The following is a 71,244-nucleotide window of genomic DNA, read 5'->3' on the forward strand; positions in this document are numbered from 1 at the left end:
TCTCCTGCCCAAACCCTGATATTTTTTCCGCTGCCTCCCAGGCTGTTGGCTCTAACTCCGCGCCAGCCTCTCACTCCTTCTCTTCGCCTTTGCACCCAGTCGTTCAGGGAGCGTTCACTGTGGCTCTGTGCCTACTCTGTGAGATGGACCTCTGGGTGAACAGAGTAGCTACCTTCTCACCTGCAGAGACGCAGCCTGTGCCAGAAGAGTATTAAGGCCCTTCTTCCAGTCCTTGTTCTTTTTTTTTTTTTTGGGGGGGGGGGGTGCTGGGGATCGAACCCAGGGCCTTGTGCTTACAAGGCAAGCACTCTACGGACTGAGCTATTGAGCTATCTCCCCAGCCCCCAGTCCTTGTTCTTTAATATGGATGTTGCCGGATCTCAGGGCCTGATGCGGGGATAACCTTTTGCTATAAATTATGGAGAAATCTTGGCCTGGCCGGATCATTCTTTTCCTGGAGTGCTCCCTTCTCTTTTCCTTTATGCACATCTTTTTTCTGTTTGGGGGTCCCTGGAGCATCAGTTCCCACCCAGGCTGTGGAGGACAATGATAGACCCTGCCCCGGGCCTGGCTGGGCTGCTTCTATCTTGTCTTCCAATCTTCTCAGACCCGCTAGATTTTGCAACTGTTTAACTACTGGAACAACATGGAAGGAACCCCGCATAGCTTGGGCTACACACACAACCCTACCCTACCCCAACACATCCAGTAGGAAAATAACCCTTACCTAACAGGCACCAGGAAGCTCCTTCAGAGTAAAGTGCTTACCTATGGAACAAAAGTTTGCTATGTTGATCTATTAATTAACCACTTATGTTATTTTCTTTCTGACTGAAGGCCCCCCAATCACCAGAAAGTCTTTACTCAATTGGCAATTAACAATATTTTTATTTCCTAGAAGGAGTACTTCTGATTTTTGTTTTGCGATGCTGGGGGTTGAACCCAGGGCCTGGGGCATACTAGGCAAGCACTCTGCCACTTAACTGCACCCTCAGCCCTGTTTTGTTTTGTACTGGGAATTGAACCCAAGGGATGTTTACCATTGAGCTTCATTCCCAGCCCTTTCTTATTTATTTATTTATTTATTTATTTATTTATTTTTGAGATAGGGTCTGTTTAAGTTGCTGAGCCTGGCCTGGAATTTGCAATTCTCCTGCCTCAGCAGGTTTGAATTTTAATTAAAGTTATTTTGTTGAAAGCAATAGAGAATGATTGTGGTTAGCATCAGTAAATAGAGGAATATATTGGAAGGATTTGGCTATCACTCTCATAAGCAGAGATGGTGCTAACTAACAAGCCTTGGAAAGATCAGGAAGCTAGGCAGCTTGGAGTCTCAGTAGCTGGGGTTTATGGGCACTGCCATTCAGGTAACAGTTTCAACCAGCTCCTGTCTGGTTTCAAAAATTGGTACAGTTCAGATCAGTTGTCTACCTCTTGGTGGTAACCAGGGTTCAGGGTCAAGTTGAAAGGACATTGGACATCATTACTTCAGGTTCTCCTCTGAGGTTGGGACTATTCCTAAAGAAGGGCAATACTTGTGAGCTGGTTATCACCCTAATTGGTATTTACTACAACATATATTATTATTGGTCCTATACAGATGTTTCTATCTAACTTAAATGAAAATCCCCCCTGAGAGAAGTTCCCTATTTTTTTTTTTTTTTTTTTTTTTTTTTTTTTTTTTTTTTTTTTTGTGGTGCTGGAAATCAAACTTGGGACCTCACTATGCCAGGCAAATACCTACTATTTATAGCCCCAACCTTCACTTTTTTTTTTTTTTTTTTAATAAAAATTACCATCTTGGTCAGGTGTGGTGGCACATGCCTGTAATCCCAGTGGCTCAGGAGGGTGAGACAGGAGGATGGCAAGTTCAAAGTCAGCCTTAATGAGGCCCTAAGCAACTTAGCGAGACCCTGTCTCAAGAAAAAAAAAAAGTCTGGGGATGTAGCTCAGTAGTTGAGTGCCCCTGGGTCAATTCCTGTTACCTCCCCCACAAAAAAATTTTAAAAACATATAAAATCATCTTAACCATTTTAAATGTACAGTAATGTTAAGCATAGTTTTACGTTGTCCTGAAACAGAGCCCAGAACATTTTCATCTTGCAAACCTAAAGCCCAGATTAAGAAACAACTTAAATCTTCACTTTTATATGCTCCAGTATCTACAGTAGTGCCTGGTCTACAGTAGGTACTGAATAAATGAATGTGGAATCCCAAAGTGCCCTAAACCCCACTCCTATGTTGATCCTAGATAAGGTTACAAAGGCAGTTTGTTTTAATTTCAACCAATGTAAAAAAACATGCCACATCCACAGGAGAAACAATGGCTCAGACCTCTAGTGATTTTCAGCCTGGAGGGGGCCGGGAGCATGACCATTCTCCCAGGAAGGTGTATAAGAATTTTATGGGGATCATGGCTTGAAAAGTCCCCTGAGCAATGTAAAACTTGTCTTAAGATATGAGTCAACAAGAGGATGACCCTCCCTCTTATGTCTCTCCAGGAATTCTAAGTGCAGAAGATGGCTTGGTAAAGAGTTTAGTACATGTAATAAGAGCCACTTTCTCCAGCTGGTTTTTCCCTGCACATGTCAATGCCTATTTCCTTTGTCAGTTCCCTGTGGGGCTTATTCACCCTCTCCTCTGCAGCTTCTTGGGGCTGGCACCAAGCTGCCGTCATTGAAAGCATGCTGGAAGGGAAATGCCTTCACCTTACAGTTGTCCAGTTCCTATAGAGTGGTTCCAGAGCCTGGTTGTTTGGGCCTTGGTGATAAAGTTCCATTTTCACGACCTTCTTTCCAGGCACAGTGGGATGGGATGGTGGTGCTAAGTAGTGGTGGAGTAAGATAAAGCATCACCCTACAGTATTCCTGGAAACATCGCTTTCTGCAATATTGAAGTCTTCAGCTGAGTCTGGTTCATCCTTCTAGGCTTACACATCACTGATAGTGATTTTCTTTCCATGCTCCATTTCTGTAAGGTGGTTTCCAACACCTGAATCCCTAGGCTGTTAGAATCCTCGGCATATATCCAACCTCCAAATTGTAGATAAGATTCAAGTTATTTTCCTTTGGCTAAATCAGATGACCTGGGTTCAGTTGTCTAAAGTTTTCCAACACAACTTAAGGAGGCTTGTTGCACAAAGAGAATGGGCAGACTTCCTAAATTTGCAGTTTTCAAATGGTCCTGAGGGTACCACAATGAACTCACAGGACTACTGGAAGACATTTAAATTTTAAGGAAAATATAGCAAACCCCATTGTTGGATACTGCATGAAGTACTTCAGAGATTGAACATAAGATTGAACATGAGATTGAATATTTAATGATATATTTACATAACTGACTTTCAATGGGTGCTGTGATTTAAAAGAACTAAAACAAGGGTCAACGTGAAAAAGGAAATGAGGGTGGCAGTGTCCAAGGTGACTTCAGGTTTTCTGAGGTTATGCAGAGTCCAACAGGTGTATACATCTCATTAGTAAGTAATTGGGGTTAAGAATGAAATAAAAATATTCTGATTGGGGATACAGCTCAACAGTAGAACACTTGCCTAGCATGCATGAGGCCCTGGGTTTAATCCTCAGTACCACACACAAAAAATTATTTTTGCCTCCAATTTATGTGCATTAGTTTTTTAAACAGCTACAAAGTTATTAGGACATAAAAACTTAAGTTGTTGGGACCTAAGTATTTAAAGGAACAGTTGAATCTCTCTCTCTCTCTCCTTTTTGAGATGGCATCTCATTCATTGTTGTCCAGGCTGGCCTCCAACTCCTGGATTCAAGCAGTCCTCCTGCCTCAGTCTCTTCAGTAGCTGGAAATATAGGTGTGCTACAGTTAAATATTTCTTTTGAGCTAGGATGCTGTGGGATAAAAAATACAGAGAAACTAAGTGTTCCATGAATGTAGGAAATTTGGGAACCTCTGTTGTAAATGAATGAAGAAATGAAGCAATGAAAGAATACCATTGGGGTTATATTTGGGTCTCAGATCTGTAAACTCACCATGTACTGTGCTTTGGTAGGATATTTTCTTTTACTGGATTCTTCTTTTCATTTTTGTAGGACTGGGGATGAACTCAAGGCCTCACTGCATGCTAGGCAAGCACTGTACCTCTGAGCTATATACCACCTCTTACTGAATTCACATTCACAATGTCAACAGAAGGTATGAGGGAGCCCATAGAGACTGACATGGTGGTTGGAATAGTGATGGAAATTTAGAAATCAGAGCTTCACTGGCCAGGCCAGCTCAGGCAGTCAAAAGAAAAGGAGGCCCCTTTTCTGCATCTCCCTAGGCCTAGTTTCCTTGGCAAATTGGATCCAGAGCACGGCTCCACATTGCGCCTCCTGGAGGCCACACGGGATCTGTTGGACGGAAGAGGTGCCATCCTCCCAACCATGGGAAATCTGGGACCTCTGAACGCCCCTACCCGGAGAAAGGAGAGGGTGTGTGCCACTGGGGCCTCTCGCAAGGCTATGGCCCTCCCTCCCTCCTCATCGGTATCCTCAAGTGACTAGCAGGCGCCGTCGGGCACGAAGACCGAAGAAACCGCGGGTCCCTAACTCCCTGGCTCATACATTAAAGATGCCGAGGCGCTGGACTGCGGTGCCACAAACATGAAGACAAATTTTTAATCCCGAGTAAGAAGATTCCGGGAGATGGGGGGCGCGGAGAAAAATGAATTAGGTTTTTATTATGTGTTTTATTATGCTGTAATTGAACAGGATTAGGTGAGAATACAATATATTTCTGATGCGGCAGGATGCGGGATGGGGCGGGAGAAAGGCTGACGGCGAGCCAGAGACAGCAAAACCGGCAGAGAAGCCTGGGCTTCAGCACTAGGCGGGTCCCAGGGGAGGGCCAAGGAGCGGCTGCCGGTGTCTGGGCCCAGCCCCCATCTCCAGGGCAGTTTGGGTCAGGATGGGGGAGGGGGTGTTGACTATTTCGAATCTCGCTAGAATATGCTAAAAGAGGTACTATCTTGGGAGTTGGAGGCTTGAGGAACTCACAAACCCGCCTCTGAAGGGAAACTGAGCCACAGAGGGGTTAGGAATGCGGTTATGGAAAGACCGGACCCTCTGGATCACTGGGATATGAAGGTCCAGGAATTCACACTTACTCCTAACATCATCCCCGACATATGTTGGGTCAGGCCTTGCAGGTCATTTTCCCTCCGCATCCCCCACCTCCTGGTATCTTTATGCTCGGGATTAAAAATTGTCTTCATGTTTTTGGCGCCGCAGTCTCGGCACCTAGGCATCTTTAATGTATGAGTCAGGAAGCTAGGCAGTCAGGGACCCGCTGTTCTGCAGAGTTTCAGTGCGACCACTTTGTGCCCGGTCCTTGCTATTACAGGGAGACCCCGATCTCATCCTTCTTCTCCAAATCCCAACCAATCCCTGTCACCTCTGAAAATATCCATGTCTGTGCGGTCTACTCAGCTTTCTACCCACCCCGCGCCGCCCCGCCACCTGCACTGCGAACCAGAAGCCCCCCTCAGGTAAAGTGAGGCCAACTGAGTCCCCGAGCTGTGCTGTCTGCGCTGGGGTGGACGAACCTTCCTCTCACCTGGAACCGCCTCCCTCCCCTCGAGCTCCTCTAAGTCCGCCCCACCTCGTGCAGCTTCATTAAGGGCCTCCGCCAGTTCCGAGTCTCACCTGCTGCAGCGCCCTTGCGCTCCGCAGGGGACCGGCTCCTGGCGGTGATGAAGAGGCCCATTAGCCGCTTCTACCTTTAGGGCGGATTGGGCTGCTTCCCCCACTTCCCAATTAGGACGTGAGAAACCGTCAACCAAGATTAATAGTTGCCCGGCTCCGGGGCAGGGAGATGAGCCCAGATTCCGGGGCGGCGCTGCTAGCTCAGCGTAGGCCAACCCGCGCGGGTCCAGGAGCACCACCTGCCGCCACTATCCCTCCACTATTTCGCCCCCACCCCAACCCCCTGCCGCCTGCACTCCCGAGACTCCCAAGTGAACCCAGCAATGGGGTTACTAGTATTAATGTTGCCCGCTCAGTCTTCAACGTAGGCGTGCTCCAAAGCAAGGCAGGGTCTTGGCGCGTGAGGGAAGAAGGTGCACTCTCTCCGGTGGACACTCTCCCCTCCAGTTTTCCCATCGACTCGATTTAGGAATTTCCGACCTTAAATGATGATCCGACCAATGTGTTCTTGACACCCTCGCGCCTCCCCCAAAGTCAATTTCTCTTATCACTCACTACACCTTGGCATATGTTTTAGTATATGTATTCATATATCATTCACCTTTATTTGTGCAATTATATGATTGATGTCTGTCTTGCCGACTAACATCGGGAAGGAAAGGCCATGGTTTTGCTCACCATGGCTCTGGTGTGCATTGAGTAATTGTGTGCAGAATGAATGAGTGGACAACAGGCTTGCTCCCTGTGTGTTTATTGTAACATCTGCTTCCTGTGCAAGTCCACCCCAATACTCTGAGCACCTGCACTCTTTCTTCTAACTCAAGTTACATTTGTAACTTAATAATTATTTCTGTGATTATCAGTTCAATATCTTCACCCCCTGGAGATCATAATATTCTGGAGGGCAGACTAGGGAGCACACATAGCTGCCATTAGGAACCTTAGCTAGGCACTTTGACAGATCATGGCATCTGAAGGCTCAGGAACCTTCTGGCTCTTCCAATTCTATTCTTCTGAGGAATCTGTGGCCTGGAAACACAGAGATTTACTTGAGGTCACACAGCCAACTAGAAGCAAAGCTAGGATAAAAACAACTTTCCTTTCCAACACACTGTAATTTGTCTCCAAAGTTCACACCATCTGGGATCCAGAAGAAGCCCTTTCTGAATTCTGAATGTTTAAACCTTGGGGAGCCTGCAGGATGGCTCCAAGTATTTCCCTTCCTTTGGTGATGATGGTAACCAAAGTCTTTCCCCCTCCCTCCTGGTTTAGGTGTTGGGGCCCAGAAATGTTCTACACTCTGTGTTAACAGGAGAACATTCTTTCCACTAACTTTGGCCTTGCTATGGTTGTGAGTGCGAATAGTCCCAGCTACTGGAAGCTGAAGCAGGAAGATTGCTTGAGCACAGGTTGGAGGCCAGCCTAGGCAACATAGGGAGAGCCTGATAGATAGATAGATAGATAGATAGATAGATAGATAGATAGATAGAAATCAGTCTCAACTCTGGTTTCTCCACTTGGATATAAAACAACAGGAGTCCCCCTCTCTCCAACCCTGGAGTTATATGAACTGTCTTCCGTCTCCCTCCACCCCAGTAGCATGAGGGAAGAATTCCCATTTGGGACCAGAAGCTGAAGAAACTAAGAGAACTCAAGAGAAAGTGCTAAGACAGAGTAGGGACATGAACCCTTCTCTACCCCTTCACACCCTGGTGTCACTCTCTAGAACCCGCTTACTCTAGGGAGGAGGGCTGGGAATGGCTTTGGGGATGGGGGCAAGATCGATACATCACTGGATTTTGATGACCGCAGGCTTTCACCTTGCAGATAATGGGGTGAGCGGCGGTAAACTCTCCCCGACAGAGCGGGCTCCCCCGGCCTTAATGAGATAATCAATACTTGTTCTCGGCTTAATTTCCATCTAATTGCTCTTTAACGACGCCGGATAATGGGCCGCCTCCTGTGAGGAGGGGGCTGGCTGGGAATCCGACCCACCTCGGACTCCCGCCTTTCCTCCCCCCGGGCGGGGTGCCCTCGCGCAGGTGGGAAGGGGGCACACCGCGCTCGCCGGTGTGGCTGGCACTTCCTCTGCGGGTCTCCCGGCAGTCTCCGCCACTCGCCTGCGGAGCTCTTGGCCTCCACCGGAGGGCGCTCCAGGCCTTTCGATGTGGGATCCCGGCCAAGCCTCCCAGTTTTGTCCTCGGAGCCACGCATCTGTGGACAAGCCTTTTCCCCTTTCCAGTTTGATGAAATGCAATGAGCCTTAAGTAAGGCCTTAGGTTCTGTACTTCTTCATCTAAGGAAGGCTCAAAGACTATTTTCCCCTGCGAGGTGGTTGGGCTGCCTCCTGCAAAGGAACCTGACTGGTCACCACAGATCACTCAGGCAAGGAGGGGAGGGGAGTCAGAAGGAGGAGGTGTAGGTCCCTCGATTCAGACTCCTACTGCGCGCCCCCTCCCGCTCAGAGAGCCACCTGATTTCCACTAACACCGCCCGCCACACGCACTCCACCCACAACTAGGAAGGTTTCTGTCAACACCAGCAGCTCAGACATTAGCTACAACCTCTCTCACTTCCCACCTGCTGGAGCTGCTGGAGGTTCTCCCCAAGGCCTCTCAAACATCCTAGACTTCCAGGGAATTGACACCCCTCTTCATTTCTCTTATCTCCTCCCCCACCCACTGCCTGGGGATGGAACCCGGGACTTTCCTCAATCTAGGCAAGCGCTATACCCCTGGGCTATATCCCCAGCCCCTGACCTTTAGTGTGTGTGTGTGCTGGAATTGAACCCAGGAGCACTTTACCACTAAGCGACATCCCCAGCCCTTTTTAATTTTTGAGACAGCGTCTTGCTAAACTTCCTAGGCTAACCTTGAACTTGTGATCCTTTTGCCTCAGTCTTCTCAGTGGCTTGAGTGGCTTGGAATACAATTGCGTGCCACCCTACCTAGTTTCCTGTCTTCTCTTGATGAAGCCCTGTAGCACTTTGGCCTCAGATGTCCCCAGATGCTGTGACCTATGATGTTCCACATCAGCTTCCCACCTCCTAATCCTCTACCATATGGGCGCATACTCACAATACCCTGCACTTCTAAAGCTTGGCTACTGGAGTAAATTTATATATATATATATGATATATATATATATATATATATCTGCCGTTTTGGCTCCAGCTGCAATGAAGTTAGATTGACAAAGATATGAGACTACTGTCAGGGTAATGTGATGGTTAGAATTATGTCTTGAACCTAGGCAGCTCCAGGTTCAAGTCTTAGCTCTGTTGATAAGTCTTGACAAGTGTGAGAGTGGGCAAACTTACCTAGAAAGCTGAAACTCAGCTTTCTTATCTAAAAGATAAGGTAAACAATCATCTTGTTTTGTAAGTCTGAAACAAGCTAACAAATGTAAATTGCTTGCCACAGTGCCTGGCACAGTGTGGTCATTTAATGAATGGTAGCTAATATTTTTATAACTTGCTAGAACTTAAGGAAACATTTAGTTCAAGGAATATGAATTTTAGGACTTCAGGGACAGGTAAGAATTTTAAATGAGCAAAACAGGCCAGGTAGGGACTATGGTAGTTTACAGAAGGTCACTCCTATCTAAAACACACCTAATACTCACCTTTGGTTATTATTGGATGGAACCAATTCCCTATTTGTGTTTATTTTCAAAATAATCTGGCTGCATTCGAGTTTAGATGTTAGCTCTGATATCAGCACTGACTGGAGGTTCTTCCTAAGGCCCCTCAAACATCCTGACTTCCCAGGGAACTATTTGCCTTAACCTTCTCCTCCCAGTTCATCTCTCTTGTCTGTCTGTCTGTCTCTCTTTTTATTTTTTGGTGCTGGGGATGGAACCCAGGGTCTTCTGCATGCTAGGTAAGCCCCTCTAATGCTGAGCTACATCTCCAGTCCTTCTTATCTTCTCTTGATGTGAATCCAGTACCTCACATGTGCTAGCAAGGACTCAACCACCGAGCTACAACTCCAGCCCCCTGGTGAAATCTCAATAAGGTCCACAGTTACGTTAATAGTATTGTAGTAATGTTGACTTCCTGGTTTTCATAATTATGCTATGGTTATAGAAAATGTTATTGGGTAGGCAGGATGAAAGGTACATGGGAAATTTCTTATTTTTGCAACTTCCATACAAGTCTAAAATTATTTCATTATTAGTTTTTTTTTTTAATCCAAGGGAGGAAATCATTGCAGAACTAGCCATCTTTTTTTGTTTGTTCTAGTTATACATGACAGTAGAATGCATTTTGACACATCATACATAGGTGGAATATAACTTCTTATTTTTCTGGTTGTAAATGATGTAGAGTTACACCAGTGTGTAATCATGCCATAGGGCAATAATGTCCTATTCATTCTACTCTCATTCCTAACCCCTCCTCACCCCCCTCCCAGCACTAGCCATCTTATAATTAAAATTAAGAAGACTGACAATACCAAATGTTGACAATGGTCTGGCACATTGGGAATGCTCATTAACTTCTGGTGACTCTAAATGAATACAGTAACTTTGGAAAAAGGGTTTGGTGATATCTATTAGTGTTGAAAGTATGCATATCACCAAAAGCAGTAATTCTACACCTAGGTATGTCCCAATTTATATGTTAAAACCAGGTAAAATTATAGAGCATGAAGTGATTGTCTAGCTGGGCATGTTGATGTACACTTTTAATCCCAGTTACTCGGGAGGCTGAGTCAGGAAGAGAACATTTTCAAGGCCAGTGTGGGCAACTTAGTGAGATCTGTTGCAAATTTAAATATATATATTATATATTAAAATAAATATAGTAAATATATATGCATATATATGTATATATATAAAGGGTTATTATATATAGTATATATTCTAATATATTATATAATATGTAATATATAAAATAAAATTTTATATAAATATAAATTTATATAATATATATTTATATATAATAAATATTATAAAGGGTTATTGTATACATATAATATATATAAAGGGTTGGGGATGTAGTTCAGTGGTAGAATGCCTCTGGGTTTAATCCCTGGTAGTGGAGGGGGCAGGGAGAGGGAAAGGAAAGAAGGAAGCAAGGAGGAAAGGAAGGAAGGAGGCTGTTTTCTAGGGAGAAGAGGAAGGATAATGATGGGGAGGGCAGGGTAGAGGCTTTCGGGAGTGTTAGCAATATTCTGTTTCTTGACCTGGACGAGGATCCCATGATTGTTCATTTTGTACTAATTGAATGAAATCTATCTCTATTTTGTGCTTTTTTTCTGCTTGTCTGTTATACTTCCTGATGAAAAAAGTTAAAAACAAAGAGAAGAAATGTAGAATGTACAATACTCTAAACATCCTTTCTAAGTTTATCCTTACAAAAATTGGTTATCAGGTTGGATGGAGTTACAATCTCCATCTCAAAGATGGATGGGATAGTACTGGTAGGATGTGAGGAGGGATAAATTAGTTGGCTTTTTCTGGAAGAAAGATAAACTGAAGTGATTGTTAGCCTGATTTCTGTCTAGATGTCTTAAAGCTCATTCAACTTGCTTTAATGCCTAGGTATTCCAGAAAGTCAGATCCTGACTATTCCAGACTTCATTTTATATCATTACTTGTAACTGAATTTTAATGTTTACTTCCTATCTTGCTATCTCAACTTTCTACAACTTTCTACATTTATCTCAACATTCCAATTACCTAAAAATGTAGCCTCTGATTTTTTATTATGAAAAATTTTACAGAACAAAGGGTAGTGAGCATTACATTCAACTATTTTGCAGTCTTATTCCAAAATTCGTAGTGTTTATGGATGATACATACTACATATATTTCACAGTTGTGATCAGATCCATATAATTCTCTTAATCTTGTTTTCCTAGACATGTTTCTCACTCTGAGTTCACCTAGTTGTCATAATAGGTAGTTATAAAAATATTTCATCTTAATTATCTATGTTGAGCCCCTTTTGATTATCTGATTCAAATATTCACAGGAAGCACAGTTCCTCTGTATCCATATCTAACAGGTCAATATGCACCATTCACTTCACTTCTTCCTCAGTTGCAACGCCACTACTTTTACCAGCTGGGTCAAAACAGGGTTCATAAAGTAAAGGTTAGAATGTATGGGTTCTCCCAAGTAATATCTTACCAAGGTATAGACTGATTCTTAATGTTGTTTCATCTTATCTTATTTCATGGCTCAGTCATTGAAAGTGAAAATATGATAATCTGAATTCCTGGCTATCATTCAAGTGGAAAGCAAACTACATTCTATGCCTCATTCCTTCTTTAGTACAAGAGGAAATGTACTGCAGGAAAGTGAGGAAATGAAGCAGGACAAATTTTAACTTCATCCTGTTCATCTAAATCTGGCCTTCCTCATGTAGATGCAAAAGATGCTGCCACCTGGATTCTCTCATTGCAGTGCTCATATCGTCCAGAGAATTCTTTTCCTTTGGCCCAACAGCAAGAACCCCGTCCAAAGTATGAATATGCAAAATATTTTGCTATTTCTTTGCTATTTATGATGCACACAGGTGGTATTGTTTTGAAGCAGGTGTTACTGAATGTTTTGGAGCCTTAATGGATTAAATACCAGACGCTGAAGATCTGGTAACATATGTAAACAACTTCCTTCTAAACTATTCTTACTTTTGTTTGTTTTGTTTAATTTCTGGGGATTGACCCAGGGGTGCACTATCAGTGAATTACCTACTCCGGCTCTTTTTACTTACTTTGAACAGGGTCTTGCTAAGTTGCTGAGGCTGACCTCGAATTTGCGATTATCCTGCCTCAGACTTCTGAGTGGCTAGAATTACAGGAATAACTCTTTTAAAGTGACAGCAGTCCCTCTATACAGTCAACATCTTTGTTGTCTGCTTTATGAACTTTCATACTCTTGTCATGAGCTGAAAACCCACCAGAGGGCGCTCGTTCGCTGTCAATCTGGTCTTTCATCAGCGACTCAGAAAATCCAGGTTAAACTTGATTTTAACGTTCAGGAAAAGTCTTTCACATTTAATCCACAAATATTTGCTGAGAATTTACTGTGTTGCTAATCGCGGGGGCTAGGTTCACAAGATACAGTGTTGTGTTAGGTACGATTCCTACTACTAGAGGCTGAGAACACAGCAAACACTGAAAGTAAACCAGCTACGATAAAGAGGGATAAGAGTTTCTGGATCCGTGAAATTTGTTGTTTTAACATCAGCTCTAAGCCTTAGGAGCCCACAGCAATTCATTCAGAGATCTTCGAGTGCTTCCGTTCTGTATCCGCGGCAGCGATCTCCTCCCCTTAAAGGTGTTTTGTCAGTCAATTAGGGACCTCCCCCTTAGGTGGCTCCAGTCTGCTACACAAGACCCCTCTGTCGCCTTTTCCTGGGCTGCTTGCATTTCTCTGTTCACTTCTGCCCCCAGATCAATACTTCAATTGCCCTTCAAGCCAAGGACAAGGGATAACCTACAACTATCAGTGATAGATGGCGCCTCCCATTCTCTTCCAGTTTAAAAACCCGCGGGCTTTTCCTGTTTGGAATTGCTAGATTTCCCGTTCTGATTCTCGCGACGGTTTCTAGCCCTCGCGAGAAGTTCGCTTTTCGTCCCTCTTAAGAGTTTGAGTCCGGGTTGGCGGTGTATTTCCCAGTGTTACATCTCGTCAGCGCGTCTCTGGTCGGGAGTGGCGTCTGCCCGACTTTGGAGCCCCTGAGAGAGGGACTTGGCCGAGTTCAGATGATCTTTCGGGGACAGAGTCCCGGGTCCCCTTCGAATCTATCACTCCGGGGCGTAGAGCGCATGCGCAGCAGATCTGGTGGGTGGACCCGGCGGCTGAGGCGGCGGCGGCCTGGCCTCCGGAGCTGAGCCTACTAAATGCCGCCCTTTCCTTGGCTGCAGACCGCGATTTCCGCCCCTACAAACTTGTCTGCGGCACGGCTTCTGTAAGCCGCTCCGGGCAGGCGGGGGCGGGGTCTAGCTGACCCGAGTGACGTGGGCGGGCTTCCAGGGATGCTCTCTTCCCCGCCCTCAACCCAAAGTGCCACGGTGGCGCTGGTGGCGGCCGCGAGACTCAATGCCTCGGGCTCTGCCAGCCTCGCTACGATAACCCGTAATCCAGATCCGGAGCTACGCCCGCCCGGGAGGCGCCCCGCCCGCCTCTCCCCGCAGCAGCTAGTTAGCTCCGACCTCTAATCAGCCCTCTGGTCCATGGACTGAAGCACCTGCCGGAAGTGGGCAGGGAGGAGGCCAGATGTAGAAAGTCAAATGTAACGCCGAGGTCGCAGCCTGAGTGGAGAAGATGGGTGGGCAAGTCCGTGACCACCTCCGGGAAAGCCAGCCCAGGGCTGCCAGGAGAAGATGTGCGCTCACCCTGCCCTCTAGATGCGCTCAGACATCGACGTAAAATGACTTGGCACCAGAGCAGCTATTCTAACCGCCCCTAGGGATTGTTAACTCAGATGGGACAGGACCAAGACGTTAAGCCAACCTTTGAGCTTCGCATTCATCCTTCTACCCCCCACTCCCAGTCTCCAGCTTTCACACCCCTCCTTCTTTCCCAGCTTCGGTGTCCAGTTACGGCTCCTCTGCGCTCTCTTTGTCACTTTGGGCCATACTGGAAGGAAATGACCCGGGACGGTCCCGTGCGGCTGCATAAAATTGGCAGCTTCAGAGTCAGGGGGAAGTCGGGTATGCGACGTCGAGGGGCGGGGAAAAGGGGTGGAGGCGCTGCTCTCCGAATCCAAGTCCGTGGGCTTTCTAAAATCTTCAGGCAGGAGTGGAGGTGGCTGGTGGGCCCAGCGGACTGTGCGCCGCTACTTTGTTTCCACCTCCCGCTCTTAAGGACTGGATTCACCAAGCTGCTCCTAAGGGCCTAGTCCGGGACAATAGGTGAGTCCCTCAGCCCCCGTCCACACACAAGGGGCATCCCTCCCCTTCCCAGCCCCTTTAACATCTTCTTACTTCTGGAGATGCCGGTTCTCATCCATCTCTGGAACAAGGAGCAGCAGAGTTGGGTGGTGTATGGAAGTGGTTTTGGTGGTGTTTGTGGTTGTGCGCGCGCGTGTGAGCCCGTTTATCGCCCATCATCTCTCTTCTCATTCCCCAGGCCCCAAGAGCAACCCGATCAATTGCCAACCGGCATAATTGGATAACCGCTAGGGATCAGTAGACATCGGTTAGGAAACTTAAAGGTAGCAGGGGAGAGGGCAGTTCTAGGATGAAGCTTTGGTACAAGGAACAGTGAAGCTGGTCTTTAAGCATAAGCATTGTTTCCAACTTCCTGACCTGGCTTCCCTCCCTAGCAGGGTGCCAGCAACGCTCTGATGCCCCGAGTACACACAGGGCTTCCAGCTAACCATGCCGCAGTTGCCTTGGCGCTGCACTTTCTACTGCTACTGCTACTGGTGGGGTGGATGCCACCACCGACCAGCGCAAGGCCGTCCCCAGGCCCGGATTACCTGCGGCGCGGCTGGCTGCGGTTGCTTGCTGAGGGCGAGGGCTGCGCTCCCTGCCGGCCAGAAGAATGCGTCGCGCCACGGGGCTGCCTGGCGGGCCGGGTGCGCGACGCGTGCGGTTGCTGCTGGGAATGCGCCAACCTCGAGGGCCAGCTTTGCGACCTGGACCCCAGCGCTCATTTCTACGGGCGCTGCGGCGAACAGCTTGAGTGCCGGCTGGACGCAGGCGGTGACCTGAGCCGCGGAGAGGTGCCGGAGCCACTCTGTGCCTGCCGCTCACAACGCCCACTCTGCGGTTCCGACGGCCGTACCTACAACCAGATCTGCCGTCTGCAGGAGGCAGCCCGTGCTCGGCCCGACGCCAACCTCACTATGGCGCACCCAGGGCCCTGCGAATCGGGTACGCACGGCCTGGGACCCCTACCCCCGGGATTGGGACTTTCTCCAGGCACTGCTTCCCGAGTCCCGACGGCATTGGTCTCTGGTTGGTGGAGAGAAAAAGATGAGGCCTGGGAGGCCTCTAGTGTTACCCTGCTCTGGCAACAGGTCTTCAGGCAGTTGCCTTAAGGTGCGGGTCCTGAGCTTTGTTGGCAGCTTTGCGTGCTGAGACGCCTGAAATCCCCAGACCTGAATGGCAGGGATCCACCCTCCGAGGGAGGGAAGCACATAACCAATCACTGGTTCAAAATTAAAAAGACCCCCAGACTTTTCTTAGGCCTCTGAAGCCAGACAGCTAATCAGAGATGCGATCAGTCTTTCTTTGGGCAGAATCTTAAAGCAATCTGTTAACCCAAACCTCTCTCCTTTCTCCTGCGTATAGGCATTTATGAAGGGGGTGGGGAATCACTTCTCAGCTTTCCCTCTAGTCATCCCTTGGTGGCTAGGGTCACCAAGTTTCTAGTTTTCTTTGGCGGCTTCAGCAACTCACTTCCTGAGCCCCTAGGGGTTCTGGCTTGGCTGGGGCCATTGGCAAAACAAACACAACAGTGGGGGGTCCCAACAATTTCCTCAGTCTTCCAGGGTTCCCTTTTGCTGCTTAGTTTCAGGTTCTCCCACATGAACCCAGGTCCCCCGCTGTTCCCTTTCCTTTTTTAGATCCCTCTCCCCAGCCAGGGCTGGGGTAGAGGGAGGGTTGTTCTTCAGGCCTTTGAGAACTGGGCCTGGTTAGAAAAGAGGGAAGAGAATAGGGAGGTGTTAGTTACAAGCATAGCAGGAAAGGGGCCCCCACAGAGTGGGATGAGGACAGGGGAATAGCCTTAGAGTGCCTGCAAGCTAAGATGTAGGTCTGTGTGCTTGCTTGTGCAGTTTGTCTGTACAGTGCTCTGTGTGTACATGTGTGCATGTTCATCTTTATTCTGTTTTTGTACCCTCATATGTACCTATTGTCTATATTTTATGTATCTGTGTGTACATGCCATGTTTTGTTTATGGATGTGTATTTACTTCAGCATGTATTGTGTTCCATCAAATACATGTCCACGAGAATTGGTATATTGTGTCCTTGTTGGGCTAGACACATCATCCTGTTCTCAGGCCTCCCACCTCCATCCCCCAGAGCCTCAGATCGTGTCGCAGCCATATGACATTTGGAATGTGACGGGGCAGGATGTGATCTTTGGCTGTGAGGTGTTTGCCTACCCCATGGCCTCCATTGAGTGGAGGAAGGATGGCTTGGACATTCAGCTGCCAGGTGATGACCCCCACATCTCTGTGCAGGTAGGTGCATGGAGCAGAGGTTTTCCTCAGGCAGCCTAGAGCTCCCTAGAATGACTTTGCTGACTCCGTATCTGGCTCCAGTTTAGGGGTGGACCGCAGAGGTTTGAGGTGACAAGCTGGCTGCAGATCCAAGCTGTGCGCCCCAGTGATGAGGGCACCTACCGCTGCCTTGCTCGAAATGCCCTGGGTGAGGTTGAGGCTCCTGCTACCTTGACAGTGCTCACACCAGGTAAGTAGGGGTGGGAGGCTGAGCTCTGGTGGTTGGATGGTGTTGAATTAAGATCCTTGAATGTGTGTATTACAATCCACATGTGTATGTGCATGTGGGTGCACACAAGCATGGCCTTCCCACACACTGATCCGTGTGCATCAGCAGCCTCTCCCCTGTTCTCTCTTCTTTGTCCACGTGTGTTTACAGATCAGCTGAACTCTACAGGCATTACCCAGCTTCGATCACTGAACCTGGCTCCTGAGGACGAGGCTGAGAGTGAAGAGAATGAGGATTACTACTAGGTCCAGATCTCTGGCCCTTGGGGGTGGATGAGTGGGTATAGTGTTCATCCCTGCTTGAGAAGACCTGGAAGAGACCTGAAAAGGGCGAGCAGGAGGGCATTCACAAATAGGTGCAGGCACCAGAATCCTCCTTTCCAGAAGATGTCCCTCCAGTCCTGCTCAGCCAGTTTCTCCTATCTGCCCTTTCCCACAGACCCTGGTTCCTGCAATTATTTTCTTGGTTCCCAACCTTTGCGTAGCCTCAATTTATCCTTCCTTAAAACTCATATTCCAGCTAGGCACAGTGGTGCATGCCTGTAATCCCAGCCAATAGGGAGGCTGACGCAGGAGGATCACAGGTTGAAAGCCAGCCTCAGTAACACAGCTTGGATATGAAGCCCTGTCTCAAAAAGAACTGGGGATGTGGTTCAGTGGTTAAGCACTTCTGGGTTCAATCCCTGGAACCAAAACAAAAACCCCATATTCCAGAAGTTCTCCCTCTCACCCACTTACTAACTGCAGTTCTTTTTGCTCTTCACTATCTGTTGTTCAAGAGAGCACACTGAACATGGTTTAGTTCAGTGGAGTAAGAGGAGTGGGGTCATCTCCATATCTTATACCATTCTGTTGTGGATAATGCCTACCTAACACAAGACTAGGCACAATAGGTAACAATAAAGATTTATAAACCAAAGCACACAGCTGCAGACAGTTCTTGCAGATATGCACTTGAAAGCCAGATACCCCTGGGAGGCCTCCCACACTAATGGGACTCTGGTTTCCAGAAGCTGTGTATCCTGCTCTCTAAGCACATGCCTGCCAGATGAGAAAGCTTGAGCTCTGGCCTACCCTGTCCTCTAGGGAAGGAGCTTGAAGCCTTCTGGTTGGTGGGAGGATGTCCCTCCACTGCTGCTGGTGTAAAAATAGGTTACTTGTCCTTCTATTCATCTTACTTTGGTTTCCTCACTCAGGCAGAGTGGGGAACAAGGTCTATGTGGGTGGGACCCCAATATGAAAGCATAAACTAAACAGAGGAGGGGAGAAGTTGGGCCATCAGCTTCCACAGGAATCTATCCATTTCACTGCTGAACTCAGCTATGGTAAGCCTGTTTCCAACTGCCCCAGTTGTAACCCGTCTGACTTGGGATCCCTCACAGAACCGCACTCTGGCTTCCCAAATCTCTTGCCCACATTCTTCTTATCTACCCCAGGGACACTGGGGAGGTTACTGAATGATTTAAGTAGGGAATGGAAGTTTAACTCAGCAGGCCAAGATGCTTTGTGAGGATGGGGAGGGCCTCCTATGCTTCTGGGCTTGGCTCTAGCTGTCACCACCAAGGGAGGGACAGCTCTTGGCTCAGTGTCTTGAGTTTATCTTCTGGGGCCGAGCCCAGGGAGCGGTGCCTCTTGGGAGAAGCATGATCCAGCACCCAGCCCCAGGGCTTGGCCACCCCTCCACGTCTACACTCTTTGTTCCACCTCTACCTTGTGGGCCCCCAAATTAGAAAATGTTTTTTATTTCTGAAACTTGACTGGAGCCCAGCTGCTCCTGGAGTCTCTCAAGACTGCTGGGGTGGGTTGGGTACTTGGGGTGAATGCCAAGGCGACCACAAAGCAGGAGCCCGGTTGTGAGCCAGGCCGGGTTGTGGGAAGAGAAAGCGTTCTGTGTGGGGACCAGAAGAAGGTCGGTTCCTCACTCTTAGAGGAGACATGTGTCTGGGTCGCTGAACCAGCCAGGGAATCCCCTTCTAGCTTGTCCTTCGTCCAGCTGGACTCGGAAGGCGCCCCCTGAGGGCCCAGGGGTCAACTGTGTCCACCTGCAGAGCAGAGGCTCCAGCTAAGAGCCCCACCTGAGATGGTCACGCAGGACATGGGGATTCTGTATAATAACCTTTGCAGAGTTTGTAGGTCATTGGGGAGCAACCTCCTTGTAGCCTCGGTTTCCCGCTCTGCCGCGCTGCTGGCTGGTGCCCGGTAGCCAGGAATGGGAGGAACCCCTGCTGCGCACTGCTTCCACCTGCCCCGCACCCCGCCTCTGCTGCAGCGGATGGCCTTTAATAACGTCGCTGGAAAGTGACACGCGATTTATTATTAAAGTAATGCGGGCGCAGGGACGGTAAAGGTTTAATAAACGCGCTGAGATGCCGAGGATTATTCACCGCAAATAAATGAGAGCGCGGGTGGTGTTTTAATAAATAATTTCCCGGGGCTCCCAAGGGAGGAGAGGGGAGGAGGACGGGGGAAGCTGAGCGGCTGCCGGAACTCCCGGCTTCACCTCCCCACGGGTTTCCAAGCCTTCCCGCGTTTTCCGTCCTAGGTTGCTCGCACCTAGATGTTGAGGTTCCAGGCGTGGACCCGGAGTAGCCCAGGCCTGGAAGCGGGAGAGTCTACTTTCTCCACCTACAGGATTTTAAGTAGTTTGCTTCAGATGGAGCTAATAGCTTCCTCCGGGTGCCGACCCAGAGATCGGAGTCAAGACCGGATTGAAGCAGGCTCAATCACGACTAGTCCTCTCAGGCCTCGGGACCCAGACCTCGGGGGCCATTCTCTTCCCTGCTTTTGGCTCAATTGGCCTGGGTGTCCGACTCTCCTTCATCTAGGGCAGGGTGTGAGGAGTAAGCCAAAAGGGGCTACATGTACAAATATGAGAATGACACGTGTTTGCAAATGACCCTGACTCTGGCACGGTCCTCAGGCCATGAAGGAATGGGGCCACTGCTCCAGCTACTCCCTGCTGCGAAGACTCTAAGAGCCCTCAGTTGCCTTGGTCTGAAACGAAGGTCTCTGGGCTTAGTCCCATCCCTTGCTCGCTGGTGACCGGGTCGAATTGAGGATTGAGTAGAACTAGAGCCCCAAGGGGGGAGTCCAAGCCTCCGACCAAAGTCTGTAAGTCCTAGAGGACGACTCCGACTTCGGAGAGGCCAAAATTGCAGATATTGGGGACTGAGATCGGCTTATAACGCTGCTGGTGGTGGAGGAAGCACTTAAGGTACATCTGACTCCACAAATTTTGTTTCTTGGAGGAAAAAAGCAACATCTCCGTCAACACTTGGGAGTAGGGGAAAAGTGCCATCTGGTGGATATTTCTGGTAGTGGCAGTTAGGCCTGGGCCAGGGTCCCAGAAACAATTCTTTGATTGGAACCATCTGTGTAAAAAGGTGCTAGGATTTGTCTTCATTTAGTGTATGTGAATGTGGACACATGTGTAGCATACACGTGATACCTACATTTACCTGTGTGGTATTTATAAGTGACATAATATGTTTATAGTGATTATTTGTGTGTTTTATATATACAATATGTAAATCGTATGTACAAATTATGTAGATATGTCACAATGTTACACATGTGGATTATCTAAATGCATATATATGTATGCAGATATCACTTAGGTGTATTTATGTATGTGTGTATATAAGCATTGTATATATGGATGCTTTTTTTTTTTTTTTTTTGGCAATACTGGATGGAACCCAGGGGTGCTCTTCCACTGAGTTACATACCCAACCCTTTTCAATTTTTATTTCGAGATGGGGTCTTGCTAAATTGCAGAGGTTAGCTTCAAAATTGTGATTCTCCTGCCTCAGTTCCCAAGTAGCTGGGGTTTACAGGCATGCACCATCACTGCCAGCTTATATACATTATACATATTTGTATATACATTTATTTACAAGTGTATATTCCACTATGTGTCTTTTTACAAGCATTTATGTGTTAGTACTATTGTAGGGTCGGGGCTACACAATGGGGAGGAAATTGTCCCTACCTCATGGAGTATACATTCCAGTCTAAGATGTGTTTGTGAATATATGTATACTTTAATTATATGTGGATATATTTGCAGGTTTATGGGCACACGTACATGTGACAATGTCCACCTATGTATGTATGAGGGGCAGACAAAGCTTGGACTCTGGTAGGCCTGGAGCTTCCTGGTTTTTAACTCAGGAGGGTAGGTCCTATTACCTAGAATCTATTCTGAGTGTGCAGACAGATGAGGACAGAGGGAAGGAGGCTGGAGACAAGCTTATGTCTTCCTAGGATATATTTTTCCTTTTCCTCTGTCCTCTGAATGACTAAATTCTTCTAAACAAGGATCAGCTACAGAAGTCGCTTACGGTAATGAAAGTTAACACAGACCAAATCTCACCTCTGCTCAGGGCAGAGCGCCCTTGGAGGAAGGATGATGGGATGGGGGTGGGTGTCAATGCAGTCTAGGAGACTAGGGGTAGGAACAGGCTCTGAGAGCAGTGTTGGGGGCCACTTAGAGATCAAGGCTGGGAGACAGTGAGCTCCAGAAATTAGCTGTGGATAAAGGGGGATGGTGTGAAGACACTTGGGGAAGGATGGGATAGTGGGATTTAGAAGGGGCCTGAGGGAGGTAATGAGGTCATGACTGAGAATGGAGTTGGGATGCAGGAGGAGAAACAGAGGCTTTGGTAGCAGAGATACACCAATCTTGGGTGGAGCCTGGATGACGGCTCAGACAAGTCACCCACCCTTTCTCTGACCCCCTCTCTTCCCCATGTTGGGGCCCCTAACTTCTCTAACCCTCTCTCTGCTCAAGCTGGATCCCAGATATGCTGGGAGCAGAAGAAGAAAGCTTAAGTTTCAGGGCTTGGCTTGGCTTAGGTGACTCACTGGTGGGTGAGGTAGGGCAGGCTCACATCAGTGTTTGTAAAGCCTTGTCCCAGCTGCCTGGGTCATTGCCTGCCCAGCAGCCATCGCAGTTCCCTGGGCTCAAACAAAGGTGGAGCATGGATCTGGAAAAAGTCACAGAATCTCCACCCCCAGGCACACACTCCCTGGGCTGAACTGGGGAAGGTGCTTCACAATCATGTTTTGCCCATCCCCTCCTCCGCTAGATGTTTTCCAGATGCTGTTGAGACCTGGATGTTTCCAGTGCCATCACATCTTGGTCTGTGGTGATACCTCATACCTGTCCCCTTCCTTCTCACCCTCTCTTGCTGGACTATATCACCCTAAAACTAGGGATTCTCTCCCTGACATTTCTGTCCCCTCGTTGCCTTTTCCCTCTTCCATCAATCCCTTTTTTCTTCCCAGAGTTGAGATCTTAGCTGCCTGGGCTGTGTCCTCACCGGTCAGGCTAAATGGAAGACACAGGCTAGGGTCTGGCCTGGATTTATTTTTGACATTTTCTCTGCCATCCAGGCAACCAAAGCATCTCTGGACATAGTGATCACTTTCAAATGTCCTGTTTTAGTGATAAGTGTTAGCCCATGGTCAAGTCTCATCCCATCACCAGGACGGAGAGTGCCTTGGGAGGCAAGATGGACTTGAGGGACTAAAATGAGATCTGGATACTCTGGGAGAAAAAAATGGGGTCTCTATGCAAAATGGCAGGGGCTTGATGGAAGAGATGGAGTCTCCTGGAATGAGGGCTGGGAATTCTAGAGACAATGGCTTCCTGTCTCCCACCTGCTCCCCACCTGGAACAACTGAACCAGGGTGGAAGGTCCCACAGTTCCCCTGGGTCTTGTGACCCAGATCCTAACTGGCTTCACCAGCTACACCCTGTCCCTCCTTTGCTGCGTGGATTAATGGTAGAGAGGTTAAATTCTGGGGGTAATGTAGGAGTCTGGGGATAGTGGCCCCTGAAGGTAATAATGGGTCTTTGGGAGCAAAACTGGGGGCTCTGAGTTCAAGGATAAGCTGGCAAAGGGACCCAAGGGTTTGCAATGTTTTGAAGGAAGATTTTTTAAAATTTATTTTTATTTTTACAGAATACATTTTGCTTCATTGTACACAAATTGGGTACAACTTTTCACTTCAATGGTTGTACACAATGTAGATTCACACCATTCATGTAATCATACATGTACATAGGGTAATAATGTTTGTCTCATTCCACTCTTTCCTTCCCCCGGCTCCCCCCTCATTTCCCTTTACACAATCCAACGTTCCTCCATTCTTCCCTTATCACCACCCCCCATTATGTATCAGCATCCACTTACTAAAGAAAACGTTTGGCCTTTGGTTTTTTGGGATTGGCTTATTTCACTCAGCATGATATTCTCCAACTCCATCCATTTACCTGCAAATGTCATAATTTTATTCTTCTTTATGGCTGAGTAATATTCCATTGTGTATATATACCACATTTTCTTTATCCATTCATCTGTTAAAGGGCATCTAGGTTGGTTCCACAATCTAGCTATTGTGATTTGAGCTGCTATAAACATTGATGTGGCTATGTTATTGCAGTATGCTGATTATAAATCATTTGGGTATAAACTGAGGAGTGTGATAAATGGGTCAAAAGGTGGGTCCATTCCAAGTTTTCTGAGGAATTTCCATACTGCTTTCCAGAGTGGCTGCAACAATTTGCAACTCCACCAGCAATGTATAAGTGTGCCTTTTCCCCCACATCCTTGCCAACACCTATTATTGTTTGTATTTTGATAATAGCCATTCTAATTGGAGTGAGACGAAGGAGGATTTTTTTTTTTTTTTTTTTTGTCGGTGCTGGGGATTGAACCCAGGGCCTTATGCTTGGCAAGGCAAGCACTCTACCCACTGAGCTATATCCCCAGCCCCAGAAGGGGGATTTTTGATAAAGGGTTTGAGTTTGCTTTTTAAGTTCATATCTTGGGCCAGTTTCTTAACCTCCCTTCTTTGGTGTCCCCCTCTGCAAGATAATAACATTTACTCCTTAGGGAACATACTTGTAACATATTCCAGATGATCCAAGTAATGCATCTGAAACACAATAAGTGTTCAACAAATGGTCAAATTTTCTATGATTATTTCTGGGCAGATAATCTGCATGGAGAGGGGCAAGATGCCCAGTGCAGGGCTTCCTGCTGATGTGCAAGTATTGTAGAACAAGGTGATCCAGCCTTGCTGCCTGCCTGGAAGGGGCCTTAGGAAGAGGAGAAGGACTGAGGTCAGATGGGTAGGGACTAGGTTTCCAGAGAGCTTGGCAGTCTTTACCTCCACCCCCATACCTCCACAGGGAGCTTCTGTCAGAAAGCAGGGCTCTAGCTCAGGCTTGCAGGGAGGGGCATCCCCCAAACTCACCTCCATCCATCTCTTTTATCTGGGCTGCTGAAGGGCTAGAGCTCCAATGGGGCCTCTGATGGGGAACAGATACAGACCAGGCGGAAGCAGCCGGAACTATGCTGAGCTGGAGCTGAGGACTGGGCCAGGGGTCAGTGAAGACAGATAAAGCTCAGAGCAGCTGGGGGCTCCTGGGATCAATGGGGAGGGGTAGCAGGGGCTGAGGACTGGCTGTGCCCTGGGAGAAGACAAGGCCAGAAGCTTCTGATGGGGACCAGTGTCCATCAAGGGCTTCAAATGACCAGATGAGGCCTTTGATAAGTCTTGAGGAAGAGGGAAGGGGTAGAGGACCTCTCTTCAGATGTGGCTACAGGAGGTTAGGGTGCCCACTGGGAATAAGGATTGGTCCAGGGGAGAAGAGGAGACTTGGGGCAGGGGGAATCCTCAAGAGGCCAGCCTGAGGCAGGGGATCGAGGGGTTGCCTTACCTTTAAGGCAGAGATGGGAAAAGGATTGGTAAGTGATTCTGTGATTTTAGTTCCTGTTTTAATTAACTTTGAAGGGCTTGGGGCCTCCCTGAACGTCAGGGAGGGGAGCAGAGCAGACATTTATTTTCCTCTTTTCCCTTTTAAAGACAATTTTATTAAATCACTTTGTTTTCATTCTGGCTTGAACATGGGGTGTTTAAATGGAAAAGTAATTATTTCACCTCGTTTGCTTATGGAGGAGGGCAAGGAAAGGGAGAGACATCAGTGAGAGGAAGTGAGGGGCTGCAGCCCCAGACTGGTACTGACAGCAGAATGCACGGACAAATGCACATGTGCGTGGCAATATGCACACGCGCGCGCGCACACACACACACACACACACACACACACACCATCAGGCTTGTATTCACACCAGCATCAACACCCCCCAACCTCCACACACACATTGGCACAAATTGTGTGCTCACAGAAAGATACACCTTGCCTATCCCCGCCCAAATACAGGCACCTCAGGACTTGCAAATCCTCATCCATGTTCTCCTGAAGACAACCTCCTTGGTCACAGTGTCCTCACAGGAAAAGTTTTCTCTCCCACACACACCCAACACTAAGCCACACACCTCCAACCAAGCACTGGTGAATGTGTCTGCGTGTACGCACGCACACACTTTTAAGCCTATTGAGTTAGATCACAAGTACACACAGGTGCAGACAATCGCACAGATTCTCCTTTTCAAATAAACAAGCACAACCTGACAAGGATCCTGGGGTGAGGATCCTTGTGTGAGGGAGCATTGTCCTGGGGAAGGTGGAAGTTGTGGCACTCCCTCTCACTGGGGTTCCTTAGCCCCAAATCTACCTAAGCTACATCCTGAGTCCCTTTCTCTGCCCCCACAGCCCCTCGGAAGGATGCTTTCGCCTGGGTTCTGCGGCCTCCTGCCGCCCTCCACCCGGATCAGTTTCCACCTCCGGCTTCCCCGGCAGCCCCCGCGCGCGCCCGCCGTGCGCTGGCGGCGGAGGGGTTAAAACTTCGGGAGCGCCCTCCACCCCCACCCCTCGGCTGGTACGTCGAGGGCCGGGTTCGCGGGAGCTGTACCTGTACTTTGTCTTCATCTGTCACCCCTTCTGACAGTCAGATACATCTTGTGGGGGGGCGTGGGGGGCGGGGGAGCAATAATTAACCTCTCCCGCCTCAGCCCCAAACGCCGCTGCCGCGGCCGCGGCTGCAGCCGGGTCTGCGGGCGAGAAGCGAGGGAGGGAGCCCAGGGAGGGAGAGCGGGAGAGGGCCGAGCGGAGAAAGCGGGAGGCGCGGAGAGCAGCCTGCAGGGAGGAAAGGCCCTGACATGTTTATTGCCCTGCCAACCTCTTTTCGCACCCTCCTTTCCCCGCTCTTGCTGGGGAATGGCCGCAGATGGGAGAGGCGATTAGAGGGATGGGAGAAAGTGCGCTCCCCAGTTTGCCACTTTCTCCTATTAAAAGAGTTCAGGTCCCTCCTGAAGGCCTGGGGCAGCAGGGGGCGGGCAGTGCGAGGTGAGGGAGGCTCTTCCGGAGTTATTAGCTGGCGACTAGGGCGCGTGTGACTAGAGCCTGTTGGGCTTGTGGATGAGGTGGAGGCACCATGCTGGTCTTCCACATTGACGGCAAAAGACTAGAACTTTTGTTGAGGGTCATGTTCCCCCCACCTCCGATCAGTGAAGGGGGAAGTGACTCTTAATTCCAAAGGAGTTTGGATCAAAGGGAACTCCAGATTTTGCTGGGGGAAGATGCTTGAAAAAGTAAAGCAAGCTGGAATCAGGGCTTAGATAAGAAGACCAGTCTGCCTCAGCTTAGGTCCATGGCTGAAGCAGGTGGGACTCAGGGTCAGATGAGGGACATCCAGCCAAGAAGTGGACCTCAGATGTAGAGTATTCCCGGTCACTGTACCCAGGAAGGAGCTGAGCCTGGAGTCTCCTCTGTAGAAGAGAAGTAGCCGTGATGGATAGCAGGGGCAGGTAGTCACTGTTGGGGTGGGGTGGAGGGGTACAGAGAGACTTGAGCAGCCTGAGGAGATTCTAGCCTTTTCTACCTGTTGGAGAAGTTATTAATAAGGTCTCTGATAGAATTGTGGACACAGTTTTGCCCATGAGTCAGGATACCTGGGTTTTAATGTTGGTTAGGCCACTAGCTAATTATGTGATGGAAGATAAGTCACTTAACCTCTCTGGGCCTCAACTTATCAATTGTGTGTGTTGGTGGGAGTTACTGAAGAGACAAATTCTAAACACCATGGACACTGATGTTTTGTAATTTGAATCTTGGGGAACTTTATGTTTAGGGCTGGCTGTGACCCCTTCAGTCAACACTCTGAACCCTTTCCACCCCTGAGCAGCATACATACAGGCCAAAAGTTGCTCCCACTGAGTGTGCATTCTCTCTCTTTCTCTCTCTCACACACACACACACACACACACACAGTCTCCTTGCCCCATGTACTAAGTGCATCCCTGGACTCCCACTCATCTATAAAGTTTGCTGTGGTTGAGAAGGAGCCAGGAACCAGGGTTCCCCAACAGAAAACCTGACTCTATGCCTTTCTGCTAAATGAAGAAGAAAACAGCATAGCATAGCTGGAAAGTGGAGCACCAAAATAGGAAGTTAGTAATGGAAAGGGCTTGCTATGTATAGGGAAGGGTATTGGAAAAGGAAAGAGACCCAGTCTTAGGTGTAGAGAAAGAACATATGAAAAATCTCTATTCAACTGCAGGGGACTCACTTGAGAGTCAGGAGTGAAAGGAGCTGACAGCCCTGTCAGGAAGTCACCTAGATGAGTCCTACACCCATCTGTCAGGTTCCATCTCCCCAGGGGAGGAGCCCCTGTGAGTCATGCTGCTTTCTGTCCCATGATCCTCCACCCAACATGCACACATACAGACACACACACAGCCTTGCCCTGGGAGATGAAATTAATTTCTGGCTATTATTCTTTTCACCTGGAGAAGTGCTGGGAGTTTTAATAGTATAGGGGAGAGAAGCAGAAAGAAGTCAGGCCTGCTAGAGTAGGGCCCCCTAGCGTGGTGCTGGGTCACCCAGAGCAATGTCTTGCCTGGGATTGAGCTGGTCTTCTGGAATGCTGTGGCACTGAGGATAGAGGTGGGCTTTTCTTTGTCAGCTCATAGTCTGGAGCAGCTGTGGTTCCCCTAGGATACATCAGGGACCACAGGACAAAGGTGGGCTCTGGAAGTCTGGAGGGAATGGCTGGAGCAGCCTCATTTGTGAAGTGGAGATTCAATCTCCCCTAGCTTTGAGGGTCAGACTTTCCACCCTGTTTGGCCACTCTTTGGGGTTTCTTTCCTATCCTGAGCTCTTCTCCAAGCTTTCCTTTCCATATGGGAATGAGTCTCAAGTTCCAGCCCCAATCTCTGATTTCAATCCACACCCGGACCTTCACCCATCATCTTACTTACTAGTCTGTATTTTAAAAATCATTTTATTGTTCTTTAAAAATATAATCTGTGAATATATGCTTATAAAAATTTTAGTTTCAAACAATTCAGAAGTATGTAGAGAAGGAGAGCCTTCTTCCCTCCTTCCAGTTCTCTCTGCTCTGTAAGTCACTGCTTTCGACAACTCAGTATGTGTTCTACTAAGCCTCTTACAATATTCAGCACACATGCGTGTGCGCACACACACACACACACGGGTTTAAAAACAATTACTAAATATATTTATCAGGTCATACTATTATTTCACAATTTTGCCTTTTCAATTAAAATTATCAAAGGTATTTTCCAGGTCACTAATATGGATTTCCCATAATACATTTAGGTATACTTCACATGACACCCCAGAAGAGATTAACCCAATTCCTTATTGACAGAATTTTAGATTGTTTCCAAGTGTTTCACACAATGCCATGGTGAGCCTTAAGCATGTGTCATTTCACATAAGAATTAATATTTCTGAGATTCAGATTTCTAAAAGTGGCATTTGTGGGTCTAAGATATGCATTACATATTGAACACTGATTTTCAAGTTGGAAACACATATTTCCAAGCAAGCACTCATAAATGCTTGGAAGAGGGTGATCTGCTGGTGAATGTCTTAAAAAGTCCAATTCCAAGCTCAATATCCCCCCTTCTCCCATCCTGCCACTTTGCCCCTAGCACCCTTGCTTTGGTCAGCCTCATCTCTATAAATGCTGTCACCTAAGCACCACACTTCAAGTCCTTTTTGACCAAGGTGTCTATGTGTCCGAATATACCTAGGACATGTCCAGTTTATGTCAATTATAAAATTACTGATAGGACTCTATTCACACTCCAAACTGGATAGGACAATAAATTATATAGTCATACTATCCCTCTTCTCTGAGTCCTGTTTGATCTATCACCAAGTCCTACCAATTCTTACTTTATTCTTCTTGCTATTCTTTTCCCATTGAATGGCTTAGGATTCCATCATAAAGCTTTAATGGTAACAACAGCTTCCTGATTAGTCTCCCTACTTTTCATGACCTCCCTTTTATCTACACTTCCATTCCACCACGAGTCTTCTCTTTGTAGGCCACTACTTTCATATGATTCTCTTGCTCCCCATTACCTATAGAATTGATTCTATTCATGATCCATCTTGATGCCATGGTTCACCAGAGCAGGTATTCCCATTCCAATGAGTCAGGAGGCTGCATCACCTTATCTGGAGGAGGGGCAATAATAGGCACTGAAAAAATTGCTCTATGCCACCCCAACCAAGAAGTGGGCTGGCATGAGAAAGTCAAACACATAATTGACTAAAAAAGAAAAGACAAAAGATGCCTTAGGATCTGAAGGAAGCCTAGTAGTGGTTTCATGTCTCTCTGAATTCAGATCTGAGGTGTCCATAAAGAGAGGCTCCTCCTGAACAACACTCCTTCCAACTCATGCTTTCTCCTCCTCATCATCTGCTTTGTGCCTGACCAGTTTCTTCTCCATTTCTTGTTCCAGGGCTGGAGTCTTCAGGGACATCATTTCATTCTGGGTAGTTTCTGACTGGCTCTTTCTCAGCTGCTGCCTAACCCCTGTGACACATGCCAACTCTGAGCAGTGCCGCATAATGTCAAAGGTCCAAGAACACCCAGTCTGTGAGTGAGAGGGAGGTGGTAACATAGAGACAGGTAGTTTCATAGGAATGGATCCTCAAAGCCAGGAGTGATGGTGCACGTCTCTAATTCTATCAACTCTCAAGGCCCAGGCAGGAGGATCACAAGTTTGAGGTCAATCTCAGCAACTGAGCTAGACCTTGTCTCAAAATAAAAAAAAATTTAAAAAAAAAAAGGATTGGGAATTATCTTAGTGATAAAGCGTCCCTGGATTCAATCCCCAAAACAAACAAACAAAAAAAAATTGACCCTCAAGTCACTCCCAGTCATACCCTAGGAAGACTATCTAAGGAATGTTCAGGGAGGGTTTGGTCAGAACTTTCTAACCCTCCCCATAATGTTATACCCCATCCACTGAGTCTTTAGGAAAAAACTCTGGAGCTCTTCACCGAACTCAAGGGTGCCTGCGGCCTCTCCAGTCCTTTCCCTGGCATCCCCTCCCCTCACTTGAAGGTTGCCAAATGGATGGTGAGCTTGGATGGGTCCTGGTGGCCGAACTCCAAACAGAGAAGGAGGCATCCTGGCCCCCTGCCAGCATTCTGTCCATGGTAATTTGGCAGGGAAACGCCAGCTGCATATATCTGCACATCTGTTTATGCCTCTGGCTTGTTATTTATTCTCTGCCTTTCATGGGTAGCAGAGCCAGAACACACCTCAACTCTTCCCAAGTTAGATTAACTGGGAAAGAAGGCTGGGACACTCAGTCACTGCAATTGCTGATGCTCATTGAAGGGTATGCCTTCTCCAGCAGCTGCTGCCACTTTTCATAGAGACACAGAGGAGAGGAGAGGAGGGAAAGGAGGGGGAGGGAAAGAGTGGGAAGAGAGGGGAGGGAAGGAGAGGGGAGGGGAGGAGAGGGCAGGGGAGGAGAGGGCTGTGGAGTTAGAGCCATAGTCATGCTGGGAGTAATCAAGTAGTCCTATCCTTCTATCCCAGGCACCCCTGGAGAGGGGGAGAGCTGTCCAGTCTTTCAAAAACAATCACCCTGATCTTCCTTTCTGCTCAGCACCAGTTTTTAGTGTGTGTGTGTTTGTATGGCATAGGTAAGAGTCAGTCATGTGAGTAAGCCTTTTAACAGAGGCTGGATAAGGAGGTGCATCTTGAGGTGCTTAAGTACTTTTTCTTAAGGGATTCCTAGTGCCTAGAAGCCAGGCTCTGTCCCTGAGATTAGGTACAAGGAATGAGAAGCAGAAGAGGAAGGGAGGGAGGAAAAGGCAAAGAGAGTGTTAGAGAATGGGGAAATATGTTTGGCAATGAAGGAAGAGAGCTGGGTGGAGAACTGGAAGTTTGGAGATCCTTGAAATGGCCAGGGCTGCTGTCCTTGGTCCTGACTAAGAGCTGAGGAATAACCCAGAATGCCTGCCCTGGATGGACTCCCCACAAGGTTCTTGAGATTTCCTTTAAAGGTGACTGGATGATTTTGAAGGAAGAACAAAGAACTGAAGCTGAACATGATAGAAACTGAATCCACAGGTCTTCCTTCTGCTCTTATACCATCTTCCTTTCTTGCCTTTCCCCAAAGCAACTCTGTCCAGTCAATGCTCATTGTGGAAGGCAGACAGGTATGGACTCAGAAGTAATCTGGATAGGGCTCCTAGAAAGGGTGCAGGCACCTGAGCCCCAGAGTATCTTTTTAACCTGAGTCTAGCGTCATAAGATAAATTGACTGGAAAGTGGGGGTCTCTTAGATTGTGGGATACTGGCTGGTCATATTAAAAGCAACCAGACTCTGCCCAAAAATGTCTGGACAGACATTTTACTTCCACTTGCCCTCCTTCCCTTTTGCAAAACTCAAATAGCAACATCATTTTCCCCTCTTTTAAAAATTATATATAATGAGCTATTCCCAGGCAGGCCTTGCACAGATGGGGGTTTAATCACCTAGAGTCTAAGCACACGGGTATTCCAGCCTAATTCAATTCCCATCCATTCATTAGGGGAAATATTCATCACCCAGAGATTACGGCAGAGCCAAAACTCTGAATGGATTCTAAAGAGCTGTCAATGGAGCGATAGCTGCATCAGCCTGTCAGGAAGTCATACTGTGCAGGGATACCCTGCAGCCTTGGCCATGCTAAAACCCTGATCCTACCAGATTACTTCACAGGTCCCTTATTGTGTAAATCTCTGCAGACCTCAGGGTCAGTCACTGAGGGGGATGATGGGAGAAAGATATCAACTGCTTTTGAGAACCCCTGTTTTAGAAGGGAAATACTTGTCCCCTGATTTTGTTTTGTTTTTGTACTAGGGATTGAATCCAGGGCACTGTACCACTGGGCTACATCCCCAGCCCTTTCATTTTTTAATTAATTAATTAAGTAATTAATTTATTTATTTTGCAGTGCTGGGGACTGAACCCAGAGCCTTGTGTTTCTGAGGCAAGTACTCTACCAACTGAGCTATATTCCCAGCCCTCATTTTTTATTTTGAATCAGGTTCTCATCAAGTTGTTGAGGATCTCACTAAGTTGCTGAGGCTGGCCTCAAACATGCAATTCTGCCTCAGCCCCCCAAGTCACTGGGATTACAAGCATAGAGCATCATGCCTGGCTGCCCCTGTTTTTAGGGAGCCTCCAGCCCACTGGGGGAGGCATGACTTCCACTTCTAGACTGTTCTGAGTTATCTGAAGAATACTGACTTATGAGTGATCAGACATCTTGTCCCTAGAATATCTAGCAAGAGGCAAGAAATTACCTTTTCATGAAGGGAACATAAGAGCATGATTCCTCCCAGTCCCTACAGGAAATGAGTAGCAGAAGTTGGGCGTAGAGTTTAAGTATAGATTCCATGTCATGGGATGATATGACCTACCTTTTGTCATGGGGAAGCTGGGTAAGGGACTGAGTGTAAAGGTCCTCTCCAAGGTTGGATTTTCCCAAAAAGGTGAGACCCTCACTAATATCAGGTGACAATCACCTCCTGGTATTGAGAATCTTGGACATATCCCTGTACATATTCCTTGCTCACATCCCCACCTGAAGTTTGGAAGGTTAGTTTGTTGGTCTTCTCTGCTTTCCTGGTGCTACCCTCTGTCAACCATTTTTCTTTTGTTCTGCTTGGCAGTGGAAGTGTGGAGGTCTTGCTTTAGGTGGCTCACATTCATCCCAGGGTATGTCTACACCAAGAGCATAGGGTCAGACTTTGGCCTCAAAGCTCATAGTGTTTCTTTTCTTTTTTTTTTTTTAATATTTTTTCAGTTGTTGATTACCTTTATTTTATTCATTAATTTATATGTGGTGCTGAGAATCAAACCCAGTGCCTCACACATGCTAGGCAAGCGCTCTACCACTGAGCCACAACCCCAGCCCTCATAGTGTTTCTTGACACCACTGTTGCTGAGCTTCCTTTCTAGACATGATCCTGAGAGTTCATGAGAACTGGTCACCTTCAAAACCTGTCTCTGTGCCTTTTGCTCACCTGGGATAGGACAGAAGTATAGGAGAAGGGAAGCATGGGAGCCAGGCATGGTGGGGCACAACTGAAATCCTAGCCACTTGGGAGGCTGAAGCAGGAGGATCATAAATTTGAGCCCAGGCTGGGGCAACTTAGCAAGATCCTATCTCAAAAAGGTATATATATATATATATATATATATATATATATATATATATATATATATGAAATGATTTTAAAGGACTGGAGATGTAGCTTAGTGACAGAGCACTTGTCTAGCAGGCATGAGGCCCTGGGTTCCATTCCAGTACCACAAAAGAAGAAGGAAAGAGGAGGAGGAGGAGGAAGAGGATGACAACAACAACAAGGAAGATGAAAAGGAAGAGCAGGAGAAGAAAAAGAAGAAAGAAAGGGAACATGGAACACATGCCCTCATCTTGGGGTTAGAGAGCTTCCTAGAGCAGGACAAGTAGGAGTGTCTGAGGGTGTGTGTTCACAGCAGGTCTTCCCTACGGGCCCCTTCTGCTTCCTGGACACTCCTTCTCTCTCAGATTCTTGGGACCAGTTTGTGGCTCAATGCCTTTTAATCCTGTCTCCTTGATTCCGTTCCTCTCCCCACACTCTGCCCAGTGTCCAGCGTCTAAAGGGAACTCTCAGCTCTGGGACTATGGCCAGGACAGTGTCCCAGGCATTTGGTTGGAAGACTCCAGACATAGAGGATGAGGACTGGATATTTTTCAAAGGGAACAACCAGTGCCTAGAAGGCACACAGGCTCTGCTACTCTCAGGCCCATATCCTCAGAAAGGAATCAGAGCCACAAGAGCCTGATGGAGGTGACAAGATCCAGAGAAGAAATTAAAATTGAGCTGAACCACAGTGACTTGAGAATTATCAGGTATGGGGGCATCCACAACTACCTCCCTGTTTGGGCACAGGTATAACCTACCTTGATTACATCTTCAAAATCCCCTTATAGCAGAATCTAGAGAAGTATGTGTTGAATAAGTGGGAGAAGGTGTGTGTAAGCTAAAAAAAGAAAATCTCTGCCTTCCTTTCTGTTGGTCTCATAGCTTAACCTAGCCTAGGCGACGGAAAGAAAAAAAAAAAAAAAACAGGCTGGGGAAAATTATTTTCATGATAATTAACAGATTTTTTTTGGAAAGTTCCAGATACACGAGACTAAATGTAGGTGAGTGGAACTTACCTGGCAGGACTTCTATCTCAGGAGAAGCTGGGACATCTCTTCCCTTAGCAATAGGAGTCCTGTCCTTAATCATTGGTCAGAAGTAAGGGCATCTCTATAGGGCTCCTGGGGTTTGTAGATGTGGTGTAGGATCTCAAGATTAACCAGCACTATGGGGATCCCCTGCTTTGGTTTTCGGGCCACCAGAGCCAGAGCTACAGCAGCAAGTGATAGGATTGGCCTTAGTGACCGGTAGGGCTTAAGCAGGTAATTACCCAGCAAAAGCTGGGAACTGACAGGGTAATTATTAGCTTCTAATTGCAGGGCAAACCCAGGCCGGGATCCTCTTCTCCAAAGCAGAGGGCATTACTATTTGCATAGCAATTAATTACTTTGGGAGCTACAGAATTTAATTACCCACTAGTCCGCAGGAGCCAATAATTAAATTACTCTCGGAAATAGGGTATTTATTTCCCAGTTAGGCTGAGCAGGTAGCCCCCACTTGGGGAGAGTGCCTGGGTGGTGGCCCTGGATGGATAGTAGATCCTTGGCCTAAGCAGGCATAGAGCAGTGATCTCAGTGCCCAGCAGAGAGTGCCAACTCTGTGATGCAGAAGGACACCCAGGCACACACAGGTACAGATTCACCTGGGGCCTAAGGACAAAGGGCACTAGGTGCTGGTCATAACTCACAGGCTGGTTCTTCATATGGGGGTCACACATTCTATGTAGAGCACATAGATCCACAGAGAATCACATGCATGGTAAGGAAATGGGAAAAGAGACCAAAGGGAATATTTTGGTTCAGTCATTTTGCCACAGTCGTTTTGCCTAACTTGTGTCAACATTTAAGAAGGTCTTTTTAGTATTACGTACTTTAGTTAATAGGTTGTGATTTTGGGCCCATCATGGAATACTTTTTCATCCCTGATGCCTCTCTGGGATGGGGTTTGGACTTGAAGGAGCTCAGAAAGAGAATTAGAGAGGATGTCTGTTTGACATCATTTATTTTAAAAATAAAATCGTGAGCTAAGTTTAATGTCCCTGCATCAAAATAGCCATACTGGAATGCCACATGTTCCTGGGAGACTGGAACTCATAAAAGGCCTTGAGGTTAGGGGCATCTGGAGGCTTTCCAATAGAAAATGACCACTTGGTTGCAGCCCTTGCTTCTTCCTCTTGGTAGAAAGGAGCAGCACAGAAGTGAGAAGGAGCTAAAGGGATGGGAAAGTCACCAGGATGTAATTGGGTTGACTTGCCCAATGACTGGGATCTTCTGTTCCCCAGGCCTCAGAAAGTCTAGAGGCTGGAGGCCATGTGCCTGCCACGCCCCATAGTCCACCAGATCCCTTCTCCACATCATTGCTTCCCATTGGTTTCCTGGGGGTCAGCAGCCTGGAGGTTGCTGAGGCAAGGCAACTTTCACCTCCATCCAACTGGAGAGAGCATGGGGCAAAGTCCCTGGCCTTGGTGCTGTCCCCAGCACCAAGCACTGGAGCTGCCTTGTTACCCAGTGAGTTGCTCAGTCTCTGGGTTAGTGGACCCACTGTCATAGTGCACTGCCCCCTCTGAGGAAGGATGAGGGATAGGGCTGACTTCTCTTGCTCTTCTCAAGTGAATCCCACGACATTATCTTCTTCCCTCCCCTTCCCCAGCTGATTATCAACCCTCTGCTGTGTGCAGGTCCAGAGCTGGGTCACCCTGCTGCTCCACTGCTGCCTTTGGGGAGGTAAGTTTCTGACTGCTTGACTCCCAGCTACTTGTCCCTTGAAATTCCCTTCCCAGATCTCTTGCTGGGCTCCTGCCCCCACCCCAGGTGGGATCCTGTGGAAGCTTGTAATGAAGTTCTCCTTGACTCTGTTTGGGGCACCCACCACCCGAGGAAAGGAGCGGCGGCCGGCCCTCAGCCCAGGCTGCTGACAGCAGCAATCCATCTCCATCACAGTAATGGCGTCCCCATTAATCGGCCATAAACTAATAAAGCAAGCACTTTCCACCCCTCATCCCCCCCCCAACTTCATTAAGTCTTTAGTACATTAATATGTCTTACTTAGTGTCAGCTAAGCCTCTTTCTCTGTTTGGGGTGGAGCTCAGTGGGTTGGGCACCTCGCCCAGTGGGTTGGGGGACATGACCCCTCCCCTGGCCTGGGCAGAGGGGCTGCTGACTCAGGGCCACCCACTCCTCCTCTCCCTCCTCCTACTCCACCTGCTGCCCCGTGAAGGGGCCTGAGAGACTACAGTGGGGAAGAAGAACAGGAGGAATAGGAAACCCTGGAGCAAGAGGGGTGGGCAGAAAGAGGAGGAAAAGAGTGGAAAAGGAAGGAGGAAGCAGACCACTGAGGAGGAAAGGGGAGGCTGGAGGAAGGAGGAGGAGACGGGATGGGGGAGGAGCTGAACACCTCCAAATTAAATTTGTGATTCAGGCATCAGATGGGCCGACAGCCAGAGATTAATTCGACTGATCGAGTTATAAAGAGCGGGAGGCCTGGGTAATCAATCTTGCAGCTGTCAGGCCGACAGGCAGGAGTATTAACCTGGCGAGACGGCATGTACGGAGAACTTCTTCATTTCATTCACCCTTACCACGTCCCTGACCACCTCTGGCCCATCTCTCCAAATAATAATAATTGTGGCTGTTAACGATGACAGAGACAGGATGAAGGCCTGGCTCCTCCGGCCAGGGCTTCCCCTCCTGGAGCTCCTATCCATTGCTCGGTTTGACTCCTTCCAGGAAGTAGAGCAAGTCCCTGCTCTCTACCCTCTGAGAGGAGAGGACTCCGCGGAGACCTTCAGACAGGTCAGAAGTGGGACCAGAAAGGTACTTTGAGATAAAGGACAGTGTTCTAGAGCCCTCCCACCCTCTGGGGAAAGCCCCCTCCCTGACTGGCTCAAACTCTGGCACTTTCAGCTCTGGGCAGGGAAGTTGGGCTCCAACAAGGTCAGACTGACCCCTCTTCTGGGTGCTTACCCCTCTGGCCTCCAGTCAGAGCCCTGGGTAGGGTGACTGGGGGCTCTGTCCCTGACACAGGCCCCTGGGTTGGGCACCACTCATTCTTCCTGGCAAGTCACCCACTCTTCCTGCTCACTCTCTGCCTGACAGTGTCAGTCTGCACCTGGGAGTAGGGTGGGGGTCTTCCTGCAGAGACTTGTGGAAACACCATCCTTAGGGCAGAGAAGGGGTGGGTGGGGGCACTGCCTTGAAGTTGACACCTTTCTCAGCTTCAGCTAATTTTCACATCCTTCAAACTGATGTCTCTTTCTCCTTCCTTGCTTCAGGGAAAGGAAGAAGGAGAAAGAACGCGTGTGTGTGTGTGTGTGTGTGTGTGTGTGTGTGTGTGTGTGTAGAGATAGGTAAGACAATGCTATGTGGCACCTTAGAGCTTCCTGGGAGTGAGCCACCTCATCAGTCTTCTGAAATGGTCATTCCAGGGTAGACTATAGGTAGTGGGAAGCTTGGAGGACAGATGTGAGTCCTTCCCTCCTTTCTCAGTAAGAACCAGGCACAGGGCTAGTTAAGGGGGCTGTGGTCCCTAGTGTAGTCTAACAGTATTCTCTATTCTTACTGTCATTAATATTACAAATCTAAAGACCTGCCCCCTACAGGCAGTAATACTATAACAATATCTCTCATTTATTATGTTTTAGGTGCCAAAGTCTCCCTGCCCCCAGTGCTAAGGATCAAATCAAGGGCCTTGAACACATTAGGTAAGGGCTCTACCATTGAGCTATATCCCCAGCCCTAGGTGCCAGAGTCTTGCTAAGGGTTTTATACACATTACTAGATTAGTGTTCACAAAATCTAAGTGAACCTAAGATAAAACCCATGATCAAATTCTATTTCAGCCCCATTTTACAGATGAAAAACTGAGGTTTAGAGAAGTTGGGGGACTTATCTAAGCTCACACAGCCAGGGAATAGTACAGCCAATACATGTTCCCCAACTGGAGTCTCAGCATAGTCTAATTTTCCCTCTGGCCCCCAAATTTCACTTGCCCTGTCCTGACCCCTTCCTTCACTGGAGTTTTCCAGTGTTCCCTGCTGACTGATCTGGATGTCTCCAGCTGAAGTTACCCAGGCACCAGATCCCTCTGGGCTTGAGGAGGGTGGTGCTACTGTTTGTTCAGAGGGTGCGGGGCAGGGGGGTGGCTTGTGTCAGAGAACACTCATCCAGGGCAATTAGAAGAGTGGGAGCCCCACCCAGGAGGTTCCCCACTGCTCTGCCCTGGAGTAACCCCAGGGAGTGGCATTTGCCCACTCTCCAGCCCCAGTGCCTCTTGGGAAAGGAGAGGGTACTGACTTGCCCGCACCACCCGCCTCCCCCAGGGATGGAGCAATTGGAGGAATGCCATGCTGGGTGTGCATTGGGGCTGGGGTAGATTCTGATGTGGATGAGCCTGGAGAGAAGGCTCTCCCTCTCACCTCCTGACCCCAGCTAGGGCTGGGCTAGAGGGGGAGTGTGGAAGAAGGCCTAGTTGGGACATCAGGAGTTGGAGGCTGGAGACAGGCCAACTCCTCTCCCAGTCTCCGTGGGGCCCATTTCAAGTGGTTGCTTCCAGGCTGGGCCAGCACAGGGAGGGGGAGTGGGAACAGGGAGGCTCTTTCCAAGCCAGAGTTCAAGGGTCTCCTTTCCTGGGCCCATGCCCCCTTGCTCAGGGCAGCCACCGATTCTGCCCTGTCAATCTTGTTGTTTACTCCTTTTCTGGGACCAAAGCCAAGTAGAGGGTCCCAAGTTTCTGGAGACTTTATGTGGGCCACCACTGCCCCATCTTAAGGAAGCTCTTGTTCCTGGAGTGAGGATGGATGGAGACCCTGACAGACCAGAGTTCTTCAGTCTTAAGATTTTGATAACTGGCATGGCTGGGAGATTGAATCTGCTATGACTACTCTCTACTCATTGCTTGCCTGACCCAGTAGCCTTCCTATTCATGCAGGAATCTGCAGTTGTGGGGGCTTCTTGTGGTAGTAGGAATGGAGGTGTCCTCTGGTTTCTAATTCTGTCACCCCTATCAAGACTGATGTGGAATTGGAGCCCAAGGCCATCTTATCATGGTCACACTGATTGTCCCTTGTACCATGTCTGTGCCTTTGTTTTCCATCTATAGGTCAAACATTCTCTCCATGATCTCTGCCTCTTCTACCTTAGGATGAAGAAAGGCCAGTTGCAGGAAGGAGAGAGAGGAGACTCTTTTAAGGTAAATCACATAGTACACCTGCTTCAAAAATTTATCATCTCTCTGTGCCTCAGTTTCTTCACCTGTAGATTGGGAGAAATGACACCTGTTTCCTTGGCTTGTGGTGATGACTAAATAAGATGGTGGAGAGGGCCTAGCACTGTGTTGGCACATTGTGAGTGCTGAGTAAATATTTGAAATTATCAGCCAGAGTGGGGCAGAACCTGGGGTGTATGGAGGACACGGGTTTCAGGGAAGATGCTCTTCTTCCTTGCCTTCCATTTTCCTCACACACACATCTTCCACCCCATACTCTGTGACAAGTCCAGGCAGAAGCCTTCAACTTGACAATCCCCACTCTGAAAAACTCCTTACAAGACTGGAGAACACTGGTGTGCTGGAGAACATTAGTGTGCTGGCTGGGGGATGTGTGTGTTTCTACATCCCTATTTTGAAAAAGGAGTTATTTGGACATCAGCCAGGCTGTGAGTATATGTGAGTGAGTGAGTGTGCATGTGTGCATGCGTGTGTGTGTGTGTGTGTTTGTTCAGACTGTGGCTGGCACCAAAATACTTGCTGATTAATCTTTGTCTTCATGTACCCAGCTCTGGTCCCTGGGAAGCTCCAAGGCCTAAGCTGGTGTCCAATGGGCCTGAGGGGGCAGAGTCAGGCCCAGGAAGATGGATTTTCCTGTCCCCGGCCCGCACCCAATAGAGAAGAGGGGACGGCTGCTTCATTATGTTTAATGGGATTATTGGGGGGGGACAGTAGTCATGGGGCATTAGCTGCTAATTGGGTCCATAATAAAGTTAATAAAGCTCTTATGGTCTTTGCCATTAAGTATAATTAAGGGGGTGCTCTGTGGTAAGGAGGGGGGGTGTTGGCGGGGAATGGGCATTGGGCTCTGGCTGGCAGGAAGGAGCCAGAACAGGAGCAGGTGATGGGGAAGCGGGCGGCCATGCCAAGACTGGGAGCTGCACTAGCTTCTGGAGCCCACCCCTGATGGAGTCTCCAGCAAGTCCTTTGGGGAATGGAGGGAATGAAGTGGACAGGAATGGAAGGAGGTTTACTATGTGCTGTTCATAAGAGTTGGGGGGGTGATTATTAACTCTAGCCCAGGTGCCCACACCCTTGAAGAGCCTCAGAACATGGAAGAAATACCATCTCTGAGGAGAGCAGACATGAACAAAACAAGTATGGTTCTGACTTTTGTTTGCTGTGTGACCTGAGGAAGCTGAGGAACTGCTCTTGTCTCAGTTTCTCCTCCTGTAACACCAGGGTAATAGCATGGTCATAAGGATTCCAGGGGGTCTGTGGTAGGACAGAGCCAGGCAAGTCTTGTTATTTTTATCAACTTTAACTTATTTTGTTTTGCAGTTATAAAGGAATGCCTGGTGAAATCTTCCTGTATGTACAGAGGCATACAGAGTGACTCTCCCATCCCACTCGTCCCTGGCCTGGAGTTGGCAGTTAGTCTTCTAGAGTTCTATTTTTAGTTCCAGGGTGTCCCTGTATATGTAGAAGAGGAGGAACAGGTCCTTTTGTTTTGTTTCTCTCTCTCTCTTTCACAGATGGAATGGTATTTTGTCCTGTTTTGCAATTTGTTTTTTCTTCTTACATTTGTCTTTTTGATCTTTCCATGCCAGTCCTTCATTTTTGTCTGGACACTCAGCATTTTTTTTTAAATTGTGATACTGGGGATTGAACCCATGACAATTTGCCACTGAGCTATATCCCAGCCCTTTTAATTTTTTGAGAGAGGGTCTCACTAAGTTGCTGAGGTTGGCTTGGAATTTGCTATCCTCCTGCCTCAGCCTCCCAAGCTGCTGGGAGTACAGGTGTGTACCACCATACTTGGCTTAGCTCAGTATTCTACGGTAAGAATGGAACACCATTTATTTTAAATAATTATCTAATGATGAGCACTTAGGTTGATTTCAGTATTTTGTCGCTTAAACAAGAGACTATTCTTGTATTATTTTTGTATACTTGTTTACTTCCATGAGCTACAGTTCTGGAAGTTGAGTAGTTGAGTTGAAGGGTATATAATTTTATTTATTTGTGTATGTATAATAAATGTTTGTTTTTGAAAGGTAAAATGCAAGCACAAGAATATAACAGAACTTTGTCTCCCACTGTAAGCCCTCAGTCCCTCTTCCCTTAGGCTACCATTGTTACTTCTAGATTTTTTTCAAACATATTTTGGGAACTGGGAATATGGCTCAGAGAGTGGTAGAGGATTTGCCTACATTAAAAAATTTTTGAGTGGGCTAGGGATATAGCTCAGTTGGTAGAGTGTTTGCCTTGAATGCACAAGGCCCTGGGTTCAAGCCCCCAATTTTTTTTTTTTTTATAGATATGGCCAGATCACACATCAGGATAGTTGTACCAGGGGCTAAGGATGTAGTTCAGTGGGAAAATGCTTGCCTAGCATGCATGAGGCCCTATGTTCAAACATCAGTTCTGAAAAAAAAAAAAGAACCCTCTTTCTCCCCAAACACACAAAGATTGTACCAGTCTATCTGTCAAGCACAGTAGTTGTAAAGGCTGCTTCCTGAATGCTTAGCTATAGCCACATGCATTGTGCTCTGGCACACTCTGGACAATGGAGGTTCTTCAGTGTTCCCTGGCAGTTACTGGGACTGGAGTCCCAAGCATAGCACTGTGCTTGGCAGAGAGCATAGTTTCCCCCAGGAGAGGCCAGGAAGGAGGGGAAAGAAGTAAGCCCTCCCCTCTTCTCGAGAAGCCACCAACGGTAAATGGGTAAACACAGTTGTCAGAGGGGAGGGAGAGTTACAGTCTGGGTCAAGGGTTAATGCGGATGGAGCTACTGGGACATGCTGCACAAAGCAAACAAAACAAGTTGGGGGAGGGGAGGGGCCAGCCCTCTGCGGGAGCTGGACACACAGGCCAGCCTGGGCTTGGCTTTTCCCTGGGCAGCTGCCATCATGGGCATAGGCTCTGGACTGATGAGGACCTTGTGACTGGACTGCTGGGCCCTGTGGCCAAGGGGCAGCTTTCTACCTCCAAAACCTGGCCGACCCAGAGCCAGCATGGTGGGCCTGCTGAACAAGCCCTGCAGCACCTCCAGGGCCCCTCCCAGGTAATCCCCCTGCAGCCCGTCTGGAGGCTTTGTGAGGTATTAGAGGTGAGCTAGGCGGTCGCCCTGGAGCCAGGCACACAGCTTTTAGAGCATTCCTGGGCATTAGGCCCCTGTCCCAGCCCAGCCTAGCCTGTACCCTACTGAGCCCTGGGGCTCCTCTGCTGCAGCCACTCCTGGCCTAATTACAGGTGTCCATGTCGGGGTCAGTGGCAGGGTTAATTTGGGGCTTGTCCTGGGGTGGCCAGGGCTCATTAATGGAGTCCTGAGGAGTCCAGGGGATGAACCTCAAAAATAGGGGATTAGAGGCTGAGGAAGACTGCTGGCAAGGCTGGGTTAGTTAGGGAAGGGAGGGCCTGAAGCCCAGGGTCATTCTCAAAAGTGTGTTCACGCTCACCCAGCCAGCAGTCAGAGACAAGCAGGGGCTCAGATACTTGCCAGAGGCGCACATGCACATTCATACTCACGCAGGTTCACACAAAGCCACACAGCAGAGGACTTAGAGCTGCTTCCCACAAAGCTTCATGGTGCACAAAGACTGGGGCTTGGAGCAGATGGCCCAGAAACCTTCTCCAGCCAGAAACTCAGGCCTTCTTCTTCCAGGTTTCTCCTGGGTCCCATCAGGCTCTGGCCAGGGTGATGATGCTCCCTTCAACTATTCTTTTGACATGTCCTCCCACCCCAGCCCTAGAATTCTGGTGCGTTTTTTCTGTGGGTAGAATGGCTTAGAGCAAGCTCCCAGTCTGGCTGGGAGAAGGAGGGGATATTCCCCTACATCCCAGAGTCTAACCTGCCTCAGAGGGTCTCTGAGCCCAGTTGTCATCCCAACTCCCAGAAGAATCCCACACCCATCCTGTGCATCATGACAACCCTTGAGTTCTAAGGGAAGGCTAGGACACACTGCCCAGAGGTCACTAAGGAGGAGGAAGAGGAAGAGGAGGAAAGAGCTGACAGGAGCCAGGGCTGGGAGGGGTTGAGCTGGGGGAAATCACTTAACCCTAAAGCTGCCACTAGTCTTTGGAACCCCAGCACTGATGGGGGCCAGCTGGAGCTTCTGAGGACAGAGAGGCCCAAGTGTGGGAATGAAGGGAGTGGGGCCTCCCAGGGCTTCCTGGGTCAGCTGGGAGGAGAGTACCAAGATCCTTCTTCCCAAGACTGTCCCCAGCCACTCTCCTTAGGGTGTGGAGACAGGGCCTGGCTCCCTGGCTCTATTGCTGACAGAGAATTTTTCCAATATTAACCACTCCCTGCAAGTGGGCTGGCTGATGTCACTTCATTCCTAGCAGCAGGCAGGTTGTGTGTTGTGGGGGGGCGGGTAGTGTCAGAAATCCAACATTTGACTGTGGGAGAGTCAGTTTTTCCCAAGGATGCCTTCTTCCATCTGTTCACCTTCCCAAGGCTCCCCCTTGACTAACATTTAGAAGTGGCCCCAGGGCAAAGTGACTCCTATTACAAAAACAGGCATTAGTCCATCCTGTGAATTTAATTTCTCATCAGTAAAGGTGCCCTCAGGGCCAGGCTGCCACCTGTTGTCACCTAACCCTTGATCCTAGGCATCCAGCATTCCCTCCTTGTGTTTCCAGTCTCCTCCATGCCATCCCCAGGACCCCCCACATACTCCAGGCCTATAATTGAATATTAAGGCCCAGAAGCCAGTGCAAACAGCAGCATTAATCACCAGCAACCTGGCAGCCTCCTGCCATAGATCTTTCTCACACGTAAAATAGCTCATGTTAATCATTGCTGCTGATTTATTGTCTTCTCTGCCTTGTACATAAATTATTCACTATTGCCAGACTGCTTGGAGGAATCCCGTAATGAGGACTTCTGTCCTCCCATCTCTGAGGTGGATCTTCAGACCTCTGGGTCTACCCAGCTGTGGATGTTAGCTGGTCTGGCCAAGGCATGGTGCACAGACAAGGGGATCAGGGGATGCTGGGAAGAGGAAGTTCACATTCATGAGTCTCCATCCCCCCCGGGGGCACATATAGGGGTTCTCAGCTCCAGGAAGCTAGGCCATGCCCTCAAGACCTCTCCAGCTATGGATAGAGAATCAGGACAGAATGGAGGGTGATGCTGGGTAGACCCTGGGCATCCTAAGGCTCTGAGGGAGTAAAGCAGGGGAGACTTTACCTAGAGGTTCCTGCTCCCATCCAGAGCCTCTCCCACTAATCAAACCCAACTTCTGGGAGTTCCCCATCCCTGAAGCAGGATGTAGGCATGTCCCTGAAGGACTTGCCCCCTTCCCTCAACCCCTGCCCACCTCCCATCTACCTTGGGGTCTGGGCTGCTCTCTGACCATACTTTGGAGAAGGCCGCTGCCTGATAGTAGCAGCAGTAGTTATGGCAATGTCCACCAGATGGCAGCCCTAAGACCCAGGACAGCAGCTGCCAAGGCAGGAGGCAGCACTGGGTGAGGAAATGCCTCTGGAAAGGTCAACTCCACCAGGGGAGGGTGACAAGGGATTGGTGGAGATGAGGTCTTGCTGAGGTAGAAGTCCTTAGCCTCAGTGGGACCAGAGGACAAAACCATCTCATACATCAAACTCCACAGGGTACCATCCTCAAATGGAATCATCTCAGAAGCACTGGGAGTCCAGAAGGTGTTTGTGGGCAGTAGGACCCAGGAGGGGAGATTGCAGCCAGGCTGACTTCTCTGGCCCTGTCTCAACTGCACTGAAGTGTAGCCAGCCTGTCAGAGCTTCTCTTCCCAGGCTCAAATCCATTGCCTTCCAGTCCACCTCTCATGGCTGAGAGACCCTGAGAAGCAGTCAGGATGGGAACTACTGTTGCACTATGGTGAGTGGGGTCCAGAGAAGCCCAGTGTCATCTTCTGCAAACCTGCAAGACTGTGAGTGTTTGGACCCAGTCCACTCCGCGTCCCCTGCCTTCCCACAAGCCTGCTCCTCCCCCACCCCACCCCCTCACTTGTGGAATGGCGAGCTACCCAGAGACATAAATGGGTCCTAAGAGTTGGGAGACTTGTAGCTTCAATCCCAGGCTTGCCAGTGGGTCACTAGCTTGATACCTCTCCAAGCCCTTCATCCCCCACATACACTATGAGTGTGATCTTGCACTATCCACTGATGCTGGACTGAACTCTACTACAGTACCTTGGTGTGCAGTGCAGAGTGCTGCATTACCACTGAGCAACAGGCTGCTTCCGCAAAGACGCAGGGCTCTGGCCCTTTAAGTACCCTGAGCCCTGAGGGTAGAGCTGGCAAAACCAGACTCTGAAGATTGTCAGGCTTCCTTTAACCCCAGCTGCCTCAATCGGAGACCTAGGAAAATATCTGTATTTTATGTCCCCTTACCAGTCCTTGCCTAGTTCCTCCCCAGGCTGGGATTCTTTGAAGAAATTTGCTGAGATTCTGGAATATTCCCCCTGCCCCGGTTCCCAGCAGGGCCTGTAGGTCCTGATGACTTCCCAGCCCAGGCAGAACCTTTTCTCCTGCTCTTAGGCTCCTTGAAGGCAAGATCAAGTTGATCCCATCAATGAAAACCAATATTTCTTCAAGTACAGCTCCTGCACCTGTTTCAGACCCACTGAGCAGGAGACTGTGGGGTTGGGGTCCAGGGAACCAAACTGACACCAAGCTTCCTACAGTCTAAGAACCACAGCACAGACTCTGTAAGTCAGGCCAACATTCTCACTAGCCCTGCAGCTTCCCCAGGGCAACCCCATCCAGGTCGGCTGAGTGGAGGTGTTCTAGCTGGCCTTAGAGTACTGACTTTGTGCGGCAGCTGCCCAGGAAGCGGGCACACCACTGGCATCCTCCCTGTCCCTGGCCTGGCTCTACTCCCTCCCTGCCAGCCTCTGACCCTTCCACACCCCGTTTGCCTGGCCTCCCCAGCCCCACTGTCTTCGTGTCTGTCTTCACATTTGTTTCAGGGCTGCCCCAGCCCAGCTTGTTTATCCTTCAGGGGTCCAAGTGGGTGTTTCAGCCCCAATTATGCTCTGACCACAGTCACCACAGATACCAAAACAAACGTCCTGGGCGTCAGTGGTGGGGGAGGCTCAGACAGGCTGGTGCCAGGGGGCCTGATAAAGGGGGATCCGCTTGGGCTTGGAGGTGATGAGAGCTGCTCCTAGTGATGGGGCCCTGGGGAGAAGGGGCTCGTGGGTAATTGGCCTCCTTAGCCATACCCAGGCCAGAGGGGACAGGGTCTTGGTCTCAGCACCTCCCCTTCCATTTCCCAGTGTTCTCGTGGTCTCATCTAACAGAAGTCTGGAGAAGATAGGGGTGACTTGGGAAAACCTCTTCTCTCCAGCTACTGGTTAAGTCTGGCTCACTTCCAGAGGATGAAGATCTTGATTCTTCAACTCAGGCTTGTCCATGGAGACACTTTATCCCCCTCAGACCCGTGGTCAGGATCCAGGAAAGGAAGTAAATGTCAGGGATTCTAGATCCAACCCTGCTGTCCTGTTCCTGTGACCTGAATTGCAATTCCCTTGTACTGTTCCTTGGTTTCCCATCTTGAGGTCAATTAGCAGAAAATAATTCCAGTCTGACTACACATAAGGAAGGAAAATCCTGAGCCTGTAAGTTCCCTGGGGTACCTGAAGAAGACAGTGAAGTTCCTCAGGAGCAAGGGGAAGCAGGGAATGGTGCTGCTGGGGTGCTAGTGACAAGGTAAAGAGGAGAATGAGAGGCTCTGATGGCGAGTGAGCCCCAAAGGACAGGACACCAGGCATCCAAGATTGCAAGTTATGCTGGGGCCCCTCCTGTAATCTTGTTGCCTGAGCTAGGGAACCCAGCAGAGGCCATGCTCAACAACCCTCTGGCTGTCTTATCCCCAGCTGGGAGGAGCTGCCCTCACTGCTGCCTTCTCTGGCTTCTGTCCCAACAGCTGATCTTATCCCACCCTTGGCTTTCTGGTCTCTCTCCTGAAAAGGCCACCTCAGCTCTTCTCTCACTGGCCAATCTCTGCAAGAGACCACACCTGGGAACGTCTTTAATAATAATAATACTAGCAAGGTTCTGAAAATCAGGCCTCATGTGTTATGCTGGATGCTTTTGCAATTTGATCTCCTACCAGTTCTGCAAGGCAGGCAGAGGTAATAGCCCTGCTTTATAGAGGAAAAAGCTGAGATTCATGGAGGTTAAGTCAGTTGTCCAAAGCCATAACAGCAGGAAGTGGTAGAATTGGATACAAACCCAATGAGGTCTGACTTCCCAAGGTTTTTACATCAGGCTCCAGATCCTGTAGAGAGTGGTTTGCTCTGTATTTGCTGAACCAGCCAGCCCCTTGAAAGTTTAGGGTCATAGCTTCGGTGGGGATTTCTCTGTCTTCAGTTTTGATACTTATGTTCAAAGAGACCTTTTGGCCACTCAGGACTCTGGAGCCTCAGAATCCCATTGGAGACCTGGGGAACCCAACTCAGTCTGAGCTAAATTGGACAAAGAGCATCAACTTCTGCTCCATACTGGTGGGAGCAAATTTTCACACCCTCAGCTTTGACTGTGCAGGGCATGTGGGGCCCTGGTTTCCTGGCTCCCTTGAGGAGGATCTCCATGAGGGTGAGTTTCTCTTCTGATCTCTGCTCTGCCCTCCCTTGTTCATTCAACCCTGGCTTATACCAAAACACAGGCAGCCTCTGCTCTGGGGCTGGGCTCACAACATGGCAGGTGGAGGGATACAAGGTGGCTGTTAGCCCCTGACATCGGCTTCCCAGCCTCCCTGGTCCTAGGCACATGACCACTGTCAATAAGGTGGGGCAGGGCAAGTGGCTTCTGGCCTCTGGGAAGGAGGGAAACCACCAGGGGCTCAGGCGGATGAGTGTGGATACATCTGGGCCTGTGTGATTATGCTGGAGATGGGGCTGTGTGTCTGCGACTGTGTGAGTGCATGCCCCTGAGGTGGGGCCAGGCTGGGTGTGTGCACCAGTAAGAGTGTGAACCTGTGGGTCTCTGAAAGAATGAATGTGAATAAGCAATTGTGCCAGTGGTGTAACCATGGTGGCATGGGTGTCCAGGATTATAACTATGGTGTCTAGATGTGAAAGCACAAAGATGAGTGCAAAGGGTAGTTGCTTGGCTGTGTCTTAGAAGGAACATCACAGAAGGTTCAGAGGCCGACCATGCTCTGCCACAGACAGCTCTGTGGCTTTGGTTGTATTGCTTCTCTAAGTGTCTATAACCGCAAATGGGGATAACCCCTCCTGGGGTTATCATGAAGACCAAGGGCAGGTGTGTGGTGGGGAACACTCATAAATCTGTCCCCTGTAGGTCCCTGGGAAGGTCAATGAGCTCTTTTCATCTTCTGCCTCCCTCCCACACTTATACCCCACAGCATGCTCATGCCCTAGCCAGGTGCCACACCAGGGTAGGGTGACACCCCAGAGCTGCAGCCCAAGACTTGGGGTCCTGAGTTCCGGAGGACTTGCTAGGGAGGGAGAGAGTGAACAAGTGTAGCTGCCACATCTGTCCACATCAGTTCCACAGTTTTGCCCTGAGGCTCTTCCCACCTCCAGCACAAACCCATGTGTACCTCCTTACTCTGCTCCAGATCTAAAGGGCTGCTCCTTCACCTCACTGGCCCCACACACTGTGGATTCTACTGCCTCCATCCTCTATGAAGATAGAGGCCCACGAGTGGAGGCTGTCACTTCCTGCTGAAGATAGTGATGATGAATAATGATGATGGCATGGCCTCTTGCCCTGGTGAGCGTGACTCAAATCTCTGTTTTGTTGCATGCTTGCCAATGGAGGAAACTCATCTAAGAAAGGTGACAGAGCAGTCTGGAAGCTGAGGAGGAGCAACTGAGTTAGGGGATGCTGAGCTAGCTCCCAGCTGCAAACAGGGCAACCCAAGGCCCCCAAAGGGGAAAACAGGCTGAATATCCTTGAAGTGGTTGGTCTGAGAGGGAGTCAGAGCTCGCCATTGGGGAGGGACATCTGGGATCAAGAGTGGGATAGACTAGAGTGCTGAGCAGAGATTCAGGAGGGGGTATGGGGGAGACCTCTAGGAGACACCTATTTCACCACAAGTCAGTCAAATAGGATCCAAAACCTAATGTGCTTTTCAGATCCAGATTTCCCTTCATCTGGGCTTCCTTATCTGGAAGGGAGCCAGAGAGGCATAAATTGGAGAACCAAGTTATTCAGAAGACCAAGTCCAAGTCTTGGCAGCTACTGGCAGGATCAAGGGGTTGAGTGAAAGTTAATGATGTGCTGGGCACCAAGTAAGGACTTTACATGTATTATTGTAGCATATGTTTACCACATCACCTTGAGGTAGATTCTCTCATTATCTCTGTTACAGATGAAGAAACAGAGGCAAAGATGTTATGTCACTTGCCCAACAACACTGGGCTAGGAACTGGAACTGGAACCCTGGTGTATGTGATGCTAGAGTCTGTCTTCACCCCTGAACTGCTCTGCCTCTTATGGTCTTCATTACCGGCCCAAGGCCTCAATGAAGTCCTCCACCTGGAAATAGCCTCACTGTTTCCCAAAGCAAATGTCAGGTCAGAGTAAGGTTCATGCCCAGAAAAACTGAGGCAAGGAACATATAGTAACCCCAGAGGGATTTAGCTGCAGCGGGAAGAGTTAGGGATCAGGGCCCAAAAGGACTGAGGTTCAGTTTCACTCTGCCTCTAATTATCAAGTGAATTTGGCCAACTCTTTAACCTCTCTGAGCTTCAGTTTTCTCATTTGGGACATGGGTGTGGTAGCAGAAGCTACCTGTTAGAGGTTATAAGGTACAAATGAAGAGATGTGCAAGGAAGGATTTTATCAACTGCCAATGACTGCCTAGTGTGATTACTGGGTCCTGTAGCCACTCAATATTTGTTATGAATTTTTGGGTGTGAATCCAGTGACTGTGGATACGACCAGGAGTCCCTGGGCCTGGACTTGTCCCTGAAATGATAAATTACAAGTCAAATGAGAGTATGGTCCACTTGCCACCTTCTACCTTCTGTTTACCTTTAGATCTTTCTACAGTTATGACTTGGGCCCCAGACCATCTTTCCTTATCTCTGTAAAATGAGGGACTCTAGTTCCACCAATTTTAACATTCTAGGGCTGGAATGCAGGGTAAGTCCTCACAACTTCTGCTAAAGTAGATTTGCTGCCCCAAAGTGCCCCCTTTCTCAAGCAGTGGGTAAAAATCTTGGTGTCTTGAGTTTGTCCATGTCAGGTTTCACTGCTGAACCCTTTATTCAATCATTTAACACACACATTTGTTAAAATTTATCTTAAAATTATAAAGCAAGCTGTGCACGTTTTCTTTCTGTGAGATACACAGATGATTTGGGTTGGGTGGTGCTCCTGTAATGTCAGGAGGCTGAGCCAGGAGGATCACAAGTTTGAGACCAGCTTAGGCAATTAGTGAGCTTCTATCTCAAAAAAAAAAAAAAAAAAAAAAGGATTGGGGATATAGCTCAGTGGCAGAGCACCCCTAGGTTCAATCCCCAATACTGGAACAAAAGACATATGATCTACTTCATTATGTTGAACTGCTACATATTAAGTATTTTGTAGCAAGGAAGTACCATTGCTCATTTAGCCATTCTGACCAGTAGATTGTTAGGTTGCCTCTAATTTTTCATTGTTATAAATAATGCTTAGTGAACTCCCTAGTATGTGGTTCTGTGGGCAGACGTGGCTATTTAGTTAGGATAATGGATATGTAGAAATGAGTTGCTATGATGAAGAAAGGCATCATTAATTTTAATAGAAATGGCTGAAACACCTTCCAAGAAGACTGAACAAAATTTTTGTTGTTTCCAAGAAAGGAGAAAATAGCCAGTTTATATATACTCTCTCCCACATTGGATCCTGTTGATGTTTTGAATTTTTGCTAAGCTAATGGACGAAGCAAGAATACATCTGATGTTTCTTTTAATTTGCATTTCTCTAATTGTGATTGCTTTTCTCTCATAGTGTGCATATTTTCCTAAGTTCATAGGACCCTTTGTATTTCTATTTCTGTAAATTGCCTGTTCATGTACTTTGCCCATTTTTCTATTGAGTTTTTAAAATCTTTTTCTTATTGGTGTGTTGCAATTCTTTTTTTTTTTTTTTCAAGTAAAGCAATTTTATTACAGGCAGCAAGAATCAACAGAAGCCTAGGATCCATAGTGAGCCAGTCTTCCAAGGCTGATAAAGGTGGAATCCCACTTTGCACTACAGTTCAGCTCTATGCACTCTGCTCTGGGTTTTATGCTCTAGGGGACACTTAAGATGGCTAAGGCAAGCATCAAAAGATATCCTGGTATGGGAGGGAAAAGAACAAAGCCCAGGATGTTCTGGTTATTCCCTTATCATCTTAGGATGCTATATTCTTTTCTTTTTCTTTTTTTTTTTTTTTTTTTTTTTTTTTTTTTTTTTTTTGGTGTGTTGCAATTCTTAATGCTGGAGGTTCATAGTTGTTATTCTTTAGTTGCTCATCTTTCAATATCATTTATGATCTTTCATATCACAACAGTTTTAAATTTAGATGTAGTATATTTGTTAATGTTTTCCTTTATGGCTTTTATGGTTACTGTCTTATTTTTAAACAGCCTTTTCTAATCTGAAATTACTTAATTTTAATTTCCATTTTCTTCTAACATTTTTAGTCAGTTCTTTATTTTCTTTGGAGTTACTTTGTGAATGGTGTGGTAGAAATAATCCTTTTGTGGGGCTGGGGATGTAACTCTGTGGTAGAGCACTTGCCTAGCATGCTCATGGCCCTAGATTTGATCTCTAGTATAAAAAATAAATAGCAATAATTCTTTTTGTAAATTAGAGCTTGGAGATGCCCTACCGTCACAGGTGTCTGTTCTCTTCATTTTTGTTTTCCTCACACATAACTCAGAGCTAGTGCCCTTGAATGAATGCATGTGGGTATATGTCCACACTTTCGTGTGCTTTGGCTGGTGTGTGAAGGATGTGCTTCTGTGCACACATTGAGAGAGCTTGCAATCACAATCTACGTACCCATGTCTCAGACAGTGTGGGCATTATGTGCTGGTTAATATACCCATGTGTCTGTGCATAGGAACAGGTGTGTTTTCCTTTTCTCCTCCACTAGTTTTTAATTTTCCACTTCCTTGGGTCAGACAGCTTTCTTTTCAAAGGTAGGAGTATTTATTAATGATGACAAAGTCAGGATCCTTATAGTTTTTCCTTCTTTCTCCCTCTTCCAGTATTCTTTTTTCTCTTCTCCCCTCCTCTTCTTTTTTCACATTGTTCCCCTTACCTTTCTTTACCCTTCAGGAAGAAGGTCATCTGAACTCATTTTGCCAGCCTGGTCATTTGGGCCCATTAGTTGCCTCCTAATGAGTGACTGCCTTTTTGGCCCCTACCCCTAATCCAACTGGGAAGGAGAGATTAATTAACTGCTGCCTCGTACATACACATGCACGCATACACACACACACACCCCTGCATACACACAGACACACACATTCCTATGCATGTTTGCATGCCCTTATGCACATAGGTAGATACCATACATATGCTCATAATAAACATGTGTGCATCCTCTTCTCTTGACCAATAATATTAGCAAGAGGTCTCTACATAGAACCCTAGAGGAGAGGTCCTGCTCTGCTCACCAAGCAGCAAATCCATTCGCAAGTCCACACACCCCAGCTCTCTCCTAAAGGTCCATGATTCTAAATGGAGCCCAAAATTCATATTTTACAGATAAGTAAACTGAAATTCAAAGTAGAGAAGCAATGGACTCAGATCTGTCAGTCAGAAGTCATACTTCTGGTACTGTCCCATGGCCTCTGATTCCCAGTCCACTGCTAAGCAGTCAAGAGAAAGAAATGGAATGTCCCACAAATGCCCACTCTGGCCATGATGGAGCTGTGGGACTTTAAAGGTAGCAAGTCCAGGTTAAAGTGTGTGGACATGATCCTGAAGGTGACAGGAACCTGGAGAGGCCCTTAACACCTGTCATGTTTAAAGGAGGACCTGAATGCCCGGCACCTCTGTGGCCAACCGCTTGGGAAATGTATAACTGGGACTTTGCAATTCATTTCTCCTAAGGCCCCAATCCTCGGAGGACTGGGCCTTGTTCCCAGACTCTGTTGCAAAAAGGAGTTAAGGACACATCTGGAGAACCTTCTGGAAACTTATCTAGGAGAGGTCACAGCAGGGGCAGGGGTCTTCTAGAGTCTCCCCACAACACCAGGAGCTAGAAATATTACTCTCCTTGGCCCTCTCCTGATCCTAACTGGAAGGTTCTGTAAGACTGAGGCCTGTCTTCTACAGCCCCTGCTAACTCTCAAGGCCTCCACCAAACCACATCCCAAGCCAATATGAACCCTGCAGCAGTCTGTTAGTTCCCAGGCCACTCCCTGCCCTCCTCTTGAACAGGACTCAGCTTGGCCCTTCACTTCTGGGTTGTTTCCCAAGGGGGTTTCCTTTTCCAGCATAGCCCTCACCCTAATTTAAAAAGCACAGAGTGGCAGAGTCCTGGCTCTGAGGGAGATGGAGCCTCCTGGTAGGGCCATCATTGTGCCAACCTGGATGGAGGAGGTAGTGGGTCCTGGGGCAGGGGAAGTGGAGGACACAGGTTCTAGGTCAGGAAGACTTGGGTTGGAATGCTAACTTCCCTACATATTGCCTGAGTGACTTTGGAGAGCTACTTCCACTTTTAAGAGGTTCCCTAATTTTTTTTTTATTTTTAATTTTTTGTAGTTGTAGATGGACAACATGCCTTTATTTTATTTGTTTATTTTTATGTGGTGCTAAGGATGGAATTGAGTGCCTCACACATGCTAGGCAAGCACTCTGCCACTGAGCTACAGCCTCAGCCCCTCCTTAATTCTTAAATAAGAAGAATAGGACTTTGTTCCAAGTATTAGAAGCCATGTATAATGTCTAATATGATTTGCTTATGTATGCATTGGCAATTTCAGGAAGGGTATACACACACACACACACACACACACACACACACACACACACATAAAGAAAGTGGTTACCTCTGGGGGTTGGGGGTGAAGCTCAGTAGTAGGCAATGGGGCCCAGGATTCCATTCTGGCACCAAAAAAAATCAAAAACAAAAACAATGGTTGCTTCTGGAAATGGAATAACAAGGGGAAGGAAGAAGATTTTCACTTTGTCATCCTTTGCACCATTTTAATTTTACTACGAAGCATGTTCTACATTCGGAAAGGAAGGAGAGAGAAGAAACAATGAACCACTACCAGCCAAGTAGCCAAGCCTCATCTGAGTCAACAAATGGTAGCCTTAATTGTTATCTGTTAAATGTGTAACAACCCTCCTTCCTGGAGCATTGTGTCTAGGTGTGAAAGTGATTTGTAAATAAATTGCTACATAATGCTAGTTATTATTAACATCTAGGTAATGATGATGTATGTCTATGCACAATTATATATGTGAACCAGTTTGTCCTAAATAGTAGGTATATACTTCCTTAAAGGTGATTTTGCAAATGTTGCAGGGTGGTGGTTCAGACTCAGTAGCCACACCTGAGTTTGAGTCCTGAACCCACTGTCTGCTGGACCTGTGATCTCCACCAATGTACTTAACCTCTCTGGGCCTCAGTCTTCCTGTCTTTACCAAGGGGATAAAGTCTGTATCTACTTCAGAGCATTGATGTGAAGGTTAAAATAAACCATGTTATGTAAAACTCTTGAACAACCCTGGAACTTTGTAAGGGTTCAACAATTATTTCTTGACTGTGTTTCTGGTGTTCATGTTGATGGTTCCCATCTCTCAAAAAGGAGGAACACTAACTTGGTTTTTCTTCCAAGTTTGGTGAGATGGCTGCGTGGGCCTGCCAGTTCTTTCAGGCTGTTAGCAGACACCTACCTCAGGAATCTAGGGTGCTTGAGGAGACTGGGGTTGCACTTAGCAGAGGGTCCAGACTAGAGCCTATCCTCAGAGGGAGCCCTGGGGAGAAAAGGGTGACACAGGAACTATCATCCCTTCCAGGCTTCCAAGATACTCCTGAGAGTAGCAATGCCTCCCAGTCCCCTGAATAACTCAGATAAAATGTCAGCTGAGCCAGGAGGAAGTCATTGAGGTGGGGGCGGGGAGAAGTAGGTCACTCTTAGAGTTCAGCCCTGCAGGAGAGAGAGACCAGGAGGAGAGGGCTCTGCAAGCCAAGGCCAGAGAGAAGTATCAAGGCAACTTCGGTCTCCTATCTGATGGCACTTCCTACCCATCCCAGCTCTGGGAGGCACCTCTAGGAGATGCTGGGCTGCCAAGCAGGTTGAGCAGGTTTGGAAGAGAGTGGGAGGGGCCCTGACTGGGGGAGGGACCTGAATCTGGGTGCCAAGGTAGGCACCAGCCTGGCAAGGGGAGTGAATGTGTTCATAGCTGGGGCCCAACTAAGAGGAAGATGGGAGAGTTGACAAGCTGACCCTCCCTCTTCTGAGGCATAGCCCCCTTTTCAGTATAGACTCTGTCTCAAAGACCTGTAGAAATCAGAAGTTCTGAGCCCCAAACTGGAACATATGGTTCGGCAAATGTTTGTGATAGTCATAGGATGATGTAATCTGAAATGGAATAAACTTTGGGGAATTGACCATCTTAGCAGTACCAGTGTGTTCCTCAATCTTGGGGCACCTAGGTACAAGTGCTTTCTTCCTACGAGACTCTGGATAGTGGGTCTGAACTGTGTACTGAATGTGCTTGCTGAGAACAGCTGGGATGTGCAGAACGCCTCCATGGAACATGAGTGCACACATCTGTGAGATCCCTTACCTGGGCTCAGGTGCATAGTTGATCAACCCAGCACAAGTACACAGTCACACACATGGGCACTTGCACAGTTGTGTACCCACAGATACAAGCAGGCACAATAATAGAGAGGTAGTACTGCACTCATAGTACTTTCTCTCACCTTACAGGTTAAGAAACCAGCTCCTGGAAGCTGCAATAATGTAATCAAGATCCCTTTACAGATCTTCCAAGAGAGGTCCCCTTAAGATTTCCCTCCTAAAAGCCATATTGCAGCCATTCTTCCCTCTGTTTGGTCCATCCACAGAGTGGCTGGCCTTCTAGTATTGCAACATCAGTGGGCATACCTGGAGTTTCACCACTTCCAGAACTTCAGTTTGGAAGTTCTGGGGTTTATGAACCAAATTTTCCCCATTAGACCTCTGTCCCCAGGGACATGGCCTTAGAAGGAGGCCAAAGAGTTCCATATAAGGACCAAGAAAGTTAGGATGGGGGAGCAGGAGGGCTCTGGGAGTATGGACAAACTTGATTTGCACAGGCATTGTAGGTTCAGTGACCTCTTGCACACCCAGACACCCTCACCTTTAGGAACATGAGGAACAGGAAGGAGGAAGAGAATTCACAGCAAACTGGGGAAGGGCATAACATGGGCACTTGTGGGGGAGGTGAAGAAAAGCACAGTCTTCATGTTCTATTTTTGGGATAAAGTGTTTGTTTTGGTACTGGGGATTAAGCACAGGGGTATTTGCCACTGAGCCACATCATCAGTTTTTATTTTTTATTTTGAGACAGGGTCTTGCCAAGTTGCTGAGGCTGACCTCGAACTTGCAATTCTCCTGCCTCAGCCTCCTGAGTTGCTAGGATTACAGGTGTGCACCACTGTGCCAGACTGGGGCAAATGTTTTGTTGCATTATAATCAGACAGTACACAAATTGTATATATACTGCATATGAGTATAGAGTTTAATGAATTTTTACCAAACACCTATACCCATGTAAACAGATAAAAAGTATTTAAGCTGGGCCTGTAATCCCAGGGTGTCGGGAGGTTAAGGTAGGAGGATCTCGAGTTCAAGACCAGCTTTAGCAACTTAGCAAAGCCCTAAGCAACTTAAACAAAATAAAAAATAAAAAGGGATGGGGATGTGGTTCAGTGGTTAAGCATCCCTGGGTTCAATCCCTAGCATCTTCCCCCAAAAGTATTTCATTATTAAGATCCCAGGAACCTTTTCATGTCTCCTTCCAGGGTGACACTATTTGGCTTCTTATACCATAGATTAGATTTGCCTGTTTTAATACTTTATATAAATGGAATACTTTAATACTTTATATAAAAGGAATATGTTAACTTTTGTGTCTGGCTTCTGTTGCTCAACAGTACATATACTTCTGAGATCAATTCACTTTGTTGGATATACTTTCTTAAACACTATCCATACATCAGGATGTACGCACATACTCATCAATCCCCAGCACTACAAAACAAAACAAAAAAAATTCACACCCTTGAAGGTCCGTGTGTATATGGTTCTGCCACAAGTATGCATATTTAAACTGCTTAGACACAGGCACATACCAGTCACAAAAACACCAGTTCCCATGCATGTGGCTCACTCTCACATGCATACAGGTATACATCATACACATAAACACATGCACTTACACACAGCCTCACAACCTGGGCAGTTCTCACATACACACATGCACTCACACACATATATACATAACTCATACAATCACCATTTGTCACAATGACACATATGTATGTGTAAACATTTGCACCCAAATACTCGCTTATACACACTTATGCAGCTTCACACACATAAAAACATTTTCAAATTAGAGACATCAAGCTGGGCACAGTGACACATGCCTGCAATCTCAGCGACTTGGGAAACTGAGGTGGGAGGATTGAAAGTTCAAAGCCAGCCTCAGCAGTTTAGCAAAATCTGTCTCAGCTCAGTGGTTAAGTGCCCCTGGTTCAATCCCTGATACCAGAAAGAGAGAGGAGGTGGTGGAGGGAGAGGGAGAGAGATCAGACATACCTCTGTTTCCACCCGCAAATGCCCACTCTCACACCACGCACCCTCAGCCTCCTGCAACAGTCCCACTACTCACACACATTGCCCTCTCATTGGCACGCTGATGGCTCCCACCTTCTCCAGCTCAGGCTCTGGACAGACAGCAGAATGTGATAAAATCGACAGCTGAAGACTGTCCTGAGAGCAAAGCTGTACTTTGTTGAGAAATCTGAGCCCTTATTGGAGGCATACAAGTGCCTATGTCTGGAGCCTGGGGAGAGGGAAGGTGGTGGGGTGGTCTCCCAGGGCGCCTGTGGCCATTGGGCTGTTTCCATTATAAAAAATGATGAAAGGGCCGGTGCAGTGAAAGCAAGGCTCTGAGTAAATAAAACTGACACCTCTGACCCTTGGAGACCAGAGCGCATCCCAGAACAAATGCTCATTAGGGAGCGGGTGCTTGGGCCCAGCCCAAGTTCTCCGGCAACTGAGGCCCCGGGTCAGACTCCCAAGGCAGGGTGAATATGTGAACCCCTGCATGAGGGTAGAGGACATGTAAAGGGAGTAGTGGGGGGATAGGGATGGAAAGGTGGTTGGGAACATTAAGGAGATGGAGAAGGTGGTGGGGGAGGTGGGGGAACATTCAGGAGAGCTGGCTCTCCCTCTCCACAGTCTCTCTGGTTTTTTTTTCTCCTGGGCTCTGAAACAAGCATACATTCCCCTTCTCGTGTTTAAGTCTTGGTTTGCTTGTTTTTCTAATCACCAGGAACTACAGACAAACAAGGATTAGCAGAAATAACAAACACAGGACAAACTACAAAGTCACCAAGAATCCCAGAAAAGTTGAGAAGTGGTTGATTCTGGCTTTGATTCAGGAACGAGTATGGCTGCACCATACTGAGGTGCTGCACCATGGTTGAGGGTCCCAGGTGTCCCCCCAAACCCTTTTGCTAGGGGACCTTTCCAGGTCAGTACTGGGCATGGTCCCTGGCTTGCTGCAAAGTTCAATGAGTTTGGCTACCTGAATAAATGACTAAGTGCACAGAGGATATATGAAAGCCGTGTCTTGGAAATCCATCTCCCAGATCTTTCTGGATTTGAACCTTGCCTGATGATGAACATGAGGGGCTGACCTGACCATGAGTTAGGCAGGATCCTCAACCTTCCCAGGAATGTCTTCCTCGGTGGCTGACTTCTGGACCCCTGTCTCAAGGCTGAAATTTACTTTATTCTGTAGTCACCTGGGCTTTTAAAAGTTCACCTGGTCCAGTCTCCTGGAGAAGAAAGCACTTTTTAATCTGTGCCCCAAAGAGTCCTGCCCTGTGAGTCTCTGTCCTGTGCAGACCCAGCAGCTGCTCACTTTGCTTCTCTCTTAAGTAGCCACTAAGTAGGTCTGGGAAGTCCTGTCTTGGCTAATTTTAATAAGAGTGTCATAATAATGAAATAAAGCAATAAATACAAAGTTTTCCCTAAAAGAAAAAGAAACTCCCAGGTTTCTCTGGGGCAGGTGACAAGAAACAGGCTACTGTGCCTCTCACCCCAGTCACCTCATCTGTCCCTGACTCAGGAAAAGGAATGAAGGAAAGAGAGTTTGAGAACAGCATCCCCATTTTCCTATAAGCCTGCAGAATTGTGGCTAGAGTCACAGCCTCAAACTGGAGGGTGCAATTGCTGGAGGAAGCCCAGTTCAAGAGCACTCCAAGCAGGACAGAGCAGCCAGGGGGCTGGTGCTCAGTCAAGGGAGCTGCCCCTGTCCAGTGAGACATGGCCAGAAGCCAAATACCCCAAATTGGGCCTCTCTCTATCCCCCAGGCACAAAGCCTATCCCCCACCCCCTGCTAATCCCTGATGGTAACATGGTGTGGTCTTCCTCCCTGAGGGGAGGGGAAGGCTGAGCTTCCATGGCCAGAGGAGGAATCCAGGCAGCTGAGGCCTGTGTGTCAGCACGGGATTCTTGGTCTGCACCACAGTCCCCTCTTGGCTAAGTCTCTCTTGCCTCGTCATCTGAGATGAAGGGGAAAACCAGGTGGGCTCAGCTTCAACACCAGCCATAGACCTAGAAGACAGGCATCACGGAAATCATGAGTCTGGTTTCTGCCTCCTTCTTTAGCATTCCCTCAGCCCCAACTCAAATCACAATCAGATTTTACTGAGGACTTACTCTGGGACAGACACTGCATGGATTAACTGATTTAATCCTCACAATATCTCTATGAATAAATGCCATTATTATCCCAATCATACATTATTTTTACTATCATTGTGACTTTGGTGGTACTAGGGATTGAACCCAGGGCCTTAAGCGTACTACACAAGTACTCTGTTACTGAGTACTCTGTCATAAATACTCAGCCCTCACCCCCACTTTACAGATGAGAAAACTGAGATACAGAGAGGCTAATTAAGTTTCTGGTTCAAGGTTGCCCAATTTTTAGGTGGAGGATTAGAATTGGAGTCCAGTAATTGTGACTTCCAGGTGATGGGTAGGAATCGGAGTCTTGTTGAGGGTAGGAAATTCCAGGTTCAGGGATCAGATCAGAAGGTGGGTGAGAATTCATGGCTTATTATTCTGGATCTCTACTGCTGGGTCCCTCATCTGACCCCGGCCCTCCTGCAAGCAGCACCACTGTCCCCTAGGTGTTGGCAGAAAGGTTGATGCCCATGCAGCTCCCTCCCCTCCCCATTCTATTAAACTCCTACCATCTCAACAACAAAAATGTCCATCCATTTGAAACACCAACTGTTTACATCAATCATGTGTCATTTCTTGATTCTTATCAGGGTTAAAACTGGGGCTGTGGGCTGGGGATATAGTTCAGTTGTAAATTGTTTGTCTAGCATGTGTGAGGCCCAGGGTTTGATCCCCAATATCTTGAAAAAAAACAAAAATAAATAAAAAATAAAAAAATAAAACCAAAAGGGTTTTTTTTTTTTTTTTCCTAAACTGTTTAGTAAGAATATACAAGCTTCAATTTGGGGAGCTGGGGAGCTGGAGATTGAAGCAGGGCATTGCATCACTTAGCTACTCCCCCAGCCCACAGTCTTTGAATTTTTTAAAATTTCACATTGCAATGCACCAGTACTTGCTTCCCTGCATCTACAGCTCCTCAGAGCCATCACTTTAATTCTTTAATTCATCTTGCATTTTTAATATAATATAAAACAACTTACTTGTTTTTAAGTGACAAACTTTCTCAAACACCATTTATTGAGCATGTTCCTCTCTCCCTTTTACCAACTGCCTGCATTAAATTCTTAAATGTGATTATGTCTGTTTCTAAACTCTATGGTGTCCCATGATGTAAATGTCTACTTTAGTTCCTACATCATGTTATTTCTATTTAATTACCTGGTAACAAAATGTTTTATACTCAAACTTGCTCCTCCTTAGGTTATTTGATATATTTATTCATTTACTTTTCCATAAGAAACTCACATTTTTTTCTGAGTTCCAATAAAATCTCTAGCTATAATTTTGATTAGTGAGTACCAAGTCTGTGAATTATCTTGAGGAATACTGGCATTTTAACAGTGCTTGGCATCTTCACCTAGAAACATGGAACATCTCACCATTTTTCCATGTCATATTTAGCAGTTTCAATGGCTGTGTACTATTCCTTTATGCTGAAGTTCCCCAGCCAGTTTAACCATTTCCTTAGTGTTGGATATTTGGGTTGCTTCCAAGGTTAAGCTATGATGAGTAGTGATGCTATAAACATCTTTTCACAAATTACTTTTTTATTTCCTCAGCATGCAGTTCCAAAAGTGGGATTATCTGATCAAAGGATATGAGTGGTATCATGGTTTGTGTTACATAACTCAAGGAGGATTGGACCAATTTACAGTGCCATTGGCAACATATGAAGAAATATCCACTTTTCTCTTAATAAGCCCTTGAGCAGTTTGAAGACTTAAATAGGTAACTTTTTCCTAAGGTAAACAAACCGCAGCACCCGAGGACAAAAAGGGAGCTTGACAGTGCAGATCTCACAGCCAGAGGCAGGCTGTCCTGCTGCTCTTGAGTCCTCAGAACTCATACCCTGTTCACCTTGGAGCCTAGTTTGTTCTTTTTTTAAATTTTTTTTAAAGTTGTCGAAGAATCTTTCTTTTATTTATTTATATGTGGTGGTGAGAATTGAACCCAGTACCTCACACATGCTAGGTGAGCACTTGACCACTGAGTTACAAACCCCAGCGCCCCGCATCCCCAACTTATTCTTATTTATTTAGCACACATTTGTATAGCGCTTATTATGTGACAGGTATATAATAAGCACCTTACAAATATTAACTCATTTACTGTTTATAATAAAAACTCACAAGGTAGATCCTATCGTTTTACAGGTGAGGAAACAGTCACAGAGAAATTTACTGCAGGTCACAGAGCTGACAGGATTCAAACCCAGGTAGTCTGGCATGAAATTATTACCCACTCTGCAGTTTTTCCATGACCAGGGATAGGCACTTCAGCTTACTGTGACTTTCTTTTTCTGGATTCTATCTTGGTCCCAGCAACCTCAATCCTAAGGAAGGAAACCTCTAAATCTTTACCACCTAGGTGTCGGACTTTCTTACACTGGCCTTCCAGTTACCTTTTCCTTATACACAGCACCCCCTGCCACGTGCCAGTCACTGGCTAAGCACTTTGACATCTTTTCATCTCTTTTAATATTTACCACAATCATGCAAAGTTCGTAGCATATTTTTGTTTTATAAAGCAGGAAACCGAGGATCAGAAAAGTTAAGTGTGTTGCCCAGGAACATACAGCTAGTGGAGTGGAAGAAGAAGAACTTAAATCCAGTTGGTAAAACATCAGTGTCTTTGGTTTCCATTATACTAGACTTTTCTCTGGACCCCCGAAGCCCTACTGTTTACCCTAGTCCATTTCTCTTTGCCCTGCTTGATTTTTTGGAAGTACACAGAGGTGAAAACAAAATTCATTTAGTGTAGCTTATCTGCTTTTCCTGGACACATTCAGGCCTAGCCTCATCAGGCCCATGTGTCCATTTTCAAGAAAAATGCCATCTTTACCTTCTGCTTTTTGGAACTGAGTGCCCCTCCCTGAGAGAGGCCCAAATAGCTCCTTTTTTTCCTGTCTCAAAGTCCACACCCCTTCAGAGACTGCCCTCTAGATTCCTATTTCCTGTCTTAGAATCTTGGGTTAGTTTACAGAGTGCAGATGATGGGCAGGTTCTAGTTCCAATGAACAGACCACACCTCTTAGCTCAGAGTTTTTGCTTCCTACTTCTCCAGGTCCTCTGGGATGACTCATAACTCAGGTAACTTCCGGGGAGTGGTTTTTTTTCCCAATCCTGCCACACATTCTTACAAATGCCAAATACCCTGAACACACATTATGATAAGTACACAGAATTCCCACGAAGAAAAAGAAAAGCCATGTCCCTGAGTCCTAACAAACTCTGGGATATTTTGATGGCAGCATCAACTTCAGAAACTGTGCTTAGCATGTCAATTGGTTGTTAATCTGTGATTGAACATTCTTTTATGTGAATATGCACACCTGTGTGGTTGTATGCATGTCTGAGTAAGTGTGTGCAGCGGAAGATGGGGCTGATTTCCATCTGTATGGGGGACCCATAACTTCAGTGATGAACTGATATGTTATGCTTATGAGTTTATATATGTGTTTTTGAGAATGAGGTGTCTGTATGTTCCTCTGTGTTTCTATGTGAGTTTTTTTGTATACAGACTATGTATAAATTGTATAAAAGGAAGATTTCTCATACCCAGAGCACTAAGAAAAGATTTGGGAGAGAAACTGGACAGCAGAAGTGGGGGTGAAAAGAAAGGAGTAAAAAGAGGGTCAGGTCTGATGCTTCATGACTAAGCAAAGGGATGTTGTGGTAAGTCAGAAATGCCCCCAGACAGATTCAGACAGGTTTGCAGCCTTTAACAAAGTCACTTGTAGCCCAGTGTAAGAACAATAGGTGGGAGGTGGGGATAGGTATATGCTAACACGACTAGGTTAGCCTCAATTTTGAGAAGCAAGGAATTGGAGATTTTGGTAAATCATTCTCTGTCCCCTCATCCAGCAGGCTCAAGTCTGCACCCTGTCCCCATAGACCTTAAGGCATCTCTGAAGCCAGAACAGTTTGGCTATAGTAGAAAGGTAGGGGTGGCGGATGAGAGGCTCCAGGGGTTCCATAAAGCAGCTTGCCTGTGCCTCTCACCATGTTGCCTGTTCCAGAAGCCACTAGAAGGTTTTGCTGACTTCAGAGGGATGCTGGAGGAGGGAGGAAGAGCAGGGGACTTTGAGGTGGGGAAGTTTTTGCTGAAACTGCAGGCTTCCCAGCCCCTCCAGGTTCCTCGTTATTGAGGTCCTTGGGCATGAAATGTCTTCTTATTTGAAGGTTAAGAAGAAACCTTGGGTAGGGCCTGAGGTAGGGGGCTGGGTCTCTGGATCTTGAAGTTCTGTCTGCATTTTTCTGCCCTGAAGATGTCATATTTTTCCAGACCTTATGTCTGCTACTTAAAAAGGTCTCAAGCAGATGTAGTTAGGAAGAAAAGAAAGGTGCTGATATGTCTGAGGAGGTCATCACCTGAACCTGGAAAACTGAGCAGAGCTGGACAACATACCATCCCAAGGACTCCATGACCAGTAGGGATGACAAACATTTTACATAAGCATCAATGCAGTGAGACAGGGATCTGTGCAATGAAATGGGACACTTTCACATTGTTTCATTTTATGTTGATTCTGATCTGGCTTGATGAATTTGAAAGGCAGGATATGCCCCTTTCATAAACAAGAAAAGCAAAGGTCAGAGAAGCTAATTGATCTGTTCATTTTTACTCATAAAAATAGCATGGCTAGTATTCCATCTCATGTTTCTGTGATTTCAAATCTATGACAAAAAAAAATTAAAAACTTGTGTGCTATTGGCCACTTCAGGAGAGACTCATGTATGAATTATGCCTAAAGAATATTAGAGGAGGAAATAGTATTTTGAGCTAGTTTGTGATGTAGGAATAGGAATTTTCTTTTCTTCGGGGGATCAGGAACGGGAGGAATTGCCAGGACTTTGTACCCAAGGGATGAAAGGAAAAGGTATGACTCCTTACATTCTGTTGGTATACCATGGTCAATGGTAGCCAACAATTGGGGGAAGGGATTATGAATGAAGCAGAAAGTAAGTTAAGGGCCTTTAAATCGAGGGAGAAGGATTTCAGTTTCTCCCTATAGGCAGTGCAGAGCCATGAGCTATTTCTAAGCCTGGGAAGACAAGTCTTATATGCCCATCAAAGGGGTAAAAGTGGGTCCCTCCCCACAGTGTAGATTCAGTGAAGAGGATTGGAATCCAGCTGGGACTGACTGGTGGCAGAAATAGAACATTAATAGAGGAGGTGAGGGAATAGATGAGGTTCCTCATTTAGGTGAGGATCCTCCAGAGAAGGGGCCCAGAGAGGGAGCTCCTGGCCTAGAGACCTGGAGAGGCTGGTGGCCCCTGTATTTCAGGGAAAGGGCTCAGGCCTGCTGAATCCCTGAGTGGGAGGCAGCCATATTATGGCCATTCTTACTGAGCACACAGCCCTGGCATCTTCTGGCTCTGCGATCCGAGCCTCGCGCCTCATTGAGAGGTTATTAATAGGGAGTTTGTCTGGTGTCAGAGCGCAGACATAAACTGCATTAGCATTACCCCATAATCTTATTTAGTAAACGCTCATGCCGTTCAGTCTCCTGTAATTGCATTGGGAAGATGCAATATTTATGAAAGGGGAGAGGGGGATGTCACTGCTCATCTCTGTGCTGCAGTAAAAGTCCCAAGAAATACTGCACAGGCTGCCGAGACCTGGACAGAGGCCTGCCAGCGAGGGCAGCATTGGTGCCTCACGGGCTGTGCGTGGCCCCACTGACCACTCCCCCTAGAGCTCCCTCTCAATCTTTCTGGAGCCTTGGGCAGCAGTCCAGGGGGTGCAGACAAAGGCAGCAGGTCACTTCTTCCCTTGGTGTGACCTCCCAGGTCTTTGTCCCAGGCCCACAAGGTGCAAACACCTCAGATTCAGAGTCCTCAGTTGAGCACAAGGCCTTGGACTTTGCTTTCCACCCATTTTTGCCAGGAAAGGAAACTACTCCATAGCTGAACAAGGGCAGAGGGGATGTTAATTTTTTAGTATAACCTAGGTAATTTAGCAGAGCTGGGGAGACAGTGATAGCAGGGACTAGGGGTCCTGACTGGGGCCCTGCCACTTCTGGAACAGTTCTGGCCACTGAGAGGATCCCCAAACCCCAGTGCAGCCCTAAGTTTCTGGGTGATAGCCCTCTCCCACTTTCTGGGATCCCCTCACAGCTCCATAGGATACCTCACGCATACATTCAAGCCAGTCCCAGGTCTCCTACTTCCTGGTGGAGGAGGCAGGAGTGTAAAGTTGGTCTATGGGACTCAGAAGCATGGCCTTGTGACAACCCTGCCTGAATACCCTGGTCTCCTGAATACCCTGAATATCCTGACTCTTGAGCAGAGCTTACCAGTCTGGGAAGTCTCACTAGTATCAAGATCAAGTGGGTGTGTCAGCATCGAAGGACAAAATGGGACTCTGGTCTGCACCAAGGTGCTTAATTTCAGAAGCAGAACAGACACAAAGACATGTTCTCTGACCCAGGTGACCTCAGACAAGGGAGTTACTTCCCAACTACATTTGAGGGCCTTCCTCTACGTTTTAGGGGGATAGCTCTATGACCCCAATCTCAAAGCACCACTATACTGAGCTAAGCATATTGGTGCACATCCATAATCCCAGTGAGTGGGGAGGTTGTGGCAAGAGGGAGGAGAGTTTGAACTAGCCTGGGCAACTTAGCCAGAGCCCCTCTCAAAATAAAAAATAAAAAGTGTCGGGAGTGTAGCTCAGTGGTAAAGTGTCCTGGGTTCAACCCCCAGGACAGGACAAGGGGAAAGCCCTGCTAGTATTGAAACAGCCCAGCAGCAGAGAATATCAAGAGTAGGAAACCAACCAATTAAAAAATACTGGGGCTTCTCTGCCATGCAGGACAGTGGGTGACAAAGAAATGAGAAAAGGAATCACACGGTCAATTGCTGGTGATGCGGCCTGGACTGAACTGGCTGTGGAAATCTGGGCTTGACAAAAGGGTAGAACCTAGCCAGGGACTTACTGAGGGACCCAGGGCATTGCCAGGTTCAAACCCAGCTCCTTGTCTTAAAGCTAGTGTGGCCCTCAGAAGTGGGAGCTTTCATCTCCTCACATACCCCAGTTTTGCCTAACTACATACAGCTCCACAGTCCCACCCTGCACATTGTACACTTACCATGCACACAGGCCCCACAGCATTGCGGAGGGGCTTAGAGCTCTGGATGCACTTGCACCTTCACGCAGACCGCCGCGCCTGCCGACTTGCCCGATATCCCACGTTTACACACGCCACACTCACTAAGGCACCGACTCTTGATTCCTACCAGCAGCTTTCCTCTCCTTTCCCCTCCCGCCCTAGATCTCCCAGATTAAAGCCGGAAAGAGGCACCGGAACTCAGGACAGCTGAGAACAGGGAGAAGGGTGGGCGGAGGAGGGCCGCGGCCCCTCCCCATGTCAGCTCCCTCACCGCAGTCCCATTAATCACAACGTCGCAGTCCAGTTGGGGACCACGAGCGCCCAGAGCCCAGCGCAGCCTGCGGGACAATGGATTATTTCCGGGGGGAGAGGCCGCCTCGGGCCAGGGCTCAGAAGGCAGCGCCTCCTTCCCTCAATCCGTCCCTCGGTACCCAACGAGCGCCTGCGGCGGCCGGGACGAGTGGCAAAGCGGACGCGGGTGGCGCGCGGGTGGCAGGGCCAGGCCGACCTAATTCAATTAGTTGGGCCGCCGCCGCCACGGTGCAACTCTGGGCCCGCCGGGGCTCCGTCTCTGGGCAGCTGCTCTTTGTGCGCGGAGTCCATGCATATGGATCTGTCCTCCCCCTTCGGCGCTCCCCAACCCCGCTTCTGGCACCTGCGGCTCGCCGGGTTCCCCGCCCCTTCTAGTCGACCCGGCCTCCCCGGGAAAGTTGCGAAACTGTGTGGTTGCTTGTGTGCTCAGTGTGGCCGTCGGAGTGTGAGATGAAGAGGGAGGAAGCGTTTTTTAAAAATCTGAGCTGGGTGGTCGTGCGGAAGTGCCTGTACCTGTGGGTCTGCAAGGGTGCGGTTGAGTGGGTCTGTGTGCCCGTGCACAGTGACCCGCCAGGGTGCGTGCACGAAGGGAGAGGATTTGGTTTTGTTTAACTTTGATCTGTGCTGCAGGGTCCCTGGGTGCAGCTGGGTGCGTCTGGGAGGTACCTGTGTATGGACGCCGGAAGGACGTTTTGTGGGCATCTGTGGGCATCGCACGCCAACGAGTGTCTGTGTATTTGGCGATTAGGGGTGAGTGTGGGTCTGTGTGTCTGCGCCAACACAGAATCTTGGAATTGGGTATTCCGATTTGTCTGTCACCATTTGTGTGTGTGCTGTGTTTCCTTGTGCATTCAGGAGACTGTGTGCAGCACATTACCCACCACTGTACCCGCAGCAGCGACTTGGTCTCCTGGGCTGAGTTCGTTCCCCTCACCTCGCTGGGTGCTTTTTTAATGGAGGAAGAACTTGGCGAGTTAATTTCAAGCCGGAACTCCAACTCAACTCATTTATTCCAAGAACACGCCCTGGATCCACCAGGCTCCTGAGAGAAGGCAAAGAGGTTTCGGTGGCACCCAGCACTCTGCGCTGCGGGGTTTTCCACTTCCAGTACAACTTGGTAATGGCTCAGCAGGCGCCAGCGGCTTTCGACTTGCAAACTGAGTCGATCACCCAGGAAATAACCAGACCTGCCCACGCCAAGGAAGCCCAAGCACCTAGGGATGGTTGGAGGTCTTCATCACCCCTTTCCCTGAGACTGAGGGGTCGAGGAAATGAGAAATTTGGCCACTGCTGGGTCTTGGCTCAGCCAGAAAGCTTGCCTCCTTCCTCTTTTCCCTCACGGGAGGAGATGGGGATCCCCAAACCCCGCGGAGATCCAGACTGCAGAGCACGAAGGGAGCTTGCCAGTCGCGCACATTAAAGGGAATAGGATGGTTCCTGGAAGATGGTGTTGGACCTTGGAAGCTTGGCAGACCCAGCTGAAGCTGGACTGCGTTCTCTGCATTTTTTCTCCCTCCTGCACATCTCAGCTGGGGAGGACCCGATGCCCTCTAAAACTCCCCTGCAGATTCACCTGGCCAGCAGAGTAGAGCTGAGGGTAGTGCCCAGGGCAGACGCCAAGGATTAGAGAAATTAAGGCCAGCCCAGAGCTACTCTGGTTCCTAAACTGAGCTGCTCTCCTGGGGCCACACGGTGGGCAATTTAATATCATATCCAGGGAGTCATCTGGGAGCTGTCTGGAAGCTGTCTGGGAGCTGTTTGTGGTCGGAAAGGCCATTGGGTATTCCCTGCCCTGAGCTTTCTCTCAGCACAAACCCTGCCTGCCTGATTCTTTTTGGGGTTCTAACATCCAGAAAGGAGACTTAGCATCAAAGATATCCTTGTTAAAAGCATTTGTGTTTCCAGTCTGGGGTCATATGCCTGTAATCCCAGCTACTTGGGAGGCTGAGGTAAAAGGACCACAAGTTTGAGACTAGTAGACCCTGGCTCAAAATAAAATAAAAAGGGCTGGTGGTGTAGTTTAGTGTAGAGTGCTTGCCTAGCATGTGTACAGCCCTAGGTTCAATCTCCAGTGTGTGTGGGGTGGGGGTGGGAGGCTGAATGGTGGGATCTGAGGGTATCTGGGCCTCCCTTGGGAGGGAGTTTGTCAGAGAGAGGCTGGAAATCTTAGCTTGATGCCCAGAGTGATGGGGCCAACACTTCCTTTGGGATCAGAGACCAAGCAGGGAGAGGAGGGCACCCACGGAAGCACCCTATATCAGAAGCATCCGCCAAGCAGATTCTGATGGGGGATGGGGTGGAAAGAGGAGAAAGTTGTCTGTCTCCTATATCAGGTGACAGCTGAGGTGTGGCCTACAGGAGGGTAGGAGTCTGTCCACTTTCTCTTTGTTCTCTGCCCATTCCAGTCCTTCCACTGATGGGAAAATGGGTGCCTGTCCTTCTGTGTTGGAGAGGTCCTCAGTCTCTTACTGTAAGGATTGGGTGGGAGCACATGCGGCTGGCCTGGAGGATGCCCCAGTCCTGAAGAAGGATCATTGAGCTGTGTGGCTGAAGCAGCCTGACCTTCTCCCTCCCTCATTTCCCAGTCTAGGCCCTAGAAAGCACAGCCCCCCAACCAGGGCTCCCCCAGGTTAGAGTGCTGTTTATTAGTCTTTGAGTCCCTAAATCACCATCTGATCCTGTCTCCTCCAGGGAGAAGAAAGTTTTTTGCCCCTTTTACTGGGACAGGACAGCAAGGCAGAGGATACCTTCGGTATTAAAAATTCAGACCCCCGCCCCCACAACGGTCCTACCATGGCCACTGCATGTTACACATCCCCTTACCTATTTCTCTTTGCAGGATGTTCATTAGGCATGCTCTGTCTCCCCACTCTCCACAGATCCACATATGGCCATCTCCCTGACAACGACATTAGAAAACAAGACACCCTCCCAGACACACACACATACCTCATTATTACACTCACATTTTCACACATCACAGAAGAACGTTTGTAGAAACAAGCACTCACATGCTGTTGTAGAAAACACACATTCACTTATATTCTCAGACACATGTGAAAAACCCAGTTGTAGAAACAACCCAAACACCTTCTCTCCTCCAACAATCTTACCAACATGTGTTTCACTTGAAGTTGTATCTCAACAGCCTAACACAATGCCTGATATGTAATAACACCC

General features: G+C 47.9%; 1 protein-coding gene across 5 annotated transcripts; it reads left to right on the forward strand.

Moving 5' to 3' along the window:
- Window positions 1-13,281: 13,281 nt before the first annotated feature.
- Window positions 13,282-17,992, forward strand: Kazald1 (Kazal type serine peptidase inhibitor domain 1). 5 transcript variants are annotated; one of them, XM_047553224.1, is made up of 6 exons: window positions 13,471-14,530; window positions 14,748-14,832; window positions 14,947-15,496; window positions 16,652-16,812; window positions 16,894-17,041; window positions 17,231-17,992. In XM_047553224.1, exons 3-6 carry the CDS (start codon window positions 14,965-14,967, stop codon window positions 17,323-17,325), a joined length of 936 nt encoding a protein of 311 aa, XP_047409180.1. In that variant the 5' UTR covers window positions 13,471-14,530; window positions 14,748-14,832; window positions 14,947-14,964; the 3' UTR covers window positions 17,326-17,992. The 5 variants fall into 5 exon arrangements, with proteins under 5 accessions (XP_047409182.1, XP_047409181.1, XP_047409180.1 ...); XM_047553226.1 differs by lacking the exons at window positions 13,471-14,530; window positions 14,748-14,832 and adding an exon at window positions 13,282-13,457 and having other exon boundaries at window positions 14,944-15,496; XM_047553225.1 differs by lacking the exons at window positions 13,471-14,530; window positions 14,748-14,832 and adding an exon at window positions 13,282-13,457.
- Window positions 17,993-71,244: the final 53,252 nt, after the last annotated feature.

The sequence above is a fragment of the Sciurus carolinensis genome, chromosome 5 (genome assembly GCF_902686445.1).
Source record: "Sciurus carolinensis chromosome 5, mSciCar1.2, whole genome shotgun sequence".
NCBI lineage: Eukaryota > Metazoa > Chordata > Mammalia > Rodentia > Sciuridae > Sciurus > Sciurus carolinensis.

Excerpts from the sequence above, each read along its gene's own strand:
- Kazald1 (XM_047553226.1), top strand. The coding sequence starts at position 14,965 with ATGCCCCGAGTACACACAGGGCTTCCAGCTAACCATGCCGCAGTTGCC. Across the intron at positions 16,813-16,893 it reads ACCCCCACATCTCTGTGCAG|TTTAGGGGTGGACCGCAGAG; the intron begins GTAGGTGCATGG and ends ATCTGGCTCCAG. Across the intron at positions 17,042-17,230 it reads CTTGACAGTGCTCACACCAG|ATCAGCTGAACTCTACAGGC; the intron begins GTAAGTAGGGGT and ends GTGTGTTTACAG.